At 37.3% G+C, this 72,089-nt stretch overlaps 6 protein-coding genes across 6 annotated transcripts; 5 read left to right on the top strand and 1 right to left on the bottom strand.

Annotated features, from left to right (window-relative positions):
• Positions 1–5,859: 5,859 nt before the first annotated feature.
• Positions 5,860–7,558, top strand: LOC126692258 (uncharacterized). The gene is made up of 2 exons (XM_050387789.1): positions 5,860–7,242; positions 7,521–7,558. Exons 1-2 carry the CDS (start codon positions 6,198–6,200, stop codon positions 7,556–7,558), a joined length of 1,083 nt encoding a protein of 360 aa, XP_050243746.1. The 5' UTR covers positions 5,860–6,197.
• A 14,368-nt stretch (positions 7,559–21,926) lies between these two features.
• LOC126692257 (NDR1/HIN1-like protein 3) lies at positions 21,927–22,868 on the top strand. Its single transcript, XM_050387788.1, has one exon. The coding sequence runs from the start codon at positions 22,075–22,077 to the stop codon at positions 22,705–22,707; it is 633 nt and encodes a 210-aa protein (XP_050243745.1). The 5' UTR covers positions 21,927–22,074; the 3' UTR covers positions 22,708–22,868.
• A 7,962-nt stretch (positions 22,869–30,830) lies between these two features.
• On the top strand, positions 30,831–57,767 carry LOC126692253 (NDR1/HIN1-like protein 3). Its single transcript, XM_050387785.1, has 3 exons — positions 30,831–31,651; positions 39,240–39,281; positions 57,749–57,767. Exons 1-2 carry the CDS (start codon positions 30,978–30,980, stop codon positions 39,256–39,258), a joined length of 693 nt encoding a protein of 230 aa, XP_050243742.1. The 5' UTR covers positions 30,831–30,977; the 3' UTR covers positions 39,259–39,281; positions 57,749–57,767.
• On the top strand, positions 36,253–45,753 carry LOC126692256 (NDR1/HIN1-like protein 10). Its single transcript, XM_050387787.1, has 2 exons — positions 36,253–37,050; positions 45,507–45,753. The coding sequence occupies exon 1, from the start codon at positions 36,373–36,375 to the stop codon at positions 37,039–37,041; it is 669 nt and encodes a 222-aa protein (XP_050243744.1). The 5' UTR covers positions 36,253–36,372; the 3' UTR covers positions 37,042–37,050; positions 45,507–45,753.
• Positions 44,739–45,666, top strand: LOC126692254 (NDR1/HIN1-like protein 10). The gene has a single exon (XM_050387786.1). It carries the CDS (start codon positions 44,829–44,831, stop codon positions 45,495–45,497), a length of 669 nt encoding a protein of 222 aa, XP_050243743.1. The 5' UTR covers positions 44,739–44,828; the 3' UTR covers positions 45,498–45,666.
• Positions 54,607–55,071, bottom strand: LOC126691012 (uncharacterized). Its single transcript, XM_050386097.1, has one exon. The coding sequence runs from the start codon at positions 55,069–55,071 to the stop codon at positions 54,607–54,609; it is 465 nt and encodes a 154-aa protein (XP_050242054.1).
• Positions 57,768–72,089: the final 14,322 nt, after the last annotated feature.

Here is a 72,089-nt window from a genome sequence, read left to right as displayed (position 1 = left end):
AAGGGTATATTGCTGGTTCCGTGCTGAAGAGCCTGGCTTCTTACTATCTCGGTCTTTCCTTTCTTCCGTCCGTCCCTTCTTTGGACGAGGGCCTTGCTCGGAATGGCGACTAGGATTTGCGTCTAATCTTTCAGACCTCTTCCTCTTCTTAGCAATGATCGTGTCTTCTGCATTCATAAAATTTTGAGCCGAATGGATGAGTTCGGCCATGGACTGGGGTTCTTTTTCATAGAGTTTATGTATAAACAAATCTGAATTCACCCCATTATGGAAGGCCGCCAATAGGAGCTTATCATCTGCTTCGTCCACACTCAGGGCTTCTCTGTTGAAACGGGTGATGAATGACCGAAGGCTCTTGTTCTTCCCTTGCTCTATGGTCAACAAGTTGGACGAGGAATGCTTGTGACTTTGTCCCCCAATGAAATTGTTAACGAACAACTTGCTCAACTCTTCAAAAGAACTTATTGAATTTGAGAGTATTTTGCTGAACCAAACTCGCGTCAGACCCTTGGGGTGGTAGGGAAGACTCTACACATTATTTCGTCAAGCACCCCTTGAAGATGCATGGTGGTCTTGAAAGTGGCTATGTGATCAAACGGGTCGCATGTTCCATCATACGAATCCAGAGAAGGCAACTTGAACTTTTATGGTAGAGGGTGACCGTTGATGGAAGTCGTGAAGGGGGAATCAGTTTTGTGAACCAAATCTTCTATCAGATTCGCCCTGCTGATATTCTCTTTCATTTCCTCCATGACTTTCTTCATTTGGTCCATTTCTTCTTTCAAGTGTGGTACCGTTCGTGAAGTGGTGCCTCTGAACTGACTTCCAATTTCAGTATGCTCTCTATCGCCATGACTCTGTGTTTGTCCTCCTTCTTCACGTTCTTCACGTGTCTGCCTCCTCATATTAATCTCCATTCTTAACTCTTGGTTTTGGCGAGTCAACTCCGCCATAGCGTCCGCCATAGATTGCGCATGTTGGATAGATGATGTCTGCATGACCGGTGCAGACTGGCGATCGCGATGAAGGTTGCTGCTTCCCTGATGGCCTCAGCTAGTAGCCCTTGATCTAGTCCGAACCATCAACCTTTTGTCACGGAGAAGTAAACTGTAAAACAATCTCTTCCCACAGACGACGCCAACTGATAATTTCTTGGATACCAGTAGGTTGACAAGTCTCGAATGATGATGATCTTTGGGCTATATCCTGTGAAACAACAACACTGAATCAGAGGAGACCGGTGGGGACCTGCCAAAAGTCCTCCGATGATAAAGTTAGTGAACTTGAAATTCTCTGTAAGGAAGGAGTATTCTCTTAATAAAAATGTTTCAATGACTTACCCTTCATCGAAGAATCCTTATATAGTATGTGTGGAACGGTTATCTGTTTAATAACCGTTCCTAATATCGAGGAGTCCGGAGAATTGGGGGTAACTTTCATAACCGCTATGGAAGTTACCTAGGTTGGACGGCCCGTTCCATGGTGAACTCGTTCATCTTTCATTAAAGACGGACGAGACCATCTAGGACGGCTTGTCCTTTGTCCAAATGATGATGGGTAAGATTCCCATGGGATCTCGTCTGTCTTTGGATGGACGAGGTTAGGTAGGACGCTTGGGACGATCACTTCGCCTGTTTGGTTTGTCCTAACTTGTCTTTCGTTGGACGAGACATATGAACGAGTTCAGGAGTTGAATGTTTTTTGTGACACCATCACAGCTTACAATGAGAATTACACTCTTTTCATGGCTTTTTCTAATACCCTTATGTTCACTTTTTATGAGCTTTTGTATCTTTGTGGTGTCGGGGCAATGTCTTGGCGATCAGCGATCCCGTTTGATAGAATTGAAAGACAACCTGAAATTCAACAGTATTTCTTCCACAGAGCTGGTGCGCTGGAATGAAAGCTTCGATTGCTGTTTGCAGAAAGGTTTAGGCAGCAGCGATGAACATGTTATTGGTCACAAACTGACCAAAGAATCAATATTTGGTGGACTTGACCATTCAAGTGGCCTTTTTGGTTTCCAAAACCTGAGTCTGGCTAATAACAAGTTTTGCTCTTCTCATTTTGACATGCTGACAAATTTGAGTTACTTGTACTTGTCAAATTCCGGCTTTGCGGGGCATATTTCCATTGAGATTTCACGCCTCAAAAGGTTGGTTATTCTCGATTTGTCTACCGATTCATTAATGAGTTGGTCTTCGCGGAAAATTGAGAACCCAAATTTAGCTGCACTAGTTCAAAACGTTTCAAAATTTAAGCAACTTTATCTTGATGGTGTAGAAGTATCACCGCAAAGCAATAAGTGGTCTCAGGCCTTATCCACTTCACAGCCAAATATAAGAGTGTTAAGCATGTTGCTCTTTCTTCTTTCAGGCCATCTCAATTATTCCTCCATGTTGATTCCTTCATTCAGCATATCCAAGAATCTGACCCAAAGTAATCTTTCTCATAATCAATTAACAAGTAATCAGATAATTCAACTCAGTTGGAAGGGAAAGCTTTTTTGCTACCATACACTGCTTATTCAAGTAGCAACATCCCTGTGCGGTATAAAAAATGTAGTAGCATCCCGAACTGGGTGTCTTTTTCTGATCTACATTCCTCTATAGAACTCCTTCGATTCCTTGGATTCTAACATTAGGAGAAACTCCTCCGACTTCTGGGTTTGTGATTGACTGGAATTTAATAATTCCAGAACTGGGTTTTATTTTTGGGTTGGGGATTATCTACTGGCCTCTTATTCTTTTGAAGAGGTGGAGGATCTGGTATTTCAAACATGTTGATGACCTTCTTTTTCGGATGTTCCCAAAGCTGTATCTTGGAAAAAAAATATCGACGTCAAAGACGAGCACACAAGAAGATGGGGCGGAGGCACTAGTGATCATGAGGACTAATGCTGCTCGTCTTATCATGGTAATGCATTTTTTTTTTTTTCAAGCAAGAAAAAAATAAAAATAAAAATAAAAATACCAAAATAAATCAGTTTTTAAAGTTTATCAACTGAGTGTTATAAGTCTTTCAAGTTTCAAATAAATGCTCTTTTTAGTTTGTTTACTTATATGTTTAACCGAATAATAACATGACATTTATTTAATTAGGTGATAATCTTTTTATTATTGAAAAAAAATTACACATCAGCATTTTTCCTGCTTTAAGTTTCCATTGAGAGGAGTTTTTCTCTTCTGAATGATTAATTCGGGTTTACCATTCAAAAGAGCTCTCCAGTAATGCTCACATAGTGATTGTATAACCTCTTTTTGTCACTCACATTTCAATAAAAAAAAGAAAAGAAAATGAAAAAAGAACAGAGTAATGATGCACCACTTATGCACTAAGGTGTTCAACCAATAGCACCAAGATAAGAATTCTCTCCCTTTCCAAGTGAAATGGGAGAGTGATCATTTAAGAGTTATGATTTAAAGTGGAGTAAATCTAGAGTCTAAATTATGCCAACTTATTTAAAAACTTATAACTCTAATTTTTTAACATTTTAGACTTTAATTATTTTATAAAGAAAGTAAAATAAATACATGGTAAGTTATGATTGATGGAACATAAAACATAATGCAAAAATTGGTACAAAAAATTTGTATTCGTTTAACCTTAGTTAAAGTTAATCATAATTAAATTTTAAATTAGTTGACATAATGTATTCCTTAGATTTACTCCATTTTAAATCATGACCCTTAAATGGATACTTTCTATTTCACTTGAAAATGGGGAAGATTCTTTATCTGTATTTATGAGAGGTGAATTGGCTCCCAAGTCCCAACCCTCCTCTTTTGGTTCCCTTCAAAAACTAAAGAGTTCAATTTTGTTACTTAATATTTCGAACGAGTAATGTTTGTAATACATAAAAAGGCATAACTTATGCCATAACTCCTCACATAAACCCACCATTACACCTCTACTACTCATAACTTGCTATGTGAGTGAGTTGTGGCACAAGTTATGCCATTTTATTTGATCCTAACATTACTTATTTCAAACTCATGAAAACATTTTTATCACTTGATGTGCTAATACTACTTGATCTTATCATGCACTAATCTTCTGTTCTGTTCACTCTATAACAGGACAACTGGGCCAACAATCCATTCTCAAAGTCAAAGGTGACACTTCCACAAAAATGGTCACCAGCGTAAGTAATAGTTAAGTGGCAATTAGAATTTGCGCCTATATGCAAAATGAAATACCCAAATTTGACTCAAATTTAATCACTTCAAATCGACTTCTCCATGCGAATATTTACTGTAGCCAAACTGAGTATAAACTGTTTCTTGTTGCCAGAGTTGGTTTCTGGCTGCATAAATCCGGAAAAGTGTATAGAATGTACTCAAATAAAACACGTATTAATCATATCTATAAATAAGGTCATACTATGTCTATGGTTATATACAAAACAGATTTAAAAAAAGGTTTTAAAATTAATCTAGAATGGCAGTACGTAGTGCAAAATCCAGCAAATATATTTTTCAAGTGCCCCATGCATTTTTGGCATACTATTTTGTTTGAAGCATCTGCTAAACACGACGATATTATATATCAAGACAACATGCATTGGATTTGGACCATTGAGCTGATTAAATTCTCTCCTCTCGTTATGCATTGTGGGGCTAAAGCACCACTGCAAAAAGCTTGTTTGAAATGGATTCTCTTAGAACATGACATTCAACATATACTTTTTTTTGTTGCTGAATTTTGTTTGAAGCTGCATAAATCTGGAAAAGTGTATAGATAGAATATACTCACGTAAAGCACAAAATCCAGCAGGATATATATATTTTTCAAGTGCCCCATGCATGGTTTGGAGTAATATTTTGTTTGAAGCATCTACCAAATACGACTATAATACCATGATAACATGCGTTGGACCATTGAGTTGATTACTTCTCTCCTCTCGTCATGCATTGTGGGGCTAAAAGCCTCGCTACAAAAAGCATGTTTGAAATGGAATTTCGTAGAATGTGACATTTAACATGTTGCAATCACTATATAGCATGATCACATGAAACTTATTAACATACTCCTCTCGTTATGCCCAGTGGGGCTAAAGCTAGCCTTACTGCAAAAAAGTATATTTGCAGAGATATATATGACATTTATGCAGCCACGCAACCAGGCCAATATTCTATTACACTTCTCTTTCTGCATTATGGTTTGTGAACAACAGAATTTCAATGTCTAATAGTGGTCCTTGCGTCCCTATCCCTCTTCATATCCACTGTTGAATAATTGGCAACTACTCACTGATATAGTGATATGCTTCAATTTTGTTATGCACACACAACTTCTTTTTTTTTTTTTTTTTTTTTTCATAACCCATTTGGGTGGTGTTAGTGTATAGCTTAGACTAGTTTAGCTCATTGGGCTTAGCCCAGTATACTGTACTTGTAGTTTACTCCTTTTACTTGTACTGCACACATACCTAGCCTATATAAGGCTCTCTATTGTATATTATTTCACACACATTAATATACAGACTATTCAGTCTTTCTCACACTTTATATTCTTAACATGGTATCAGAGCCAATCCTCTGACTTTCTGGTTCCTGTGGACATCTCCGGCGTTCTTCCGCTGCCCTCGCCTTCATCCAGTAGCCACTGTCAGAAGCGAGTCACCGCCGTCACGCCCACAGTCCCAGCAAATCTCGGATTTCAATGTTCTGCTCATCCAACTGCTAAAACAAAGGCATTGAGTGACAGAACACACAATCCCGAGAAAAACCCAACCAAGAATGGCCAGAAAACACTTCACACGCGCCCCCACGCGCCGCTTGAAGTTTCTGCCTCACGAGCACGCGCTCCACGCGCCGTCACGCGCCTCCACGCGCCGCCACGCGCCGTCAGTCTCATTCACGCGCCCCACGCGCCAGACCGGACTTCTTCCACGCGCCATCACGCGCTTACACGCGCCCCACGCGCCAGCTCTGTTTCGCGATCTGCCACGTCAGCCCTAGTGTGACGTCACCCTGCCACGTCAGCACACGTCAGCCGTTGACTGGACCAGACTTGACCGTTGACTTTGACCGTGACCGTTGACTTTGACCGTTGACCGTTGACTTTGACCGTTGACCAAGTCAAAATTTTTCAACAGGACCTGTCTTGCTCAGTTTTTCGCGTAGATTCTGATTTTGGGCTCCTTTTCTGCATTTGAGGTATCTAAATATCACTTTTTGGTCATTTTCTTCATTATGGCTCAACAAAGTGAACGAGATATCATACGTCCTATCACCATCATGTTGGATGGTCCTACTAGCTATCATGCATGGTCTCAGAATATGACTGTCTTTCTCAAGGGTCGTAAACTGTGGAGATATGTGACTGGTTCAATTCCTAAGCCAGTACCAAACCCTAAGTCCAAAGCCACAGCTGCTGAAGAGTCTTCCAAGACTGCTGTTACAACAGATGATTATGAAGAACGTCTAGAAGAATGGGAGAGTATTCAGAGTAAGATCTTATCTTGGTTTATCAATACCTCTATTCCCTCTATTCATAATCTTCTTCCTCGTCTTGAAACTGCTGAGGCTGCTTGGAAATTTTTGGCCGATCGTTATAACTGCACTAATGATTCAAGCTTGGAGTTTCACATTGAATCCAAGCTTTATCAAATGCGCCAAGAGACAGGTCAGTCTATTTCTGATTTTTATTCTCAGACTTCTACTATGTGGGAACAACTCTCTGCTGCAGATCCTCCACTGGTGTGTTCTAAGGACATTGAGCTCTTTGTCAAATATCGGGATCGCCGTAGATTTATGCACTTCATGATGGGTTTACGTGAGGATTTTGAGCCTACTAGGGCTTCTCTACTTAGCCGATCTCCTACTCCTTCTCTTGATGCTGCAGTAAAGGAGCTCATTTCTGAGGAGAATCGTCGGCCCACTTATCACATGACATCATCTGATCATGTCTTGGCTACACCCTCACCACAGCCTCCCATTGTTGCATTCACTGCTCCTCCGCGAATAAACTCCGGACGTCCCACCTCTCAGTCTTCCAAAGGTGCTCACTGCAAGTTTTGCCGTGCCAAAGGCCATGACATCTCTGTTTGTCGTAAGCTACAGAAATTTGTGCAAGAGCAGAATAAAACTTCTCTTCCTCAGGCAGCTGCTGTATGTCCTTCAGATCCATCGGTTCCTACAGGTCCATCTTTGGCTTCCTCACTTACTACGGCTGATATTGAGGCAGTTGTTCAACAGGTTTTATCCCGCACTTCCACTGCCCTTTCTGTCACCTCAGGTAAACAACCTTGGTTTTTTGATACTGCATGTTGTAACCATATGACTCCTGATGAATCCCAATTTTCTGATAAGGCACCCTTAGAACATCCAATCACCATTTACACTGCTGATGGAACTCCTATGCCTGTTAGTCATAAAGGAACAATCTCTTCTTCTTGTTTATCCCTTAGTGACACTTTTCATATTCCAAAGTTATCCCTCAATTTGCTTTCTGTTGGTCAACTTTGCGAATTAGGCGTAGATCTTCTATTTACTAATCATGGTGTGGATGTGCAGGATCCCCGGACGGGTCAAGTGCTTGGGACAGGCCGTAAGGTCGGTCGCATGTTTGAGGTTCATGACTTGAAGATTCCTTCACAAGTTGTTTCTGCAGCTGTTACAACTGCCACCTCCTCACCTGATCTATGGCATGCTCGTCTTGGTCATCCATCCTTATCTCGTCTTCAATTGTTAGCTTCTCAAGGTCATTTAGGTTCAGTTCAGTTTTCAAAATTTGATTGTACTTCCTGTCATTTTGGAAAACAAACAAAATTGCCATTTAATAAAAGTGACTCATTTTCTTCTGCTCCTTTTGATCTTATACATTCTGATATTTGGGGTCCTGCACCTGTTCCCACTGAGGGGGGATCTAAATATTTTGTCATATTTGTGGATGATTTTTCTCGGTATACTTGGATTTATCTGCTTCACCATAGGTCTGAACTTGTGTCTATTTACCAAACATTTCATAAAATGATTGAAACACAGTTCAATTGCACCGTTAAAGTCTTTCGATCAGATAATGCTCAAGAATATAATGATAAATCTTTCCTATCCTTTTTAGACAGACATGGTACTCTTCCTCAGCGGTCTTGTCCTTACACCTCTCAACAAAATGGTCGTGCAGAACGAAAACATCGTCACATTCTTGATGTTGTCCGCACCCTTCTCATTTCTGCCTCTCTTCCTGAGCGATTTTGGGGTGAGGCCGCACTCACTGCTGTGCACACTATTAATCGTATTCCTTCACCAACTACACACAACAAATCACCATTTGAGCTTCTCTATGGTCAAACTCCTGACTACTCCTCTCTTCGGGTTTTTGGTTGTGCTTGCTTTGTCTCTCTTCCTCCTCATGAACGAACAAAGCTCCAACCTCGTACTCGTCTCTGTTGTTTCCTTGGTTATGGTGTGTCTCAAAAAGGGTTTCGCTGCTATGATCCCATTTCTCATCGCCTTCGTGTCTCCCGTCATGTTGAGTTTTGGGAACATCGTCCTTTCACGAGTCTTCAGCAGTTTCCTACATCTTCTTCCTCAGAGTCTCCCATTTTTACTGATCTTTTTCTCCCTCTCTATCCTGAACTTGTGGAGGATTCTTCAGCATCGACTGCCTCTCCAGACGACTCATCTCCGGTTCTGTCTCCGGCATATGACCCGCCTGTCTTGGATCTTGTGGCACCACCCTCTCCTGAGTCTCCTACTGGTCCTGAACTTCGTCGTTCCACTCGGGTAAGCATTCCTCCCCCTTATCTCACTGATTATCATTGCTCTTTTGCTCTTGCCACTCTCTATGAACCTCACACCTATCGTGAGGCTCATACTGACCCTCTTTGGCAGCAAGCTATGAATGAAGAACTAGATGCCCTTCATAAGAATCACACGTAGGATATGGTTGATTTGCCTCCTGGTCAGTCTGTAGTAGGTTGTAGGTGGGTTTACAAGATCAAGACCAAGGCTGATGGATCTGTTGAACGATACAAGGCTCGCCTAGTTGCCAAGGGCTTTACTCAGGAGTATGGTATTGATTATGAGGAAACATTTGCTCCTGTTGCTCATCTTACATCTGTTAGATGTCTCATTGCTGTGGCTGCTGTTCGCCATTGGCCTCTTTATCAAATGGATGTGAAGAATGCTTTCCTCAATGGCGACCTCCATGAAGAAGTGTACATGCAACCACCCCCTGGCTATCCACACTCAGGCAATCAAGTTTGCCGCCTTCGCCGTGCTCTTTATGGCCTCAAGCAGGCTCCTCGAGCTTGGTTTGAAAAGTTTAGCTCAGTTGTTGCTCAGCAGGGTTTCACTTCGAGTCCTCATGACACTGCTCTCTTTGTTCGGAGATCCTCTGCTGGTATCACTCTTATTCTTCTTTATGTTGATGATATGATTATTACTGGAGATGATTCTGCAGGTATCCGCTCTCTTCAGAGCTTCCTTAGTCAGCATTTTGAGATGAAAGATTTGGGCACTCTCAGCTATTTTCTTGGGCTTGAGGTTACCTCATCCTCTGATGGATACTATCTTTCCCAGGCTAAATATGCTTCTGATCTTCTCTCCAAAGCCGGTGTCACTGATAACAAGACTGTTTCCACTCCTTTGGAATACAATGCAAAGCTCACACCCTTGGACGGTGAACCTATATCCGATGCTACTCGCTATCGTCAGTTGGTTGGCAGTTTGATCTATCTCACTGTTACTCGTCCGGATATTTCACATGCCGTGGGTATGGTTAGTAAGTTCATGGATGCACCTCGTTCTGTCCACTATGCTGCTGTTCTTCGGATTCTCCGATATGTCAAAGGCACACTTTATCATGGTCTGCATTACTCCTCTCGATCTTCTCTCGAGCTTCATGCTTATTCAGATGCTGACTGGGCAGGTGATCCGACTGATCGATGCTCTATCACAGGTTTCTGTTTCCTGTTAGGTACTTCTCTGGTCTCGTGGCGCAGCAAGAAGCAGGATGTGGTTTCCCGTTCTAGTACTGAGGCTGAGTATCGTGCCCTTGCCGACACCACTTGTGAGCTTGTTTGGCTTCGCTGGCTCTTGGCTGACATGGATGCTCCACAGCCCACTGCCACTCCTCTTTATTGTGACAATCGTAGTGCTATCTACATTGCTCATAATGATGTCTTCCATGAACGCACTAAGCATATTGAGATCGACTGCCACATCACTCGCCAGCATCTTAAGAAAGGAAATCTCCAGTTATTCTCCATCTCCTCTGCTGACCAGCCTGCTGATATCTTTACCAAGACTCACCCGCCTGGTCGTCTTCGAGATCTTATATCCAAACTCCAGTTGGCTTCCTCCTTGCCACCTCGAGTTTGAGGGGGGATGTTAGTGTATAGCTTAGACTAGTTTAGCTCATTGGGCTTAGCCCAGTATACTGTACTTGTAGTTTACTCCTTTTACTTGTACTGCACACATACCTAGCCTATATAAGGCTCTCTATTGTATATTATTTCACACACATTAATATACAGACTATTCAGTCTTTCTCACACTTTATATTCTTAACAGGTGGCAATTTGTAAGAAGAAGACAATCAATTGCACACGGATCCAACGACACTACTTTTTATTTCCACAACCCATAAATTGTGGAAAAAAAAAATGTTAGTCGGTATTAGACTTAATTATTTGAGTCCAAGTCAGAGACCAATAGAGCCCAAATCCGATTGCGACATTAATTGGTTGGAGAACAGAGCAATTGGCAAAAAGATGAAAACTTAGTCAAACTAATACTATGGTCGTACCATGCATGCATAGTTATTAACAACATGTATGTAAATTAAAGAAAATACTGGACTAATAAAATTATCATAAATTGCATTAGAAAAGGACATAAGATTGAGTTTTAATTAATAAGAGGATTAAAATAATTTAAAATTAACAATAAAATTTCATTTAAATATTTTGAAATTTATGGTAAATGAATTTTTATTGAAGTGGTATTTTAAAGTTATTGACACTTGGATAACAAATTTTCACACAAGGTATAAGATATGTAGCTTTTATATTTTATATTTTATATTTTTTGAGAATTTGGTAATAGAATTTTAATTGAAGTAATATTTCGAAGTTATCAAAATTTTAGTAATGGAGTTTCACTTTAATTAAGAGTATTAGTGTATTACTATTACCATTATTTATTGGCAAAAGCACGCTTTACCACTTCATCATGGTAATGGCTTGGCCATGGTGAGGGTGTTCAACTCACCCTCCATGGTGTGAACAAGTCAGATTTACAGCACTCCGAAATGGAGCTCCAACCCGACTTGTCCAATCCAACTGTGTACGGGAGATGAGCTAAAATTGTGGGCAGTGCTCATCAAGATCTAAGTTTTTTTGGTGCAATTTTTGGCCGAGTTTTGGGGGTTGATGTATTGTTGTGTCGATGATTTAGTTTTAAGTGGATAAGCTATCATGGTTATCCCAAAAAAAAAAAGTGGATAAGTTATTTGTATGCATTCAGATTCTAGCATGTACATTATCTCTCCATAAAATGTGGTCATCACAATATTGTGGGATTTATATGTTTTAAGAGAGATGATACGTATATCAATTCGGAGCTAAGAAGTTGTTGTTGGCCTAGCTGCAGGGTTATTGGCTTAATGGATGCGCTTCTGTTAAGGTGATTGTGTTGATTGATAGTGAATTGAGTAACATGTCTTGGTTAAGGGGTGGAACTGTGGAAGTAATTACTTGATAATTTTGGCTCTGATGTGATTAAATTGGTCTTATGAGGTTCAACTTTAAGAGTCAGATTTATTGTTTAAGAAGCTTAGTGGCTATGAGATATTAATAGTGACAAGAAAGGGCAAAGGAGAAGGAAAAAAAGTTTCCCCTCATATCGGTTTGGAGGAAAACCTTGTTCAAAAGTAAAAGGAATGGTTGCTAGAGGGGAAAAAAATACCAAGGGTAAAATGAAGGTAAAAAACAAAACTAATGTCACTTAATTTGGAATATAATAGTAATTCCGCGGACATAATGACCATTGAAGATGGGTATAGTATGCAAGTTTAGTTGACCATAATACATATTATATTTCTATTTCTATTTGACAAAAAAAAAAAAAAAAAAGGATTTTCCTAAAAATGATGTGCCTTTTTGCATGGGTAAAATAAGAAAATCAAAAGAAGAAAGAGATTGATAATTGTATTTATATGCATCCTTATCTCTCTCTCTCTCTCTCTCTCTTTAAGTCACCCTCTCTAAGTGGAGAAGATATTTGGTATCAAATGATATCATGTCAACCATATTAAAATTCAATAAGTGTACCTATCAAAAAAAAAAAATTCAATAATTATGAGATATGTTAGCAAAAAACGATTACCTCACTAACAAATGAAAGACACATGTTAGTGGGTAGTTATTTTTATATACATATCTTTTATTTTTTGAGTTTTGATATGCATAACGTAGTATAATTTAACACAAAATATTTTTTCTTCTAAGTAATGTGAAACACTTGATGAACTTTAAATAGATATTTCCCTTAAAAAAAAAAGTTAGATATATGCAAACAAATATAATTGTCGCATATATCTAACTTTTTTTTTAAGGGCAAGATTTACAAGGATTACAATAAATAAATTCTTAACCATCTTTTTATTTATTTATAGGGAATTCTTAACCATCTTTATATATACCCAAATGAAAGGAAAAATGAATCCAAGGACTTATACTTTCTATTCAAAAAAAAAAAAAAAAAAGGACTTATACTTTCATGCCAAGTCAAGTCAAGAATGGAAAAATAGAAATTGGAGTCAAATCAATGTTAAATTGATCGCATTTATTTATGGTATAACTTTATCTTCTCAAGAAAACTAGCAATATAAAGTTATACCATAAATAAATGCTATCAATTTAACATTGATTTGACTCCAATTTCTTTTTTTCTTTTTTTCCATTCTTGACATGACTTAAGGTTGGTTTGGATAGCACGTTCACGTCTATGTTTGTTCTCCTTGCGTGTTTTAAGCCCTTTTTTTTTTTTTTTTTTTTTTTTTTTTTTTTTTAAGACCAATGCCTGGTGCATTGTTCATGGGACATGAACAGTAAAAAAAGGGTGAATAGTAATTTTTCAAACATTTAAAAATTATTTTATTACAGTGTTTTTAAGTTTCAACAAAATAAGTTGTATCCAAACGCACACTTGGCATGAAAGTATAAGTCCTGGATTTATTGTTTCCTTTCATTTAGGTATATATAAAGATGGTTAAGAATTCCCTATAAATAAATAAATAAATAAATAAATAAAAAGATGGTTAAGAATTTCATCAAGCACAAGTGCAATTGGGCACGACTTCTACTATAGAAAATGCAAATAATTGGCAACCACCACCTGTTTCCAAGTTTAAACTTAACTTCGATGCGGCTATTTTCACAAAACTAGAGTGTTCGAGGATGGGTGTGATTATACGCAATGAAAAGGATGAGGTCATGGGAGCAAAGTCAGCAAAAGGACCATGGGTAATAGATAGCCTTGAAGCAGAAGCACTGGCATGCCGCACCGCACTTGAATTTGTTGTGGACATTGGTTTATTTGATATAGTTATTGAAGGTGACTGTGTACAGGTGATTATGCTATCAAATCTGACAGGGGTAATTTGTCTCGGCTAGGCCATGTTATTGAAGATATTCAAGTGTTGATTTCAGGCCTGAGGTGGGCAGAAGTTCGTTGAGTGAAGAGGAGCGCAAATTTGGTCACCCATAGTTTAGCGTGGTATGCAAAAAATATTTCAAATGATGTAATCTGGTTGGAAGATGATCCACCACCAGCTCTTGAACCTCTGTTTCATGACTGTTTAGCTATTATGGAATGAAATTTTGGTTCCAGTTAAAAAAAAAATAAAAAAAAGATGGTTAAGAATTTATTTATTGTAATCCTTGTAAACCTTTAGCCACTAAGGCGACAATAAAAGGAACACATTCTTGCATCCACTCTTTGCATGCAAGTTGTGTTTGTGAGAAAATTTATGATTCGTTTGGATGGAGGGAAAGGGAGGGGGAGTAAAGTAGATATAACACAAAATGAGTTTATTTTTAGCCAACTCTACTCTACTCCCCTTCACTTCCCTGGAAAATTATTAGGTACTCCCGGAGTATCATAAATGTGTAGTCTCCCTCTCTCACATGAATAGTGGGTCCCACCATGAATTTAATTAGTGGGACTCACAACTCATGTGAGATGAGAGAGTATGCATTTATGGTACTCCAGGAGTACACAATAATTTTTTTCACTCTCTCTCCATCCAAACAGGCCATTAGTCATGCATTCAATTTCAACTTTCTTTCGAATTTTACAGCCCGTAGATTAAGATTCTAAACTATGTAGATATTAATTTTCAAGAATAAGTTATTGTTTATAGTAAATTTTTTTTATTTATTGTCTCCATTAGTCTAATAAGCCTAGCAAAAAAAGTTTCATTATATTCTTTGGAAGATCATCTTCTTTTATGCCTAAGAATAAACAATGCATAAACAAGATTCTAAACTGTGTTGATATTAATTTTCAAGAATAAGATACTGTTTTTATAATAAATTTGTTTTATTTATTGTCTCCATTGGTCTAATAATCCTAACAAAAAAACTTCATTATATTTTTTGGAAGATCATCTTCTTTTATGCCTAAGAATAAACAATGAATAGACATAATAGATAATCTTCATTTTCCTATTAAAACTAATAAGAGAGGTTTTTTTTTTTTTTTTTTTTTTTTTTTTAAGAGATAATTACAATATGCTATTAACTTCGTAATTCAAACATTTTTCCTTTTGGACCCCAAGCACTTTGTGAATAGGGAGATGCCAATTAACTACAAGGCCTTCTAATGATTACAAATAATGATCGATAAAATGACATCTATAATATAGATACATAATCTATGATTCTATAATCTATATAAAACAAAATAGATTGATTCTTTTTTATTGATCTTGTAATATTACATAAGCTTTTGAGGTTTCACAATTTTATAAATTATTATTTTATATTTTTATAATTTTAATTTAAATTATTTATTATATTTAAATACTTCGTTAAAATCTTGACATATCATATATTTTTTAAATGGTAAAATATAAAGTTTCATTTGCAAATACAATCTTAATAAATATGTATTAATAATTGGCATAATTATCAAAATTCATATTTTAAAAATTAATAAATGTGAAAAAAATCGTATTATATTAATTTTTTTTTCATACATTACAAGTGTCACTTAGGAGTAGTTTTATAATGACCAATGGCTTGTTGTGTATTTTTTTTTCCTAATTTCATGGCTATTGTTTTTAATCATCATATTAAACTATTTTTTAATTATAGATGAGATTTGATCTTGTCTTGTCTTTTTTTTTTTTTTTTTTTTTTTTTTTTTTTTTTTTTTTTTTTTAATTCAAGAGGTACAATTGGCCTTTTGGGGAAGAGGGTATTTGAATTATAAACTTATCCTTTTCAATTCAGGTTTCTTCGGGTTTTGGGAGAAGATCTAAAATCAAACCGTTAATGTCGAATTCTGGAGAAATAGACCTGTCGCCGACTATCAGAATAGTCGGTGTAGGTGATGGTCGACTTGGGTTAGATCGGAATTACCTGGAGGGTTGGGCCACTAATTGGGTTGGATAGCCCTACAAGTGACATTATCATCTACTAGCTACCACATGATACATTCCATATAAAAGATGTTTTGTTGTTATGCTTAGGGATGGCAATTTTGCCCCGCTCCGCTTTGACCTGCCCCTCACCGCTTCGCCCCGTGCGGGTTTTCCCCGCCCCGCAAAGGTGGTGGGGTGGGGATGGGGCAAGATTTTAGACCCGCAGCCCTGGGCGGGGCGGGGATGGGTTTACACTTTTTAGACCCGCCCCATCCCCACCTCGCCCTGCATTAATAAGGATTAAATTGTAATTTTTTCATACCCTAAAACTCTACTATTTAAACAAAAATATCATCAGCTTATTTTATTCTACTTAACGTGGCTCTCTACCTCTTTTTTCTCTCTAGCAAAGTTGGAAATAAGGTACCAATTTTAACGTTTTCTTTTGTCTTTATTAGAAACAAATTTATATACTGATGGAACACAAATCCGTCAGTGAGTGAGCAGATGGAATCACTCGTGGAATGTGAAGGTTTGCTCGACGAGGGACACCGGTGTGGCGCCTGCCACAAAGTCTCCGATGCCAAAGTTAGGATCACAATTAAACACAATAAAGGAGTAAAAGATAGTTTTAGAGTATTTTTGCATATATCTGACCTTCCGTTGATTGTATGGGAGCTTTATACCTGGGACCTTAGGGGCTAGCCGTTGAGGCTGTTAATGCTTTCTTTAGTAACGCACCTGGTCAGTAATGAGACTTTTAAGAGGCTCTTCAACGGTCTGCTTGGTTGATTTGGTAACTGCTCGGATCATTGATTGACTGCATTGAATAACTCCCTGCCTTCGTCAGTGATGATGGCTTTCTTCGTTGTTTCCGATTACCTCGTCATGGATGATTCTCCCGTCAATACTGTTATCTTCGTCAGTGGGATGTAGAGTCGTCACTCCCGTCATATACTATTGAATTACTGATTTCATTTATGATTCATTTGTCCTTCTCAACTTACTTTTCATCATGAACATAATTTTTTTTTTTAATGTGGTACAGGTCTGGGCCTGAGTCTGTGTCATTGTGTGTGTGTGGGCATTTGGCTATTATAACTTATAAGGTACAGGTTTGAGACTTTGTCCCATTCTCTATGAAATAGTCACAAAATGGGAGGACCTGAGTGTGCTAGTTTTTAAACATGTGTAGGAAAAAAAGACAACCAATACTTCTTATAGATTTTCTTTGTTTGGACACAATTTGTTACTTTATTTTATTTTATTTTTTGGAGGGCTGATGTTTGCTACTATCCTCGCTTTTTGTAAGTTTTTGGGCTTCAGTCCCTTTTTTCAATATAATTCTATCTTCGAAGTAAAAAAAAATAATGCATACTACTTAGTAATTTATAACATTTATTGGGTTCAAGTATATTTTTATTATTAAAACATGTCATTTTATTTGAAAAAATGTAATAGTTGTAGGAAAAATTAACAAGAAATAAAGTTTTATGGGGTGGGGCGGGGCCTTAAGGGGCGGGGATGGGGAAAGAAATTTTCCCCATCATGCGAGGCGGGGCAGGGCGGGAATGGGGCAAGAAAAATTCATGCGGGGCAGGGGCGAAGACCCCATCCTTCGGCCCCGCCCCGCCCCATTGTCATCCCTATTTATGCTGCAATATTATTGATATATTTACCTGAAATAATAGATCGATAGTAGTTATATGGAAAATTATTAGATATTCATGGAGTATTAAGGGAATGATGCTCTCTTCTCGCAAATTAATAATAAATCTCACCATAAATTTAATTAAGTGGAATCCATTATTATTTTTAATTAAAAAAAGCTAACGGATATCATAAGGGTATTAATTTAAAATTTTATTTATTTTTAATTGAAATGAGGGTGGAATCCATTGTTTTGAGTCCTGGGGAAATACCCATACTCATGTAATATTAATAATGAGTAATTACTCACCAGTTATTCATAACAAATTTAAAAAAAAAAATAGTTTTTTTTTTTTCGTTACTATAATATTTTCTATGCAATTGAAACAGATTAGCCTTTGATTTTAATTTTATTTGTTGAAGCTTCAACGAGTCTTGGGCTTATTTGTTATTGTAATTATGTGTTTGGGACATTGTGTAAATATGGGTAAATTTGTCTATTTAAATCATTTACTCTTCTTTCCATCCTAATTTTTAAAACATCCAAACAAGAGGAAGGGTTAATTACTCCCTTCCCCTTTACTAATTTTAAAAACATCCAAACAAAGTAGAGGATAACCATTTCCCACTACTCTCCCCCCCCCCCCCCCCCCCAACTCTCCTTCCTCTCTAAATTTCCAAACAAGCCATTAATTTGGAATATAATGATAATTCCGTGGACATAATGACCATTGAAGATGGGTATAGTATGCAAGTTTAGTTGACCATAATACATATTATATTTATATTTCTATTTCTATTTCGACAAAAAAAAAAAAAAAAAAAAGAAAGGATTTTCCTAAAAATGATGTGCTTTTTTGCATGGATAAAATAAGAAAATCAAAAGAAGAAAGAGATTGATAATTGTATTTATACGCATCCTTATCTCTCTCTCTCTCTTTTTAAGTCACCCTCTCTAAGTGGAGAAGGTATTTGGTATCAAATGATACCATGTCAACCGTATTAAAATTCAATAAGTGTATTGTGGGAGGACTTTCGTCTCAGCCCCCAATCAGATATTGTTCGCTTTGGGATGGGTAATGATCGAACTATGTCCCACCCGCACGAATTTGCTCAATCCCACATCGAGGAGAGACGCCTCCCACCCTTGTCTTATAAGCATTTGGCCTAAGGAATGGTGTACCATAGTGTGTGGGCTACAATACACCCTTCCTTAGGCCAAAGGCTTATAAGGCAAGGCTGAGAGGCGTCTCTCCCCAATATGGACGGTACACCCTTCCTTAGGCCAAAGGCTTATAAGGCAAGGGTGGGAGGCGTCTCTCCCCGATGTGGGATTGAGAAAATTCGTGCAGGTGGGACGTAAATCGATCCTTGCCCATCCCAAAGCGAACAATACCTGATTAGGAGCCGAGACGAAAGTCCTCCTACAAGTACCTATCAAAAAAAAAAATCAATAATTATGAGATATGTTAGTAAAAAACAACTACCTCACTAAAAAATGAAAGACACATATTAGTGGGTAGTTATTTTTATTTACACATCTCTTATTTATTGAGTTTTGATATGCATAACGAAGTATAATTTAATACAAAATATTTTTTCTTCTGAGTAATGTGAAACACTTGATAAACTTTAAATAGATATTTCCCTTAAAAAAAAGTTAGATATACACGAACAAATATAATTGTCGCATATATCTAACATTTTTTTTAAGGGCAAGATTTACAACGATTACAATAAATAAATTCTTAACCATCTTTTTATTTATTTATATGGAATTCTTAACCATCTTTATATATACCCAAATGAAAGGAAACAATGAATCCATGGACTTATACTTGCTATTAAAAAAAAAAAAAAAAAAGGACTTATACTTTCATGCCAAGTCAAGTCAAGAATGGAAAAAAAGAAATTGGAGTCAAATCAATGTTAAATTGATCTCATTTATTTATGGTACAACTTTGTATTGCTAATTTTCTTGAGAAGATAATATTGCTAATTAATGTAAATTCAGTATGCATGACCCTGGTATATAAAGTTATACCATAAATAAATGCGATCAATTTAACGTTGATTTGACTCCAATTTCTTTTTTTTTCCATTCTTGACATGACTTGGCATGAAAGTATAAGTCCTAGATTTATTGTTTCCTTTCATTTAGGTATATATAAAGATGGTTAAGAATTCCCTATAAATAAATAAATAAATAAAAAGATGGTTAAGAATTTATTTATTGTAATCCTTGTAAATCTTTAGCCACTAAGGCGACAATAGAAGGAATACATTCTTGCATCCACTCTTTACATGCAAGTTGTGTTTGTGAGAAAATTTATGATTCGTTTGGATGGAGGGAGAGGGAGAGGAAGGGAGAGTAGAGTAGATTTAGTACAAAATTAGCTTATTTTTAGCTAAATCTACTCTACTCCCTTCCACTCCCCCGGAAAATTATTAGGTACTCTTAGAGTATCATAAATGCGTAGTCCTACCTCTCACATGAATGGTGGGTCTCAGCATAAATTTAATTAGCGGGACCCACCATTCATGTGAGAGGAGGGAGTACGCATTTATGGTACTCCGGGAGTACACATTAATTTTCTCTACTCCCCCTCCTTCCCCCCTCCATCCAAACAAGCCATTAGTCATGCATTTAATTTCACCTTTCTTTCGAATTTTACAGCCCGTAGATTAAGATTCTAAACTGTGTAGATATTAATTTTCAAGAATAAGTTACAGTTTATAATAATTTTTTTTTTATTTATTGTCTCCATTAGTCTAATAATCCTAGCAAAAAAATTTTCATTATATTCTTTGGAAGATCATCTTCTTTTATGCCTAAGAATGAACAATGCAAAGACAAGATTCTAAACTGTGTTGATATTAATTTTCAAGAATAAGATACTGTTTTTATAATAAATTTGTTTTATTTATTGTCTCCATTGGTCTAATAATCCTAACAAAAAAATTTCATTATATTTTTTGGAAGATCATCTTCTTTTATGCCTAAGAATAAACAATGAATAGACATAATCAATAATCTTCATTTTCCTATTAAAACTAATAAGAGAGGGTTTTTTTTTTTTTTTTTTTTTTTTTTTTTTAGAGATAATTACAATATGCTGTTAACTTCATAACTCAAAGCCTTCTAATGATTAAAAATAATGATTGATAAAATGACATCTATAATATAGATATATATATATATATATATATAATTTATGATTCTATAATCTATATAAAACAAAATAGATTGATTCTTTTTTATTGATTTTGTAATATTACATAAGCTTTTGAGGTTTCACAATTTTATACATTATTATTTTATATTTTTATAAATTTAATTTAAATTATTTATTATATTTAAACACTTTGTTAAAATCTTGACATATCATATATATATTTTTTAAATGATAAAATATAAGGTTTCATTTGCAAATACAATCTTAATAAATATGTATTAATAATTGGCATAATTATCAAAATTCATATTTTAAAAGTTAATAAATGTGAAAAAAATTGTATTATATTAATTTATTTCATACATTACAAGTGTCACTTAGGAGTAGTTTTATAATGACCAATGGCTTTTTGTGAATTTTGTTTCCCCAATTTCATGGCTATTAATGTTTTTAATCATCATATTAAACTATTTTTTTAAATATAGATGAGATTTGATCTTATGTCTTTTTTTTTTTCTTTTTTTCTTTCTTTTTTTTTTTTTTTAATTCAAGAGGTACAATTGGCCTTTTGGGGAAGAGGGTATTTGAACTATAAACTTATCCTTTTCAATTCGGGTTTCTTCGGGTTTTGGGAGAAGTTCTAAAATTGAACCGTTAATGTCGAATTCTGGAGAAATAGACCTGTTGCCAACTATCAGAATAGTCGGATTAGGCGACGATCAACTTGGGTCAGATTGGAATTACCTGGAGGGTCGGGCCACTAATTGGGTTGGATAGCCTTACAAGTGACATTATCATCTACTAGCTACCACATGATACATTCCATATAAAAGATGTTTTGTTGTTATGCTGCAATATTATTGATATATTTACTTGAAATAATAGATCGATAGTAGTTATATGGAAAAATTATTAAGTATTCATGGAGTATTAAGGGAATGATACTCTCTTCTCACAAATTAATGATAAATCTCACCATAAATTTAATAAAGTAGAGTTCATTATTATTTTTAATTAAAAAAAAGCTAACTGATATCATAAGTGTATTAATTTAAAATTTTATTTATTTTTAATTGAAATGAGGGTGGAATCCATTGTTTTGAGTCCTGGGGAAATACCCATACTCATGTAATATTAATAATGAGTAATTACTCACCAGTTATTCATAACAAATTTTAAAAAATAGTTTTTTTTTTGGGGACAAAAAATAAAAACAAAATCACAGCTGTAATGACAAATCAAGAATGGAAAACACGGAAAAAACGTAGATGAAAATTAAATCATCCCATAATAAATGTGTTTATAGCCAAATAGAAGTCCAACGGCTTATAAATAAGAAATCACCAAGAACTTTCTCAATTCACACCAATAATCACACGTTGCATGAATAGAACTCTTCTCACAAATATCACCAAAAAAAAAAAAAAAAAAAACCGTGTCAATTATTAATTAACCCCTCACGCGGTCCCTTTAATTGTAATCCTCTCCTTCCCAAACTGAAATTCCAACTCTCTGCGCCTTTCACGTCCTCCTATATATATACACCACCCACTTCTCACTCTTTCTACATCACAATTCACAAAAAAAAAAATATCTCTCTTCTTAGCTCTCAAACCAAAAGTACAAACTTTCTTTGTGATTAAAAGCCATGGGAAGAAAAGATAGTTCTGGGTGTTGTTGCTGTTGTGAGTGGCTTTGTGGCTGCCTTTTCAGTTGCATCTTGAGCTGTATTTTCCAAATCCTCTGCACAATTCTTGTCATCGCTGCTCTCGCCGCCTTCATATTCTGGCTGATCCTTCGTCCCAACGAGGTCAAGTTTCATGTCACCGATGCCTCATTGACCCAGTTCAATTTCACCACCAACAACACCCTCCACTACAACTTGGCTCTCAACGTTTCGATCAGGAACCCCAACAAGCGAATCGGTTTCTACTACGACACCATCGAGGCCAACGCCAATTACCAAGGCAAGCGTTTCGATACCGAAACCTTGACACCCTTTTACCAGGGACACAAAAACACCACCGTTGTTAACGCGGTTTTTCAAGGACAGCAACTGGTTTTATTGGGCACGGACGAGGTTTCCCAGTTCGATTCGGAGAAAACTGATGGGGTTTTTGGGATTAGCCTGAAGCTGAATCTTCGGATCAGACCGAAGTTGGGTTGGATCAAAGTTTGGACCCTTAAACCCAAAGTCAAGTGTGACTTAAACGTTCCTCTCAAATCTAATGGGACATCATTGACTGCGTTTGAGGCAACCAAGTGCAGCTACGATCTCTGATCGAATGTTGTTGCAGATCTTCTTTGATTTCATGTGGTTTATTCCTAATATTCTTTAATTTGTTTTTTGTTTCAAGCATTATTAGACTATGTCCTGGGTTTAGAGGACTTCTTTTGTGTTTTTATTTTTGGTAAATATATATGAAATAGTGGTTCTTTTTAGTTTTTTCTGGCTCTAAATGATGACTATTATGGATTACCATTATGTGGATTGTTTGTTTTTTTGTGATTATTTTGATTTTGAAGGAATCAGAGAAATGTTTGGCTTAGGCAATCAAATCGATACACGTGTACTAGTTGTTGTATTCGTGCGATTAAAGTGAAAGGATATGACCGTTGGGCAATGGCCCACTTGCGTCGTGCTCTGCACTGCACATCGGCACATGGCTACATTTGCGTGAGTGTGCCTCAAAGGCACTCAACGTTAATAAAAAACTTGAAGAAATTAATGGTGGAGTTGAGATGGGTCCTAGGTTTTATGCAATTAGATCGTAAGAATTATGGTTCAGTTCATTCAAGTGGTGTAGTATTTTATGATTGAATAAGAGCTTAAAGGTTTAATTTCTACTTACACCAAAAAATTAATTCATTTTTTCGTCTTATCGAGAGTTAATTTCATAAATTAAAACTCTCTTTTTAAAAAATTTTATGCAACCAACATTATGGCAGTTAAAAAATTCTACCCTTATTATTTGAGTAGTATAGGCTATGGGTGCCGTATAAAAATTGCTGTCATAGTGTTATACTCGTGTTTGTATCTATGCTCTTGTCATATTGCTGTCATCGTGTCATACTCTTGTTTGTATCTGTGCTCAAGTCATTTGCTAGGGTGTCGTACAAAAATTTCTGTCATCATGTTATACTCGTGTTTGTATCTGTTCTTGTGTCATTTGCTTCCTAGAGTATACAGATGATTTATTTTAATAACAAATGACAACTAAGATTTGTGTGATTCCTGAAAAAGATGAGGTTCCCACTTTATTTCACTTTCGAATTTGTCTTTTATCTTAGATTCGAAATCCTTTTGGAACACTAATGGCATGAAGTGCTTCTGGATGAAGTTACTTTTGTTGTGGAAAAACAGAAAGATATTCTAAGCTATTGGAAAAGCAAAATAAAATCTTGATTTCGTCGCAAAGAGAATGGATCAAATTAAAGTGACATTATTAATTAATTATACAAAGAAATAACTCGTCTTTATTCTAAAAATTGCCAATTTGTATATATTCATATTAAAATTCATTATTCTGTTAACTTGAACAGCCCGGGCAATGGGTCGAATTCATATTTAAATAAGTCATGTTTGGGTCAAAGTGGCCCAATTATAACGGGTCCATTTTTCCTGAACCCAGTTAACCTTTTTTATTTTTATTTTTTATTTTATTTATAATGGAAGAATCCAGTTAACCCTTCATGGTCTAGGTTCACCCACCAGGCCACCATGACGCACATAGTTTTTTTTTTTAGTTAATAATTTTTTTTATTAATATATTGTGAATCATATCTTATTAATATGATAACATTTTTTTATATGTTTTTAACACATGATAGATGCCATCAATTGATAATGAACTTTTAACAAAAATGAGAGAGAGAGAGTCGTTTGGTGGTAATTGAATAATTCGTTGATGCATCCTTATATTCTTTTCATCACTTTAATATTCACTTTTATATACAAATTTATGTTGATGATATTTTGCTCACAATGATAAAAATTCTCCAAGATAAATTTGCATTAAAAGATTTAGGCGCATTAGATGCACTACAATATTTTTTGGTATTCATATAAGGAAAAAGTTAACGGACATCTTAAAGGCATTGGTTTATGACTTATTTTTAGAAACATAATTAAAGTCAAAGTTGAGAGAAAATCTAATTTAATTCTAAATTGAAATCTAATTGTTGTTTAATTTTACGTCATATGTCCTATCTAAATTTTAAAAATTTTGTTCTAGGTGAATCAATTTTGTGCAAAAGACGAAGAGTGTAATATAAATAAATCATCAAAAACCCAATAAAAAAAAAAGAGTAAACTCGTATATATCCAAAAAAAACTAAAATAAAAAATGAATGAGAGAGAGAGAGAGATTCATCTATGACTATATATATATATATATATATATAGGGACACGATTATTTAACGGCCCAAGAATGACGTTGAGCTCGCACATGAAAGATCCCTCACAATATGAGTTGTAGAGAATGGGCTTAAAAGGCTTGCCTTTGATCACGGGGCGATGATCCGGACCTGATTTTAGGGGAACTCATGTAAAAAAGGGTTTAGCCTGAACATCCAAGCCCTACAGCTTCGTAGCCTGAGGAATTGGACTCCTCGGACTTAGTCCGAGGAGCATTGAGTTCTTCCCCTTCTCCTTCCTCTTTTCTTCTTTCTTGGCTTTCGTTTCCTTTTATACTCGTATACCTCCCTCTTTTTAGGGTCCACGTGTGAGCTTTTTCTTCGGGGCAGAAGACTTGTCCTATCCGTCTATACCTCAAGTGGTTGGGAGTAGACGTAAATGTTGAATAGCTTGGTCAAGAATAGGGGCTTGTCAGGCACTGAGTTCTCTACTACAGTATGAGCAGTCTTTTCACTTATCCTATCCGTGCATTAAACTCCTCCTTGACAATAGGTCTCCTCAGATCAGGCCCTGGGCCTTGATATAGGGTGGGCCTGGGTCATGAATTTTCTGGCCCACAATAGCCCCTCAAAATCCTGCTGCCCGACTTTTAGTTGGGGAGGAGGGTTTTGGTGAATTTGGGCCCACATCATGACTCGTTCAAATTCTGCATGGGAGACGTGCCAAGTCAAGAGTCATCCCTTCGTTCGCGAGTACCCTGAAGTTTCAGCAATCGAAGCGCGTCTTCCCGAGAATCTTGAGATCCTACGGTTGTGGATGGTGTGAGAAATTGAGCCAGAGCTGCCTTGTCTGCAGCGCGTCTTGGGAATCTGCTCAAATTAAACTAAATGGCCCCTCCTTACCCTTTATATAAGTAGGACAAGTGGTTGTTCTCCTGGCATATAAACCCTTCCGCTCTCTTCAGAATCATAACCTTTTGTCCATATTCAGTTCCCTCCTCCGGTGTCATCTTCCTTTTGCGTCGTATGTTTGAGGCTTGGGTGGAGATGGAGGAACTTCACTCGCCACAGAGACGCCGGACCCTTCTGAGACGCAAAGTGATGTGGCCTGGGCAGGGGAGGCACAGATTTAAGGTGTCTTCCCGCTTAGACATGGTGGGGACGGTATTGTCCCCTCTTTTAGTCAAAATCCGAAACAGGTTCTGGTCACGCCAGATTTTTGGTGTGTCAGAAGAAAGATTTTCCGCCATCAGCGCCGTCTGCCTTGTTGCAGGCAAATTTTGGTGTAGGCTCCTCAACTTCCGGTTCCCGGCACCTTCTCTTCAACGGTGTGGGCCTTAAGTTGGGCTCCCTGCACCTTTTCTTCAGCTGCGCTAGCCCAAAGCTGGGCGCTCTCTGCACCTTTTCTTCAACGGTGCAGGTCCCATGCTGGGTTCTTTTGCTGCCTGAGTTATGGGCATGTAAAAGTGTTGAGGAAGAACAAAGTCTTGAAACAGTAGCCAACCTCTCATCTGTACTACCTCCTCGGCTTTATCTTATTCTCTTGTACTGCCTTCTCGGCTTTATCTTACTCTCTTGTATCTTTCTTTTCGATTATGTACTTAGCTTTAATATAAGCTGACTCCAGCTTTTCATGGTAAGCTGTACTATTTCTTTGTTTTAATAAAAAGGGAAATTTATTTATTTGTTTTAAATATTTTTCTTTTTTGCAATATTACTTTGTGAATGGGTGTGCTCCATGTGTGTTTTTTCTTCAATAATACTTAGAGCAGGAAAACTTTAAAACAGAATCTAACTAATTTTAATTTACCGACATTACCAGGCATAATAACGATAATCCACAGTAAATTAAAATTAGGAAACTAACCGAGATAACAACTGAATATTCTGTAATAAGTGCGAGGAGACCATCCGAGAACGATAAACTCTAAATAATTCATCCGAGGGGGTAACCGAGCAGTAAGGGACTCCGATTGTGTTTTTGGTAACATATTACTCTATATTGCATCAGTCCCTTTGGTACTGAGGATCCGAGAGTAGACTTGAGAATCCATGCAGTTTAGGAGTTAACCCAATTGTTAATGGAGAGTTCTCCTCGGAGGGATTCTAAGCTCCATGCAATGTAGTTTTTTCTTTGAAGTAGTTGGTTTCCCCCTGGGCTTGAGTCCGAGGACCATGCAAGACCTTGATTCTGTCCAAAACTTGTGTTTTTCTTTCTTTGCGTACTTGGTTTCCCCATAGGCTTGAGTCCGAGGACCATGCAAGGCCTTGATTCTGTCCAAAACTTGTGTTTTTCTTTCGAGTACTTGGTTTCCCCATAGGCTTGAGTCCGAGGACCATGCAAGGCCTTGGTTCTGTCCAAAACTTGTGTTTTTCTTTCGAGTACTTGGTTTCCCCATAGGCTTGAGTCCGAGGACCATGCAAGGCCTTGGTTCTGTCCAAAACTTGTGTTTTTCTTTCGAGTACTTGGTTTCCCCATAAGCTTGAGTCCGAGGACCATCCAAGGCCTTGGTTCTGTCAAAAACTTGTGTTTTTCTTTTGAGTACTTGGTTTCCCCATAGGCTTGAGTCCGAGGACCATGCAAGGCCTTGGTTCTGTCCAAAACTTGTGTTTTTCTTTTGAGTACTTGGTTTCCCCATAGGCTTGAGTCTGAGGACCATGCAAGGCCTTGGTTTTGTCCAAAACTTGTGTTTTTCTTTTGAGTACTTGGTTTCCCTATAGGCTTGAGTCCGAGGACCATGCAAGGCCTTGGTTCTGTCCAAAACTTGTGTTTTTCTTTCGAGTACTTGGTTTCCCCATAAGCTTGAGTCCGAGGACCATCCAAGGCCTTGGTTCTGTCAAAAACTTGTGTTTTTCTTTTGAGTACTTGGTTTCCCCATAGGCTTGAGTCCGAGGACCATGCAAGGCCTTGGTTCTGTCCAAAACTTGTGTTTTTCTTTTGAGTACTTGGTTTCCCCATAGGCTTGAGTCTGAGGACCATGCAAGGCCTTGGTTTTGTCCAAAACTTGTGTTTTTCTTTTGAGTACTTGGTTTCCCTATAGGCTTGAGTCCGAGGACCATGCAAGGCCTTGGTTCTGTCCAAAACTTGTGTTTTTCTTTTGAGTACTTGGTTTCCCAATAGGCTTGAGTCCGAGGACCATGCAAGACCTTGATTCTGTCTAAAACTTGTCTTTTTCTTTCGAGTACTTGGTTTCCCCATAGGCTTGAGTTCGAGGACCATGCAAGGTCTTGGTTCTATCCAAAACTTGTGTTTTTCTTTTGAGTATATTTATTTTTTTTTCGAAGGTCAGCCCCTAGACCATGGCTGGGAAAATTGGTTTGAGGCCGGAAGCCCCTAGAGCTGCCCGCGCCGTTGGCAATGCAGGGCGTAGCCCCCGACAGAAGTTTATGTCGGAGCAACAACTACATGTCGTCGGAGAGGAAGGAAACCCCGCGAATCTCTACTTGCTAGAGAGTTGACTTCACCGCCACCTGGGCCAATGCGCAAGCCTTTCCCACAGACGGCGCCAATTGTAGGGACACGATTATTTAACGGCCCAAGAATGACGTTGGGCTCGCACATGAAAGATCCCTCACAATATGAGTTGTAGAGAATGGGCTTAAAAGTCTTGCCTTTGATCACGGGGCGATGATCCGGACCTGATTTTAGGGGAACTAATGTGAAACAGGGTTCAGCCTGAGCATCCAAGCCCTACAGCTTCGTAGCCTGAGGGATTGGACTCCTCGGACTTAGTCCGAGGAGCATTGAGTTCTTCCCCTTCTCCTTCCTCTTTTCTTCTTTCTTGGCTTTCGTTTCCTTTTATACTCGTATACCTCCCTCTCTTTAGGGTCCACGTGTGAGCTTTTTCTTCGGGGCAGAAGACTTGTCCTATTCGCCCATACCTTAAGTGGTTGGGAGTAGACGTAAAGGTTGAATAGCTTGGTCAAGAATAGGGGCTTGTCAGGCACAGAGTTCTCTACTACAGTATGAGCAGTCTTTTCACTTATTCTATCTGTGCATTAAACTCCTCCTTGACAATAGGTCTCCTCAGATCAGGCCCTGGGCCTTGTATAGGGCGGGCCTGGGCCATGAATTTTCTGGCCCACAATATATATATATATATAAATATAATTAAATTCAAAATTGAGAGAAAATCCAATTAAATTCCAATTGTTGTCTAATTTTATGCCACGTATCTTTTCTCTTTTTTTGAATTTTTTTTTTTTTTGTTCTAAGTGAGTTAATGTTGTGCAAAATACGAAAATTCTAATATAAATAAACTATCAAAAACCCAATAAACAGAATTACAAAAAGAGAGTAAACTCATGTGTATATAAAAAAACTAAAATAAAAAATTGAGAGAGAGAGAGAGAGAGAGAGAGGGAGAGAGTAAAACTCATATCTATAACTTAAAAAATGTGTAACTCTTATACTAGGTATATTTTGAACTCATATATATGTGTAATTGTAATTGTTTTTAATTATACCGTGCATATGCATGGGTTATATGCTAGTTATATATTTAAAGCCAAAACTGAGCGAAAATCCAATTACATTCTAAATTTGATTTCAATTGTTATCTAATTTTGCTTCATGTTTCCTATCTAAGTTTTTTTGTTTTTTTTTTTTTTTTTCATTTTTGTTTTAAGTGAGTTAATGCTGTGTAAAAAATAAAAAGTCTAATATAAAGAAAACATCAAAAACCCAATAAACTAAAAAAAAAAGAGTAAACTCATGTGTATCAAAAAAAAAAAAAAAAAAACTATAAAAAAGAGAGAAAATCTTATACCAGGTATAATTTGAACCCATATATATGTAATTATAATTATTTTTAATTGTACCATGTGGGCATGGTTATATACTATTTCTTTCTTAACAGAAGACTTAAACAATGCCATTAAACAATCAAGCCCTTGAGTCCTTGACAGCTTCCACTAAAATCACGACTTCTCGTGTGTTGAAGCATTAATTGAGGGCATAGCGTTTTCTACTTCTTCTTCTTCTTTTTTTTTTTTCTTTTTTTTCTTTTTCTCTTTTTTTTTTGACAAAGTTAATTTAGCGGGGGCCAATTCCTTGGAAATGCTCTAAAATCTAAATAATGACTAAGAAATTAGTTTCAACTAACGAAGTAGGGCGCACCAACCCTTGAACCTTTGCTAATTAAAAAAGTGAGCAAACGATCACCCAGTCCACCTAGCCAACAGAAGTGGAAAATATCTAAGGCTTCTTTTGTGTGGGTCTTTTAATGCTGCTGTTTAACTCAAATTTCTTCCCCTTGTATTACAAGCGAGAGAGGAGGTTCCACCCGGGTTCACATCAAAGAAAAGATGAGATAGTTGTTGAACTACATGAGTACTCTAAGTAATTAAATAACTTTAACCTTATTCTAATGGGTAGATAAGTTTAATCAAACAATTGTTAAAATACTCAATTTACGTTCGTAACATTATTGTATTCTAATGGATAGATAAGTTTAATACACCAAAAATATGTATCATATTCTTACTTTATTACATGATTATCTTCAAGAGAAGAAATAAACAAAACTCATCATCTAAGTTTTACTAGATCATTTCAGTTATCTAACTTTACTTTCTTTTATTTTAATCTTTTAAGTGTCAAATTTATTCAATTAAGGTGTCTCCATGACTCTATCACATTCGGCTAAATATTACGATTAATTATCCAAATTTTTAATCTATCTTTTTCTAAAAAATTTTAAATTAAAGTTAACTTGTAAAACTTAAAGAGTAGTTAAACTTAGAAATTAAATTTTGCATTGTATATAGCCGAAAAATATAATATAATCTTCTTGTGCAAAATCCTTTTATTTCTATATATAGGAAAACATTGCGCGTATAAAAGCTATTTTCTATTTTTGCGGTGAAGTCATCCTCTCGACTTTTGTTAATTGGAGTAGGGCATAGTACCTAAAGTCAATAATGGCTTTGGAAAGTTCCAAGTTCACACCGCATCTACACACAAACACGCACATAAGATAAAGCTTCCAACCAAGCAACCGCGTTAACATAACACCTACCTCAGCCCGCACGCACCGTGGCTTACCAATTCAACAAATTACCAATTTCCTTTCACATCTCTACAATCTTCTATATATAAATTCAAACCCCCCCTTATTTCTAGATCAATTACATTCGTATCTATCCACTTCTAGCTTTCCTTTATAAGTCACACTAATCTCAGCTTAATATCCATGGCAGAAAAACAGGGTTTGAACGGTGCCTACTATGGCCCTTCAGTCCCACCGCCACGCAAAGCCTACCACCGCCCTGGCCGTGGCAGTGGTGGCGGTTGTGGCTGCTGCGGCTGCCTATTTGGCTGCCTTTGCAATTGCATTTTCAGCCTCATTTTCAAACTAGTTTTCACTGTCATCATCCTTGTGGGCATTGCCGCCCTCATCTTCTGGTTCCTTGTTCGCCCCAATAACCTTAAATTCTATGCCACTGGTGCTTCATTGACACAATTCAATCTCACCACGGACAACACACTTCAATACAACCTTGATCTCAATCTCACCGTTAGAAACCCCAACAAGAGGATGGGTATATATTACGATACCTTCCAAGTCAATGGTTATTATGAAGGCCAGAGATTTGATACACAGAATTTGACACCGTTTTACCAAGGCCACAAGAATACGACTGAGTTGAGCACTGTGTTTGATGGACAACAATTGCTGGTGTTGGGGGCTAGTGAGGTTTCTAACTATAATTCTGAGAAGAGTAATGGGTACTACAGCATTGATGTGCAGCTCAATCTTAAGATTAGAGTCAAGGTGGGTTGGATCAAGGTTGGGCACTTCAAACCCAAGATCAATTGTGACTTATCAGTTCCTTCGAGTGCAGGAGGTACCTTTCAGACTACCAGGTGCAAATTGAAGCTCTGATGATCATCACAGCAGGGCTTGTTCATCTATGAACTTTGATTGGCTCTTTTGATTTTTAGTTTCTATTGTATAATCATATACTTTTTTTTTTTGGGGTGGGGAGAGCATGTATTTTTTATTATTCCCTGTGACATTATATTATGTTTTTGTAATTGAGTTCTATTTGTCACATTCGTTGGTATATAAATAAAATATTGCATTTGGTGCTTTTTTTCTACTCTATGATGCTTTTGTTGAATGAAACTAGCCTATTTTTCAAGTAGCAGGTGAACAAATCAATTAGAAGATTCTAAATTGATCAAATGAATACACCATTACACCTGCCAACGTGTCAGAAAACAATTGCTTGTAAATTTAGACAATGAAAAGTCTTATGAATTAAGAAATATGGCTGCCTCGTCAAAAATAGAAAAAAAGAAATATGGCTGCACTTTTAATTTTAATGAACGGAATCAAAATTATTTTTATTTTTATTTTTTGAAAGGTAAGTAAACGGAATCAACTATGTAGCTCAACTTTAATTATTATTATTATTGTTGTTGTTGTTGTTGTTGTTGGGTCAAGAAGCCCAGTTCATGTTTGTAAGACCTTTAACATGATGGCCCCTGAACTGTACGAAACCTGCCCAAAACTGTTCTCAACATGCATATCTTTGAGGTCTGAAGAGGTATTATAACTTCATAGCCAGTTCTGGCTTTAGGCCTGATATATTGAATTATGGAGTGCTGAATTTGAATTCGTTGTTGATGACCAAAATAAAATGAGTATACATCTATAAAACCTTATACAGGGTTATTCCACATTATAAACTATGCCGTCATAATCTAAAGAAATGTTGTTCAAGGAGGTGCTTACTACTAGGGTAAGACACAAAATCCAAGAGCATGGGAGAAAGGTAGAGAAGGAATTTATTTTCCACTATTTATACAAAATGGGATGTTATGTCCCTTTTATGACCGCACTCCCATATAATGTATGTCACATGGGAGTTAATCTCATTTAACAAGGCCATTTGATTGGTCCGAATATGCCCATTAATGGGCGACCTAGTTGGCGAAATTCTAATAACAACTTTTGGAGCACACTGACATACAATTTTAGAGCATTTTTGTTATGAAATGTAAAAAATTTAGCATTTAGCATCTTAAAAAGTTACTTTATTCATTTTAATATCTCACTTTATAATATACCCAATATCAAAGGTTCTATTATTTTACCACTTCATTTAAATATTTCATTTTTTATTATTCTTTCTTTATGTTTTCTTTATTCTTTCTTTATATTTTCAAATAACTACCATTCATACCATGTTTTCTGTACTCAACAACTACCATTAAACAAATCTTTTTATTTTTATTTTTTTAACAATCTTGCTAGATTGCAAAATTAATAGGATTTACAATTCTTGATGAAATATGTTTTTTACAAACTTGATGTTAAAATTTAGCATATTTATAGCATTTACAATTTTTAATGAGAATGCTCTTATTATGAAAGCATAAAACCTCATAAATATAGCCTTGGGTTTAAGTTATTCAGCTAAAGAATATCTAGGCAATGGTATTGTAACTGAGTTGACATCTTCCATAAATAAAGTGCTTGGAAGTTTAAGGGAAAAAGGATTCGAGTTGCGGGGTTAACTATTTAAAATTAATTTATAATTATCACATCATTTTAATTGTTTCAACTATAAATGTCGATTGTATTCTACCAATAATTTCAAATTATGGGTTGTAAAGAATTATAAATCTTATGAGTAGGTGATTTCTAGTTAACCTACTCATAAGATTTATAATCAAATTGTTTGAATCTTACTTACATTAAAACTAATCAGACTATACGTTCAAATTTATCATACCTATAAAAAAATAAATGGAACAGGCTTGACTAGAGGAATTTATAGTCAACATGTTGCAAAAATAAAATTCACAAAATTTTCCTTCTAAAAAAAAAAAAAAAAAATCACAAAATTCCAATTTACAAAACCCATAAAACTACCCAACATAATAAATCTAAAAACTAAAGAGAGCAGAGTCATTAGTTGAAAAATAGCATGCAAGGGAGATAGAGAAAAAGGAAAAAAGAAAAAGAAAAAAAGAAGATGAGAGTGTGAAAGGGAGAAAGATAGTTTGGGAGTGTAATAAAATACAATTTTTTGCTACAGTGCATAGCTATAGATGGTTGTGCATTGTAGAAAAAAGCTAAAAAATTTTAGCTATGGCACCACCATTGTAGCATTTTTAGTATTGGTGGTGCTAAAAATAACAATATGGCTTTTTAGCACCACCAATGCTAATGCTCTTATGAAAGCATACAACCTCTTAAATAGCCTCATTATATATAATTAGTGTATAATCCGTACATATGCACAGTACAATTAAAAACAACACAATTACACATATATGAATTTAAATTATACCTTGTTTAAGTTATAAATATATACATGCATGAGTTTTACTCTTTCTTTCTTCTTTATTATTTTATTTTTTGGATACACACATGAGTTTACTCATTTTTATAGGGTTTTTTTTTTTTATAATTTTTTTTATGATTTATTTATATTAAACTCTTTGTCTTTTGCTTAGCATTAACTCATCTAGAAATTTTAAATATATATAAGACACGTGACGCAAAATTAGACAACAATTAGAATCTAATTGAAAAAAACTTAAAAAACACTCTCTGAATCCAATACAATTGTTGTCTGACTTTTATTCATCAATATCACACTTTTAGATTTTTGTTTTTATTTTCTATTGATATCACACCCTAACGTTACATTGTTTTTTTTTTTTTTTAAATAAATAAATATATACACACGTTTATATATAAAGACCTTTTATCCAATACTTATATGTAACTTTTGCGCATGGATCATAATTTTGAGACTAAATGTTGTTGTTGATGTATAATTTGTATGTGTAGCCTTAAAAATAATTGATGTTAATTTATTACAAATTTTTTTTTTGAGGGAAAAATTATTGTATAACTTTTTTTTTTTGTTGAAAAAATTGCATAACTTAAATAAGCAATGTATCAAATTCGGATTGTTATTTTCTTTTTTTCAACTATTCTATGATGTATAAAACTTGTTTTAAGTGTGTGTATATATATATATATTTATATATATATGTTTTAAAAAATTTCAACTATTAAAACTTTAAATAATTCTAAAGCATTTTTTATTTTTTTAAAAAAAATTTACAGTTCTTTTTTCTTGCTCCTAAGAAATCAAATGACCTATTTAAATTTCTTATATTTAAAGTAATTTTTTAAGTTCATCAGTTAGTGATTATATACTCGAGAACGAAGTTAAACCTGAGTACACTAATTATCCTATATATATATATATATATATTTATATAAAGAAGGTAATATTTACAGCATATCTTGTATAAGTCAATTAATTTTCTGTTAATTATTTTTAAATATATTAATTATAATTTATCAATTTAATTTACTTTAAACCATTGATTATATAATTTAGGCCCCTTTAAACTAAAATTTTGGCTTACCACTGTTTTTCATCATTTGAAAGCAATAGTAAATTAGTATACTAGTATTTTTGAGAAAAAGTATATTAGAAGATTGAATGGCAAAATATCCTAGACTACAAAAACGACTTTCTTAAAGAAATAAAAAAGACTCCAAAAACGAAAGAGTACTAGTGGAAGATGAAAAGCTCCTTACACAAAAACGAAAGAGTACTAAGGGACACGCCTCCGGTAGAAATTTCCACTGAACATGTTGGATGATAGACACATGTCCAGTGGAAACTTCCACTGGACACAAGCCACATATTCATTGAATTTTTATTGATTAGAACCAGTTGCAGGCGCGTTTTTCCAGAAAACGAAATCTCAGTAGACAAATATGTCCGGTAACACACGCAAGTCAAGGATTGAAATTATTTAATAACCCTTTTTTTTTAATATAAGAAATTATCTAATAATAACCCATGAGTCATTATTAGTATTTATTATTTCGACATAATACCAAATCTCCAGTCCCCACCAATAATAAAATAACATATTATAATTGTTTTTTTTTATGATCATTTATCTCTATTGGTTTATAATAGAATAAACCTAGCATCACACTAATTTTCACAATTTTGCCACATAATGATTCATATGTGAGTTTATGATTTTATGACTCATGAGTCATCATATGAAAAAATTGTGGTAAAATTGTAAAAATTGATGTAGTACTAGACTTACTCTTTATATATAATAACATTAATTCAATTTTTTTTTATATATAAAAAAAATAAAAAAAGAAGGAAACTTCGAGTGGGGTACAATAGCATGAGTTCTCAATAAATAAATATTTGGTTGCAAAGTTCTCAACATAGGTACTAAGTTCACACAGATCGAACCCAAATATCCAACGAGGACTTTTACAAAGCAAACGCGTTATAAACCGACGTGAGTTCTCATGCAATTGCAGGCGTGCCGTATGTAAACACGTAGAAAACCTAATCCGCGGCTTTACCAAATACCACGAATAATCCTATTCCTTTCCTTTGTCAAATTCCATTCTCCACCGCAATCTTAATTCTCTCTATATATATATCACACGCATTGTACCCTTACCTTCAATATCTCTATTCCTCTTCTAACTCTTCCATCATCTTCTATATCAAATACTAGCTAAACCCTAGTTTTCTCTTACTTTCTTGCTCTTATTTTTGTTCTCAACCATGGCAGAGAAACAAAACCAACCCTTGAATGGTGCCTACTATGGCCCCTCAGTCCCGCCACCACGCCAAGCCTATCACCGCCCTGGCCGTGGCAGAGGCTGCGGCTGCCTTGGCTGCCTTTTGAGACTCATAGTCTCATTGGTTGTCATCGTTGGCCTTGCTGTTCTCATCTTTTGGCTTATCTTCCGCCCCACCAAATTGAAATTCTACGCCACAGAAGCCTCGCTTACCCAATTCAATCTCACGTCCAGCAACACTCTCCAATACAACCTTGCCGTCACCATCACTGCCAGAAACTCCAACAAGAAGATCGGTGTCTACTACGATTCTATAGAGGTTAGGGCTTACTATGATGACCAGAGGTTTGGTACCAAGAGTTTGACACCGTTTTATCAAGGGCATAAGAGTACGGATGTTTTGAACACTGAGTTTTCAGGGCAGCAAGTGGTGGTGCTTGCGGCTGAGGAGCTTTCTGAGTTTAATTCCGAGAAGACTGCTGGGGTTTATAACATTGATGTGAAGCTTTATCTTCAGCTTAGGTTGAAGGTAGGAAAGTTGAAGACATGGAAGTTGAAGCCCAAGGTTGACTGCGAGTTGAGAGTTCCATTGAGTTCTAATGGAAATTCAGCCACTGGTTTTGAGAGTACCAAGTGCGACATTGATTTTTGATAGGCACACCTTCGACATGTTTGATTTTATATATTAGTTTTTTTGGTTCTTTGTTTATTAGGATTTCTTCATTCTTTTGTTTTCTCTATACATTATAGTATTAGGTTTGCGAGAGATGGACTTGGTTATTATCTTTCTATTTATTTATTTAGATGATTGGACTTTATTATGATGTCTTCCTTGTTACTTTCGTTGTGTTTATAAATAAATAAGGCCACGACTATATATATAGCCGCTATTCTTGATTTTTTTAACTTCTCAATTTGTTCAGTTCAGCAACCCAGGCCAAAAGAAGTTTAGAGAATTTTTTTTTTATTGATTTTATTATCTGGTAAACTAATTATATTAGAAATAGTTATCCCATCTTGAAAAGAAAAGAAGAAATAAAATGTGTCACTCCTTATAAATAGAGAGCAAAGGCTAAGCTTTATCTAGTGATAGACTAGGTTGATAGTGAATTTCAATTAGCATTGCCCGAGTACGTAGGCTTCAATAAGTCAACTTAATTGCGTTAATTTTTGTATATTGTAGTTCTTGTAATTTTATTGTCTAGGCAGGGAAGAGCAAAGATGTGTAAATCAAGTCAAAAGTATCAACATAATAGAGATATAATTAGGAATTAATATTTTCCATAGATTTTAGAGATTTTAGTGCAACTCCACCATAGAGCTCCTAAACTTTTACTCCCTCCGTCCCACTTTGTTTGTCCTGTTTGAAAAGTCAAACATTTTAAGGGAACATCATTTATTATCTTGTCTACCTTATAAAAATATATAAGTTTACAAAACTACCCTTAAATAAATTTATCAACTTTTTTTAAAAAAGTTATTCTTAATGAGGCTTAGGGGTATAATAGGAATATTAGTAAAGTAATAACTTTTATTTTTAGAAACAGGACAATATTTTGGGACATCTCAAAATGGAATAGAGGACAAACAAAGTGGGACGGAGGGAGTATACATTTACTTTGAATCAAGTGAATTAAATTTTGTCATATCATCAACTAGTGGTGGAGCCAGAGGGGGGCGAGGGGGGCACCTGCCCCCTTGACTCCACTTAAAATTTCCTTGTATATGTAATTGTAATCTTAAGGGACTCTGACACAGGAAAAGGAAAGAAAAAAAAGACATCCAAATGGTTGAGACTTGAAAGTTATTCTGACACAATAAAAGGAAAGTAAAAAAAAAGTTTTCTCAAACATCAAATCCTTTTCACCTAATTTACTGTTCTTGTAAGCTATTGTCTTGACCCCGTTCGACACTTATTTCACAACTTTTTTCTTTTTTAATTTCTATCATTATTTTCACCATTAATGATAGTTTTTGCAGTATTTTGTTGTTAAGTGATGCTTGAGATATTGCAAATTTGACTATTTATATCTTACAAATTGGCATGTCACAAATTACAAAAAATAATCACAAAATCTATTCATTATATTGTTTAAATAACACTAATCACATTTTTATCACATCAATTTGTAAAATTTTTGCTGTAGATTTTGTTGTTCTATGAATTGGTTATTTTTGTTTATTTATTTTAATGATATGAAATATATATATTTTCTTATAATTGTTTATTTATTTTGTTATTATTATCGATTAATATTTTTTAGATTATTTTCACTTTAAATGTTGTCTTTTAATTTTGCCATCTCTGAACTAAAATTCTGGCTCCGCCATTGCCATCAACATTCAGATAAATAGTGTGTTATTTATTTATTTTTTATATATATATTTAGATTATTGATAAGTGGTAAATAAAATTGATAAATAAGTTTTAAAAAAATTCATGATGGAGTTACTCAAAGAACTATAAATGATCTCAATATGAAGAGTAATTATTATGATTCATGGCTATTTTTGGAACATGCTTCTTGGTATATATTACAATACCTTCCAAGTCAATGGTTATTATGGAGGCCAGAGATTTGATACACAGAGTTTGACACCGTTTTACCAAGGGCACAAGAGTACGAGTGAGTTGAGCATTGTGTTTGATGGACAACAATTGCTGGTGGGGTCTAGTGAGGTTTCTAACTATAATTCTGAGAAGAGTAATGGGTACTATAGCATTGATGTGCAGCTCAATCTTAAGCTTAAAGTTAAGGTGGGTTGGATCAAGGTTGGGCACTTCAAACCCAAGATCAATTGTGACTTATCAGTTCCTTCGAGTGCAGAAGGTGCCTTTCAGACTACCAGGTGCAAATTGAAGCTCTGATCGATGATCATCACAGCAGGGCTAGCTTGTTCATCTATGAACTTTAATTGGGTCTTTTGATTTTTAGTTTCTATGGTATTATCATTTTTTTTTTTGGGGGGGAGGGGAGCATGTATTTTTTTTCATTCCCTATGACATTATATTATGTTTTTGTCATTGAGTTTTATTTGTCACATTCGTTGGTATATAAATAAAATATTGCATTTGGTGCTTTTTTTCTACTCTATGATGCTTTTGTTGAATGAAACTAGCGTATTTTTCAAGTAGCAGGTGAACAAATCAATTCTTTAGAAGAATCTAAATTGATCAAATGAATACACCATTACATTTACACCTGCTCAACGTGTCAGAAAACAGTTGCTTGTAAATTTAGCCAATGAAAAGTCTTATGAATTAAGAAATTCGGCTGCCCCTTTAATTTTAGAGAATGGAGTCAAAATTATTTTATTTTTTTGTTAAAAGGTAAGTAAATGGAATCAATTGTGTAGTTTAATCACCGCTCATCTTTGATGCGATGATTACTCTACAAGTATAAGCACTTGTGAGATGTGGAGGGATAAGGCCAGGGTTTAAGTCTTCAAGAAAGAGTTTTACATATATATACATTTAAATTAGGTTAGAGTTGAATTTCTCTTTTGTAAAAAAAAAAAAAAAAAAAACTATGTAGCTCAACTTTCAATTCCCTCAAAAAAAACTATGTAGCTTAACTTTAATTATTATTGTTATTATTATTATCGTTGTTGTTGTTGTTGTTGTTGTTGGGTCAAGAAGCCCAGTTCATGTTTGTAAGACCTTTAACCTGATGGCCCTGAACTGTAAGAAGCTTGCCCAAAACTGTTCTCAACACGCATATCATTGAGGTCTGAGAAGGTATTATAACTTTATAGCCAGTTCTGGGTTTTGGCCTGATATATTGAATTATGGAGTGTTGAATTTGAATGCATTATTGATGAGTGTTGAATTTGAATGCATTATTGATGACCAAAATAAAGTAAGTATATATCTATGAGACCTTATATAGGGTTATTCCATGTTATAAACTATGTCGTCGTAATCTAAAGAAATATTGTTCAAGGAGGTGCTTACTAGTAGGGTAAGACACACAAAATCCACAACCAAAGAACCTTTAGAGTAAATCCAAGAGCATGGGAGAAAGGTAGAGAGAAGGAATTTATTTTCCATTATTTACACAAATGGGATGTTATCCCCCTTTTGTAACCCACTCCCATATAATGTATGTCACATGGGAGCTAATCTCATTTAATAAGGCCAATTTGATTGGCCTGAATATGCCCATTAATGGGCAACTCGGTTGGCCAAATTCTAATAATAACTTTTGGAGCACACTGCCATACAATTTTATTATGAAAGCATAAAACCTCGAAAATAGCCTCAGGTTTAAGTTATTCAACCGATGAATATCTAGTCAATGGTATTTTAACTTTGTAAGTGAGTTGATATCTCCCCTACACAAAATACTTGAAAGTTTAAATAAAAAAAGGGATCCAGTTGCGGGGTTAACTATTTAAAATTAGTTTATATTACCACGTCATTTTAATTGTTTCAACTATAAATGTAGATTATTGTATTCTACCAATAATTTCAAATTATGGGTTGTAAAGAATTATAAATCTTATGAGTAGGTGAGTTGTAATTATCCTACTCATAAGATTTATAATCAGATTGTTTGAATCTTACTTACAATAAAACTTTTTTTTTTTTTTTTTGAGAAGCTACAATAAAACTAATAAGACTATACGTTCAAATTTATCATACCTATAAAAAAAATAAATGGAACATTCTTGACTAGAGGAATTTATAGTCATTTTTCCTTACGGCTAAGGAAGAAGGGTTGGTGTCCAATGGACCTCTTCCATCTCCCTCCCCTTGTCATCATGAGTTATCAAGGTTAATGTCGTCTTTTCCTTTTTAAGTGGGATAGATTTGTAAGAACATCTCTAATAGCTTATCTAAATTTTTGTACTGTTTAGACAGTAAACAGTGACATTTAGTTTTTACCTACCTACTTTTTCAAATACACTTTTCAACAGATTCTCTATCATTTTCTCTATCTCATTTAAATATTATTTCTCCATTCATTGTTTATTCTTTTTTTAATCATCATTTATTCTTCCTATTGAGTTGTGTGATTTTTTTAAAGAGAATAATTCATTTGGAGTTACTACAATGTTTTCTATATCTAGAGAAGCACTGTAGCAACTTCAAAAAAAATTTGGAAAAGTTTTGCATTTGGAGAATCTGTTGGAGCTGATTTTTGGGGTTTGTTCTTCAAAAAATAGATTTAGCTAATCTATTGGTGATGCTCTAAGACCTTTAAAGTTTAAAGTGATGGCCCTTGAACTGTATGAAACATGCCCAAAATTGTTCTCTACATGCATATCTCTCAAGGGTTATTATAACTTTATAGGTAGTTCCGGCTTTTAGCCTATATATTGAATTATGGAGTGTTAAATTTGAATGAGTTATACTGATACCAAAATAAAATGAGTAATATATCTATAAGACCTTACATAGGGTTATTCCACATTATAAACTATGCTGTCATAATCTGAAGAATTGTTGTAATGGAGGTGCTTACTACTAGAGTAAGATCCATAAAACTCACAACCTAAGAACCTTTGGAGTAAATCCAAGAGCATAGGAAAAATAAATTCCTTCTTTCTACCTTTCTCCCATGCTCTTGGATTTACACGAAGGAATTTATTTTTCATTATTTACACAAATGGGATGTTACACCCCTTTCGCAACTCACTCTCATATAATGTATGTCACATTAGAGTTAATTTCATTTAATAACTCCAATTTGATTGGCCTAGATTTGCCTACTAATGGGTAACCTAGTTGGCCAAATTCTAATAATGACTTTTGGAGCACAGCTACATTCAGTTTTATTATGAAAGCATACAAGATACAACCTCTTAAATATCTAAAAAAACACTCTCTCTCTCTCTCTCTCATTGAAGTAATAAATTTTAATTAATTTAATAGCTCTTTTATGTGAATCCAATACTGATGTACTTCTTATCAAAAAAAAAAAAAAAAAAAATACTGATGTACTTTTCTTATCCACTTATTACAATTTAATATATATAATAATGTGTGCATACGTAGACTAACTATTTATAATCAGTTTATGATTACCACATTATTTTTAATTGTTTCAAATTTAAACGTAGAATTTATTCTATCAATAATTACAAATTATGGGCCATAAGCAACTATAAATCTTACCCTTAGGTCTTTCTCCAAAAAAAAAAAAAAAATAAAATAAAATAAAAATCTTACTCTTAGGTGAGTTCTAGTTAGTATAATACACGGGTCAAATTTTGTCTTCAAAAAAGGCAATTAGGTTCAAAACTCCCTACACTAAATTTAATTATTGTCTCTATAAGTTAAAATTATTATAGTCATGAGAAATTTATTGTTAGTTGCGCGAATAATTAGCAACACATAGTTGCTGAAAGCTTGAAACCATCATGCACCCCATATATATATATATATATATATGATTTTTTTAATATATATATGTGAGATAGAAATCCACTTTAGTATAATTTAAGTGTATATGTATGTAAAACTTTATCCTAGAGACTTGAATCCTGGCTTTTGCCTCCCTCACCCCCACAAGAACTTATACTTGTAGAGTGATGTCATGTCAAGAGTGTGCGATGATATATATAATACTTTCTTAATTCTTTAACAATATCACTTTTTTAGATTTATTTTTTCTATTGATATCACACCCTAACGTTACATTTTTTTTAATATATATAAAGACCTTTTATCCAATACTTACTTGTAACTTTTGCGCATGGATCATAATTTTGAGACTAAATGTTGTTGTTGTTGTTGTATAATTTGTATGTGTAGCCTTAAAAATAATTGAGGTTAATTTATTGCAAAAAAAATTTTGAGGGAAAATATATTGCAAAACTTAAATAGGCAATGTATCGAATTCGGTTTGTTATTTTCTTTTTTTCAACTATTCCACGATGTATAAAACTTGTTTTAAATGTGTGCGTATATATATATATATGTTTTAAAAAATTTCAACTATTAAAACTTTAAATAATTCTAAAGCATTTTTTATTCTAAAAAAAAACTTTTACAGTTTTTTTTTTTCTTGCTCCTAAGAAATCAAATGACATATTTTAATTTGTTATATTTAAAGTAATTTTTTAAGTTCATCAATAAGTGACTATATACTCGAGAACGAAGTTAAACTTGAGTACAGTAATTATCATTTTTATATATAAAAAAAGAAGGTAATATATACAGCATATCTTGTAAGTCAATTAATTTTCTGTTAATTACTTTTAAATATATTAAATTTAATTTATTTTCAACCATTGATTATATAATTTTAGCCCCTTTAAACTAAAATTTTGGCTCACCGTACTGTTTTTCATCATTTGAAATCAATTGTAACTTAGTATACTACTAGTATTTTAGAATATTATTTTTGAGAAAAAGTATTTTAGAAGATTGAAAGGCAAAATATCTAGACTACAAAAACGACTTTCTCAAAGAAATAAAAAAGACTCCAAAAACGAAAGAGTACCAGTGGAAGATGAAAAGCTCCATACACAAAAACTTTGTATTTAAGATAATATAATAGGCCAGAAATTAGTAAACAAATATATTCATTGAATTTTTATTGATTAGAATCAGTTGAATGCGCGTATATTTTCCCAGAAAACGAAATCTCAGTAGACTAAATATCTCCAGTAACACACGCAAGTCAAGGATTGAAATTATCCAATAACCCTTTTTTTTAATATAGGAAATTATCTAATAATAACCTATGAGTCATTATTAGTATTTATTATATTTCGACATAATACCAAATCTCCAGTCCCCACACCAATAATAAAAAAACATATTATAATTGTAATCTATGATCATTTATCTCTATTGGTTTATAATAGATTAAGTCTAGCACCACACTAATTTTCACAATTTTACCACATGATGATTCGTGTGTAAGTCCATGATTTCACGACTCAGAAATCGTCATGTGACAAAATTGTGGTAAAGTTGTAAAAATTGATGTGATACTAGACTTATTCTTTATATATAATAACATCAATTCAATTTTTTCCATAATAAAAAAATAAAAAAGAAGGAAACTTCAAGTGCGGTGCAGTAGCATGAGTTCTCAATAAGTAAATATTTGGTTGCAAAGTTCTCAACATAGGTACTAAGTTCACACAGATCGAACACAAATATCCAACGAGGACTTTTACAAAGCAAACGCGCTATAAACCAACGTGAGTTCTCATGCAATAATTGCAGCCGTGCCGTATGTAACCACATAGAAAAACCTAATCCGCGGCTTTACCAAATACCACGAACAATCCTATTCCTTTCCTTTGTCAAATTCAATTCTCCACCGCAATCTTAATTCTCTTTATATATATATCACACGCGTTGTACCCTTTTCTTCAATATCTCTATTCCTCTTCTAACTCTTCCATCATCTTCTATATCAAATACTAGCAAAACCCTTTTTTTCTCTTATTTTCTTGCCCTTATTTTTGTTCTCAACCATGGCAGAGAAACAAAACCAACCCTTGAATGGTGCCTACCATGGCCCCTCAGTCCCGCCGACACGCCAAGCCTATCACCGCCCTGGCCGTGGCAGAGGCTGCGGCTGCCTTGGTTGCCTTTTGAGACTCATAGTCTCATTGGTTGTCATCGTTGGCCTTGCTGTTCTCATCTTTTGGCTTATCTTCCGCCCCACCAAATTGAAATTCTACGCCACAGAAGCCTCGCTTACCCAATTCAATCTCACGTCCAGCAACACTCTCCAATACAACCTTGCCGTCACCATCACTGCTAGAAACCCCAACAAGAAGATCGGTGTCTACTACGATTCTATAGAGGTTAGGGCTTACTATGATGACCAGAGGTTTGGTACCAAGAGTTTGACACCGTTTTATCAAGGGCATAAGAGTACGGAAGTTTTGAACACTGAGTTTTCAGGGCAGCAATTGGTGGTTCTTGAGGCTGAGGAGCTTTCTGAGTTTAATTCCGAGAAGACTGCTGGGGTTTATAACATTGATGTGAAGCTTTATCTTCAGCTTAGGTTGAAGGTAGGAAAGTTGAAGACATGGAAGTTGAAGCCCAAGGTTGACTGCGAGTTGAGAGTTCCATGGAGTTCTAATGGAAATTCAGCCACTGGTTTTGAGAGTACCAAGTGCGACATTGATTTTTGATAGGCACACCTTCGACATGTTTGATTTTATATATTAGTTTTTTTGGTTCTTTTTTTATTAGGATTTCTTCATTCTTTTGTTTTCTCTATGCATTATAGTATTAGGTTTGCGAGAGATGGACTTGGTTATTATCTTTCTATTTATTTATTTAGATATTATTGGACTCTATTATGATATCTTCCTTTTTTACTTTCGTTGTGTTTATAAATAAATAAAGCCACGACTATATATATAGCCACTATTCTTTATTTTTTAACTTCTCAATTTGTTCAGTTCAGCAACATAGGCCAAAAGAAGTTTAGAGAATTTTTTTTTTATTGATTTTATTATCTCTGATGATACCGTGAAATCACTAGTGAGTTACACGATCCACACTAGTGAGTTACACGATCCACACTCGCTTAAACTAACAACCTGCAAGAAGAAAGAAGTGATCTCGCAGAGGGTACCGGTGTAGTGTCGGCCAAATACCATCCGAAGGTCAAGTTAGAATTATTCTCAACTCTAGAGTGCTAGAGAGGGTAAATTATGCGTACCTTAATTTGTGAGGGTATTGGGACTTTTATAGTAGTAGGAGATTAGCCTCTCTTCCTTGACCTAGAAGTCTATTCCTTATAGGACTCTACTTGAGCAATCCTAAACGTGATGGGCAAATGTTTCCTTGTAGAGTGGGTTTTCCATTAAGCGCGTATCTTCTAAAATTATCCTTGCACTAGTATTCTGATTTCCTTTAGGATTCTCTCGGATTTGAAACGTGTGCCCCAAGTATTTAAAGTCATGTCAGGCCCTGGGCTCTCCCTTATTACTGGCCTATGGGTTCAGATCTGTCAGGCCCAATGTCATGCTATTTTTTATCCCTTCAGTTGCCCCCTTCACCCTATGGTCCGTCATGATTTAGATGATCGGACTAGTAGGGTGAGGATTAAATTTTAATTGGGGTTGACTGTCCAAGATTGTTTATGTTGACGGTTGAAGATTGTTTATGTTGACGGTTGAAGACTCTTGAAGTTGACGGTTCTTCACGGGGACATGAACTACGAACATATGTTAACAAGTTGTCAAGTATTTATGAGGCATGCCACGTGTCACTTTTTGATTGGATTTTGTACCGGATCAAAGCGTCGCTTCGTCTTCTGTGCATCTCTCATATATATAACACCCCTCTCTCCCCTCATTTCTACAATTTTCAGCCAAAACATATTGTTAGAGCACCGTCGTCAACCTTGTTAGAGCACTCCGTTGAACATTTGTACTCGTCAACTATACAACTGTCAACTTTCCGTTACTCAGAGCAGTGAGTATTTATTATTATTATTTCAAGTCTTGCATTTTGTACTTACATTTTGCTAGACCTACACACCCGTCAGTCACTATTAGATCCGTCAGTCTTAGGTTTTGTCGTCAATTGTAGGCCATGTCTAGTGCGTCAAGTAATCAATCGGTAGTTCATGACGGGGCGGAATACGAGGAAGTATACCCGTCCGGTCATAAAGACCTAGAAACTCCCGGCGAAGAGAGGACTCCGTCCGCCTCTTCCTCGTCCTCAACAAATGAGGATATGGAGATGGTTGAAGTAGAAAAAATGTCTGATGACGAAGAGGATCAACCATTGGGACCCGTCATCGGTGCTGATGGACTTAAGGATTTCATCATGCTACCAGAGTAGATGGTGCATAAATTCACTTCCATCATTAAGGAGAAACACTTTAGCACATTTAGGGTTAACTTCCAAATTCCGGACTACATTCCAATCCGTCTACCCTATGTATCGGAGAAATGTTATTACAATGGGGTAGAAGGTGTCGGAGTGTACTAGCAGATGCTTAAGACAGGACTTTGGTTTCTAATAAGTACCCTACATAGAGAACTTTTAAAATATCTGGGTCTGTCCGTTAACCAGATATCCCCAAATACCTGGAGGGTCTTCATAGCCATGGAGATTCTTTATGGTGCAATGACAGACGGTGCTAGGAGGTTGACGATGCATAAATTCCTTCATTGCTACCATCCAGACGAGATTGACAGGTCAAGGGGAATGTATAGTTTTGCCAGTAGGAGCCCGTTGTTGAAGGTCATTTTTGAAACACTCGACTCAAATAGAGACTGGAAGAGTCGTTACTTCTTCCTAGAGGGTGACGGATGGATGAGTCATCCAGGAGAGACGGAGTATATGCCCGTCGACACAACTTGGGGAGTATTACATTCATCTCATATGCATCAGTCCAAATTTGCAAATATTTCTTACATTAGTCAGCTATGATTCTTTCCTTTAACCGTTTATTTTCTTTGCAGGTAGACGGCGACCACAAGTTAGTATTGAGGAGTTTAGTTTCCTCGAGAAGATTTTTCAGAAGACCAAGCCGGACGAAAGGACTTGGGTGAAGTTGGTAAATCCGAACACCATCCATTGGTATTGTGACGGTCCTGAACCCACCCGTGAAGCCGTCAGATACGAAGAAAGAATTCACAAACGTAAGTCCGTCAACCTTTACTTCACATAAATGGTTTCAACTATATGTAAATAACTTCATCCGTCCTGTTTTACAGAGATGGACAACGCTAAGAGGAGGGCCCTGATAAAATCACAGGCCGTCAAGCAAAAGGAGTCCGACGAGGTGGTGGTTCCTAAGGGGACGGCTCCGGCGATAAAGAGGAAACCGTCATCCAAATCTGACCGTCCACATAAGCAGCCAAAGGTCTCTTTGGAACCCGTCATAGGGTTGATGGCTAAGGGTGTGAAGACCGTCACCCCAATAAAGCATGGGTCTAGCAAGGGCTTAATGAAGGCCCCATCCACAAGCCAAGAGAAGCCTCCTCCTCTCCTCCGTGACGACTCCAAATTTGCCTTGGAGAAGCTTTCATCAATTATTTCGTCCGAGGACTACGAGGATTTGGGCAATCACTCGACAGAGGCAATGGGGGAGACGGGTCTCTTTGCTGTTGCACAGGTAACTTTTATCTGTTGTTTTAAGCCCGTCTATTCTACTTTGTTTTTGTCTAACACTGTTTAACTTGTTTGTTCCAGTCCTTGGTCATGATGAAGGGCCTAATGGACCGGTGCCTTAACCGTGAGGCGGCTTTGGAACGTGTGCGAGCAAAGGTAGAGCAGACGGAGGATGAGCTTGGTCAACTTCACAAGTGGAAGTCCACTATGGAGAAGAAGTTTGACCTTTCAGAGCAGGCAAGGAAAGAGCTTGAGCAGAAGACGGAGGAAGCTAGGAAGGCCTTGGAGGTTAAAGAAAAGGAAATCCAAGACTTAAAGGAAAAGCTTCGTCAAGCTAAGGAGGTTGCGGTCCGAAAATACCGTGATTCCGACGCCTTATTGGGCGAGCTGGGGGGATCGTTCCTTCAAGGCTTTGATGATGCACTCCGTCAAGTTAAGAAAGCCTACCCTGAACTGGACGTGTCAATGATAAATGTCAACGACCAAGACCAGACATCTGCTTTGCCCATTGCCTCCGAAAACACAGACGACCTCTTTGGTGAGGACGCAGTTCAGGGTGACGGAGAATCAGTTCCAGCGAAAAATGTCCAAGATGCCAACCCAAAAATGTAGATTATATTTTATTTTATATGTTTTTTTTTTTTTATTTAAGAACGATTCGTCCTTCGTTTTGTGTATTTAACAATTACCCTTTGAGGGTTTTATCCGTCATTATTGCATTATCTTATAATCTTATGCTTGCTATATCTTATTGTTTGGATTTTGCATAAATATCCGTCCTCTTTAGAAAGGAGAAATTTGAGTAAATATCCATCTTTGTAATTTTTGTATAATGGTGTTGACGGTCTGGTACCCGTCTATTTTGCGGAATACGAATATTTCCAGCCAATGCGTGATCCGTCCAGTCTGTGGACTTCGTAATTATTCTCATTTTGGTGATCCGTCTACATTGATTATGTAAACTAATTTTACCTTTTGGGTGATCCGTCCACTTTGTGGACATCGTAAATTATTTTCGCCATTTAGGTGATCCGTCCACTTCGTGGACTTTGTAAATTATTTTCACCCTTTGGGTGATCCGTCCATGAAGTGGACTTTGTAAATTATTTTCACCCTTTAGGTGATCCGTCCACTTTGTGGACAATGTAAATTATTTTCACCCTTTGGGTGATCCGTCCACTTCGTGGACTTTGTAAATTATTTTCACCCTTTGGGTGATCCGTTCACTTCGTGGACTTTGTAAATTATTTTCACCCTTTGTTTGATCCGTCTACTTTGTGGACTTTGTAAATTATTTTCACCCTTTGGGTGATCCGTCCACTTCGTGGACTTTGTAAATTATTTTCACCTTTTGGGTGATTCGTCCACTTCGTGGACTATGTAAATTATTCTCACCCTTTGGGTGATCCGTCCACTTTGTGGACTTTGTAAATTATTTTCACCCTTTGGGTGATCCGTCCACTTCGTGGACTATGTAAATTATTTTCACCCTTTGGGTGATCTGTCCACTTTGTGGACATATGTAAATTATTCACCCTTTGGGTGATCCGTCCACTTTATGGATTTTGTCTTATATCCGTCCATGTTGGACTTAAAATCTTCATTCTCTTAGGACGATCCGTCCACTTTGTGGACTTGTTATGTAGCCTATCCATTCATAATAAAAATCCATGTGGAAAATCAAAGTTGTATATGAATATTCTTCTTTAAAGAAAATAAGTTTGTAGAAAAAGTACATGCCCCCTTGGGCTTAAAAAGGCACAAAAAGATTGTAGCATGAATAGTTAAAGAAAAACTAGTAAATTGTAGCTAAGATTAAATAAACTGGGAAATTGGGGATTTGTTCTTATTCTCTCTACTGGTAGTATTTCCGTAGATGCTCCGTGTTCCAAGGGTGCTTCAGCTTTTGTTCGTCCATTGTCTCGAGGTGGTAGGTCCCCTTCCTTTGCCATGATGCGATCCTGTAGGGTCCTTTCCAGTTGGGGCCGAGTTTTCCTTGTGAAGGATTTCTAGCGGCACCCATTACTTTTCATAGTACAAGATCACCGACCTAGAAGTCCTTATGCCTCACTTTGGTATTGTAGTATTTTTCCATGAGATTCTGATAATGCGCCAACCTTTGCTCTGTTGTTGCTCTGACTTCGTCCACTAGGTCGAGCTGGAGGCGTATGGCCTCTTTGTTCTTATCTTCGTCGTAGCTCTCCACCCGGTAGCTTGTGAGCCCCACTTCTGTGGGAATGACAACTTCAGTTCCATATGCAAGTCGAAATGGTGTTTCTCCAATGGATGTTCTTACCATGGTCCGGTATGCCTATAGGACGCTTGGTAGTTCATCTAGCCAAATACCCTTTGTCCCCTAGAGCCGGGTCTTGATTATCTTGAGCAAGGATCGGTTCGTGACTTCGACTTGCTCGTTTTCCTGTGGGTGTGCGGGTGATGAGTAGTGATTCTTGATCCCTAGCTTCGAGCAGAAGTCTCTGAACGCACTGTTGTCGAATTGCTTACCGTTGTCAGAGACTAGTACTCTGGGTATCCCATACCTACATATGATATTTCTCCAGACAAAATTTAGGATGTTCTTTTCCGTGATGGTGGCTAAGGCTTCCGCCTCAACCCACTTAGTGAAGTAGTCTATGCCTACTACCAGGAATTTCTGCTGTCGGATCGCCGTCGGGAATGGGCCCATGATATCAAGTCCCCATTGTGCGAACAGCCAGGGTGCCGTCATAGATGTCAGTTCTTCGGAAGGCTGCCTGATGAAATTGCTGAACCTATGGCATTTGTCGCAGGACTGGACATAGGCTTGTGCATCCTTCATCATTGTAGGCCAGTAGTATCCTGCTCAGATCAACTTGTGTACAAATGATCGTGCGCCCGAGTGGTTTCCGCAGATACCCTCGGGTACTTCTCTTATCACGTAATCTGCTTCCTCTTGGCCTAAACACCTCAGGTACGGTCAAGAGAAACCTCTTTTATTTAAGACGTCCTTTATCAGCATGAACTGTGATGCTTGGACCTTTAGCTTTCTTGCAGTGCCCTTCTCGTCCGGTAACACCACAGTTTTTAGGTAGGATATCAATGGTGCAGCCCAGTTGCATTTAGAGTTTACCACCTACATATTTGTTCCGTCATCGATAAGTGAGGAGATTTGAACGAATGATAATACCTGTTCGGGAACCAGCATAAATTCGGCTGACGCAGCTTTTGCTAGATGGTTGGCCCATTCGTTTTCCTCCCTTGGGATCTGAATGAATTCGACTTCGAGGTCGCTGATTCGGTATTTTACTTCTTCTAAATACCTCTTCATTCTATCGTTCTTGCACTCATAGTCTCCATTGATCTAACTTGTTACCACCTGTGAATCGTAGTGGACAATTATGTTTTCTGCTCTCGCGGCCTTTGCAAGGTCTAGCCCTGCAACCAAGGCTTCATACTCTACCTTGTTGTTGGTTGTGGGGAAATCTAGTCGGATCATACATTGTATCTTGTCCCCCTGTGGAGTTTGGATCACTACCCCGGCTCCACCAGCTCGTCTATTTGAGGATCCGTCTGTATAGATATTCCATTGTTCTTTCTCTTCCTCCACCTGGCCTTCCCCGAGAGTGAACTCGGCGATGAAGTCAGCTACTACCTGCCCTTTTATGGCCGTTCGCAGGCTGTATTGGATGTCAAACTTGCTTAGCTCTATTGCCTACAAAGCCATTCTTCCTGCTGCTTCTGGGCTACTCATGACTTTTCTTAATGGCTTGTCCGTTAAGACAACGATTGTATGCGCTTGGAAGTATGGCTTAAGTCTTTGCGCGGCGATTACCAACGTGAGAGCCAACTTCTCCATCTGAGGGTACCTCTCTTCTGCTCCTCGCAATGCTCAGTTGGTAAAGTAGACTGGTTTCTGGGATCCATCCCCCTCTCTCACCAAAGTTGCGCTTACTGCGGCTTGTGAAACGACTAAATATAGGTAGAGTTCTTCGCCTAGCATGGACGGACTGAGCAACGATGGAGATGAGAGATACGCCTTCAAGTCGTTGAATGCCATCTAGCATTCATCCGTCCACTCAAATGATTTCCTTAGAGTGTGGAAGAATGGTAAACACCTGTCCATCGCTCTTGAGATGTACCTGTTTAGAGCTGCGATCTTTCCGTTTAGACTTTGGACTTCCTTAACCGTCCTTGGTGGTTCCAACTCCATTATGGCCCACACCTTCTCTGGATTGACCTCTATTCCTCTTTGGGACACCATGAAACCCAAGAATTTCCTAGCTGTCACTCCGAATGCGCATTTGTTTGGATTCAGCTTCATGTTGAACAATCGAAGCGTATCGAATGTCCCCCTGAGATCGTCTAGGTGATCAACTTCATGCAAGCTTTTTACCAACATGTTGTCAACATAAACCTATACGTTCCTGCCGATCTGATGTGCAAACATCTTGTTCATTAGCCTTTGGTATGTTGCCCCAGCATTTTTGAGTCTGAAAGGCATCACCTTATAGTAGAATAATCCCTGGCTTGTGACGAAGGAGGTCTTCTCTTGATCAGATTCGTCCATCCTGATCTGGTTGTAGCCGGAAAAGGCGTCCATAAAGCTTAGGAGCTGGTGTCTTACAGTTGAATCCACCAGGGTATCTATCTGTGGGAGCGGGTAGCTATCTTTAGGGCAAGCCTTGTTGAGGTCTGTGAAATCTACGCACATCCTCCAATTTCTGTTGGCCTTTTTAACCATAACAACGTTTGCCAACCAATCGGGGTAGTATACTTCCCGGATGAAACCTGCCTCCAGTAATTTTCGAACCTCCTCGGCTATGGCCTTGTCCCGCTCTTGGGCGAAGACTCATTTCTTTTGTCGGATTAGAGGGAATGAGGGTGACATATTTAACTTGTGGACCATGACTAAGGGGTCGATTCCTGGCATGTTGTCATGACTCCAGGCGAACACGTTGGTTATTTCTGAGGAAAGTCGTGATCGTTTGGCGCACTGGCCAACTAGCTAGTGTGCCAATTTTAGTCCTCCGTTCAGGCCGCTTGTCATCAAGTCTTACCTCTTTTAACTCTTTAATTAGCTCTGCTAATGCTCGTTGCTTTCCAATACACATTGTTTGCTGTTGATCCTCCATTTCTAACATGGCAATATAGCATTCCTGCGTTGCTATTTATTTCCTTGCAGTTCTCCCACCCCATACTCCGTCAGGAATTTAATCATCAGGTGGTACGTTGAAGTTACCACCTTCCAGGCATTGAGAGTGGGTCGCCTAAGGATCGCATTGTAGGCGGATGAGTAGTCGACCACGAGAAAAGTTACCTCCTTCGTGATCTGCTGAGGATAGTCACCTACCGTCACAGCTAGTGTTATTGCGCCCAAGGGGAACACCTTCGTTCCCCCAAATCCCACGAGTGGGGCATTCGTTGGGGTCAACCATTCCCTGTCAATTCTCATTTGCTGGAATGCTTGATAGTACAAGATGTTTGTTAAGCTGCCGTTGTCGATGAGGACCCGATGCATTTTATAATCCCCTATTTGCAAGCTGACCACAAGCGTGTCGTCATGAGGATGGTGAAGTCTCCGAGCGTCATCCTTTGAAAATCCGATAACGGGGTTATCTATTCGCGGCATCTTGGGTATGGATCCTGTAAGTTGGACACTATGGACCATCCTGAGGTAGGTTTTGCGGGCTTTTTTGGAAGATCCGACTGCGGTTGTGCCCCCTACGATCATTCTTATGTCCCCTATAGGTAGTCTAGGGCGTTTATTCTCTCGTCGTGGGGCCTATTCCTACGGCGGATCGGTTCTTTTCCTGCTGACGAACCTCTGTAGCTTCCCTTGTCTGATAAGGGCCTCAATCTGCTGTTTCAGGTCGTAGTAGTTGGCCGTGTCGTACCTATGGTCTCGATGAAAGCGACAATACTTATCCCTTGGCCTTTTGTTGGGATCTCCCTTTAATTTACTAGGGAACGTCAGTGCTCCTTCATCTTTGATTTGCATCAAGACTTGATCGATCTAGGTGGTTAATGGTGTGAAATTGGTGAACCTTCCAGTGGGGGGTCTAGGGCGCTTTTCATCTCGTTGATCTCCAGTCCTAGCAACCTTTCGCCCCCTATCTTGTTGCGTGTCCTCCTATCTCTCCCTTTTCTTAGGCTTTTCCTCGTGGGCTAGCAATGCATCTTTTGCATTCATGTATTTTTGGTAGCTTTGTAGAGCACGTCCGTCATAGTCTTCGGGTCATTCTTGTATAAAGAAAACAGGAACTTACCCTTCCGTAGCCCGCTAGTAAATGTAGCTACGAGTATCTTATCGTCAGCTTCGTCAATTGAAAGGGCTTCCTTGTTGAAACGAGTTATGTAAACTCGCAGCGTCTCGTCTTCTCGCTGCTTGATGCTCATTAAGCACGCAGTGGACCTTTTGTACCGATGTCCGCCTATGAAGTGCGAGGTGAACTGGGCGCTCAACTCCTTGAAAGTATTGATGGAGCTTGGCGTTAATCTACTGAACCAAACCCTTGCAGGGCCCTTCAACGTCGTCAGGAATGCCCTGCACATGATCTCGTCTGGTACCCCTTGAAGGTGCATTAGGGTCTTGAAAGTCTCTAGATGATCGAGGGGGTCCTTGACCCCGTCGTAGCTTTCAATCTGGGGCATGCGGAATTTCGGTGGCAGGGGGAATGAGTTGACGGAGGTAGTGAATGGTGAGTCGGTTCTGTTCTCTAGGTCATCAAAATCAGTGGATACTCGTCTCTAAAGGGCATTCATTATTATCTCCATCTGCTCCTTCATCGCCTGCATCTCTGCGATAATAGGTGGAGGGGCAAAATCCATGAGAGATGGAAGACTTATGTTTTGCCGCTCTGGTCGGCTTGGGACATTGCTGCCCCCTGGCTTCTCCTGGTCCCTTCGTTTGGCACTGTTACCTTCTTGGTTTTCCTCCTGAACGTTAGGTCTTGCATCCATTTGGTGTAGCTGCTCCTCTAGATCATGGTTCTACTTCGTGAGTCGTTCTACTGCTGCCATGAGAGTCTGGTCCTATCTCTCTAATGCAGTAGATCTTGGCGGCTCATCTTTTTGAACGTTGTTGGTGGTAGCCATCGAGCGAGTGAGTACCATGCGACTCTTATGTCCAGGAGGCGATAGTCTGGCTAAACTCTTCGTGTTTTTCCCACAGACGGCGCCAACTGATGATGCCGTGAAATCACTAGTGAGCTACACGATCCACGCTCGCTTAAACTAACAACCTGTAAGAAGAAAGAAGTGATCTCGCAAAGGGTATCGGTGTGGTGTCAGCTAAATACCCTCCGAAGGTCAAGTTAGAATTATTCTCAACTCTAGAGTGCTAGAGAGGGTAAATTATGCGTACCTTGATTTGTGAGGGTATTGGGGCTTTTATAGTAGTAGGAGGTTGGCCTCTCTTCCTTGACCTAGAAGTCTTTTCCTTATAGGACTCTACTTGAGCAATCCCAAACATGATGGGCAAACGTTTCCTTGTAGAGTTGGTTTTCCATTAAGCGCGTATCTTCTAGAATTATCCTTGCACTAGTATTCTGATTTCCTTTAGGATTCTCTCGGATTTCAAACATGTTCCCCAAGTATTTAAAGTCATGCCAGGCCCTGGGCTCTCCCTTATTGTCGGCCCATGGGCTCGGATTCGTCAGGCCCAATGTCATGCTATTTTTTACCCCTTCAATCTGGTAAACTAATTATATTAGAAATAGTTATCCCATCTTGAAAAGAAAAGAAGAAGAAAAAAAAAATGTCACTCCTTATAAATAGAGAGCAAAGACTAAGCTTTATCTAGTGATAGACTAGGTTGATAGTGAATTTCAATTAGCATTGCCCGAGTACGTAGGCTTCAATAAGTCAACTTAATTGCATTAATTTTTGCATATTGTAATCCTTGTAATTTTATTGTTTAGGCAGGGAAGAGTAAAGATGTGTAAATCAAGTCAAAAGTATCAACATAATAGAGATATAATTAGGAATTAATATTTTCCATAGATTTTAGAGATTTTAATGCAACTCCAGAGCTCCTAAACTTCTATACATCTATTTTGAACCAAGTGAATTAAATTTTGTTATACCATCAACCAGTGGCGGAGCCAGAGGGAGGCGAGGGGGGCACCTGCCCCCCTGACTTCACCTAAAATTTCTTTGTGTATGTAATTGTAATCTTAAGGGACTCTGACACAAGAAAAAGAAAGAAAAAAAAAAGACTTCCAAATGGTTGAAACTTGAAAGTGATTCTGACACAATAAAAGGAAAGTAAAAAAAAGTTTTCTCAAACATCAGATCCTTTTCACCTAATTTACTGTTCTTGTAAGCTTTTGTCTTGACCCATGTTTGACACTTACTTCACAACTTTTTTCTTTTTTAATTTCTATCATTATTTACACCATTAATGATAGTTTTTGCAGTATTTTATTGTTAAGTGATGCTTGAGATAATGCAAATTTTACTATTTATATCTTACAAATTGGCATGTCACCAATCACAAAAAATAATCATAAACATCTATTCAATATATTGTTTAAATAACACTAATCACATTTTTGTCACATCAGTTTATAAACTTTTTGCTATAGATTTTGTTGTTCTATGAATTTGTTATTTTTGTTTATTTATTTTAATGATATGAAATATATTTATTTTCTTATAATTTTTTATTTATTTTGTTATTATTATCGATTAATATTTTTTAGATTAATTTCACTTTAAATGTTGTCTTTTAATTTTGCTCTCTCTGAACCAAAATTCTGGTTCCACCACTGTCATCAACATTCAAATAAATAGTGTATTATTTTTATTTTTATTTATATATTTAGATTATTGATAAGTGGTAAATAAAATTGATAAATTTTTTAAGAAATTCATGATGGAGTTACTCAAAGAACTATAAATGATCTCAATATGAAGAGTAATTATTCTGATTCATGGCTATTTTTGGAACATGCTTCTTGGTATATATTACGATACCTTCCAAGTCAATGGTTATTATGGAGGCCAGAGATTTGATACACAGAATTTGACACCGTTTTACCAAGGGCACAAGAGTACGAGTGAGTTGAGCACTGTGTTTGATGGACAACAATTGCTGGTGGGGTCTAGTGAGGTTTCTAACTATAATTCTGAGAAGAGTAATGGGTACTATAGCATTGATGTGCAGCTCAATCTTAAGCTTAGAGTTGAGGTGGGTGGGATCAATTAAGGTTGGGCACTTCAAACCCAAGATCAATTGTGACTTATCAGTTCCTTCGAGTGCAGGAGGTACCTTTCAGACTACCAGGTGCAAATTGAAGCTCTGATGATCATCACAGCAGGGCTAGCTTGTTCATCTATGAACTTTGATTGGGTCTTTTGATTTTTAGTTTCTATTGTATTATCATATATTTTTTTTGGGGGGGAGGGGAGCATGTATTTTTTTTTCATTCCCTATGACATTATATTATGTTTTTGTCATTGAGTTTTATTTGTCACATTCGTTGGTATATAAGTAAAATATTGCATTTGGTGCTTTTTTTCTACTCTATGATGCTTTTGTTGAATGAAACTAGCGTATTTTTCAAGTAGCAGGTGAACAAATCAATTCTTTAGAAGAATCTAAATTGATCAAATGAATACACCATTACATTTACACCTGCTCAACGTGTCAGAAAACAATTGCTTGTAAATTTAGCCAATGAAAAGTCTTATGAATTAAGAAATTCGGCTGCACCTTAAATTTTAAAGAATGGAGTCAAAATTATTTAATTTTTTTGTTGAAAGGTAAGTAAATGGAATCAATTATGTAGTTTAACCAGCACACACCCTTGGTGCGATGATTATTTCGCAAGTATAAGTGCTTGTGAAATGTGGAGGGATAAGGGCTAGGGTTCAAGTCTTCAGGAGGGAGTTTTACATATATATATACATTTAAATTATGTTAGAGTTGAATTTCTATTTGGTAAAAAAAAAACTATATAGCTCAACTTTCAATTCCCTCAAAAAAAAAAAAAAAAAAAAAAAAAAAAAAACTAAACTATGTAGCTTAACTTTAATTATTATTGTTATTATTATTGTTGCTGTTGTTGGGTCAAGAAGCCCAGTTCATGTTTGTAAGACCTTGAACCTGATGGCCCTGAACTATAAGAAGCCTGCCCAAAACTGTTCTCAACATGCATATCTTTGAGGTCTGAGAAGGTATTATAACTTTATAGCCAGTTCTGGCTTTTGGCCTGATATATTGAATTATGGAGTGTTGAATTTGAATGCATTATTGATGACCAAAATAAAGTAAGTATATATCTATAAGACCTTATATAAGGTTATTCCATGTTATAAACTATGCCGTCGTAATCTAAAGAAATGTTGTCCAAGGAGTTGCTTACTACTGGGGTAAGACACAAAATCCACAACCAAAGAACCTTTAGAGTAAATCCAAGAGCATGGGAGAAAGGAAGAGAGAAGGAGTTTATTTTCCATTATTTACACAAATGGGATGTTATCCCCTTTTGTAACTCACTCCCATATAATGTATGTCACATGGGAGTTAATCTCATTTAATAAGGCCAATTTGATTGGCCTGAATATGCCCATTAATGGGCAACCCAGTTGGCCAAATTCTAATAATAATTTTTGGAGCACACTGATATACAATTTTATTATGAAAGCATAAAACCTCAAAAATAGCCAGAGGTTTAAGTTATTCAGCTGATGAATATCTAGCCAATGGTATTGTAACTTTGTAAGTGAGTTGACATCTCCCATACACAAAATATTTGAAAGTTTAAATAAAAAAAAATGTTCGAGTTGCGGGGTTAACTATTTAAAATTAGTTTATAATTACCACATTATTTTAATTGTTTTGACTATAAATGTAGATTATTGTATTCTACCAATAATTTCAAATTATGGGTTGTAAAGAATTATAAATCTTATGAGTAGGTGAGTTGTAGTTATCCTACTCATAAGATTTATAATCAGACTGTTTGGATCTTACTTACATTAAAACTAATCAGACTATACGTTCAAATTTATCATACCTATAAAAAAAAAATGGAATAGGCTTGACTAGAGGAATTTATAGTCATTTTTCCTCATGGCTAGGGAAGAAGGATTGGTGTCCAATGGACCTCTTCCATATCTCCCTCCCCTTGTCATCATGAGTTATCGAGGTTAATGTCGCCTTTTCCTTTTTAAGTGGGATAGACTTATAAGAACATCTCCAACAGCTTATCTAAATTTTTGTACTGTTTGGACAGTGAATAGTGACATTTAGTTTTTACCTACCTACTTTTTCAAATACACTTTCCAACAGATTTTCTATCATTTTCTCCATCTCATTTAAATATTATTTCTCCATTCATTGTTTATTCTTTTGTTAATCATCATTTATTCTTCCTATTGAGTTGTGTGATTTTTTTAAGGAGAAAAATTCATTTGGAATTGCTATAGTGTTTTCTATATCTAGAGAAGCACTATAGCAACTTCAAAAAAAATTTGGAAAAGTTTTGCATTTGGAGAATCTGTTGGAACTGATTTTTGGGGTTTGTTCTTTAAAAAATAGATTTAGCTAATCTATTGGTGATGCTTTGACACCTTTAAAGTTTAAAGTGATGGACCCTGAACTGTATGAAACATGCCCAAAATTGTTCTCTACATGCATATCTCTCAAGGGTTATTATAACTTTATAGGCAGTTTCGGCTTTTAGCCTATATATTGAATTATGGAGTGTTGAATTTGAATGAGTTATACTGATACCAATATAAAATGAGTAATATATCTATAAGACCTTACATATGGTTATTCCACCTTATAAACTATGCTGTCATAATCTAAAGAATTGTTGTAATGGAGGTGCTTACTACTAGAGTAACATCCATAAAACTCACAACCTAAGAACCTTTGGAGTAAATCTAAGAGCATAGGAAAAATAAATTCCTTCTTTCTACCTTTCTCCCATGCTCTTGGATTTACTCAAAGGAATTTATTTTTCATTATTTACACAAATGGGATGTTACACCCCTTTTGCAACCCACTCTCATATAATGTATGTCACATTAGAGTTAATTTCATTTAATATCTCCAATTTGATTGGCCTAGATTTGCCTACTAATGGGCAACCTAGTTGGCCAAATTCTAATAATGACTTTTGGAGCGCAGCTACATTCGGTTTTGTTATGAAAGCATACAAGATACAACCTCTTAAATCTCTAAAAAAACACACTCTCTCTCTCTCTCTCTCATCTTGAATTAATAAATTTTAATTAATTTAATATCTCTTTTATGTGAATCCAATACTGATGTACTTTTTTTGTCCACTTATTACAATTTAATTTATATATATATATATATATATAATGTGTGCATACGTAGACTAACTATTTATAATCAGTTTATGATTACCACATAATTTTTAATTGTTTCAAATTTAAACGTAGAATTTATTCTATCAATAATTTCAAATTATGGGCCATAAACAACTATAAATCTTACCCTTAGGTGTTCCCAAAAAAAAAAAAAAATCTTACCCTTAGATGAGTTCTAGTTAGTATAATACATTGGTCAAATTTTGTCTTCAAAAAAGGCAATTAGGTTCAAAACTCCCCTACACTAAAATTAATTATTGTCTCTATAAGTTCAAATTTATTATAGTCATGAGAAATTTGTTGTTAGTTGCGCGAATAATTAGCAACACATAGTTGCTGAAAGCTTGAAACCATCATGCACCATATATATATATATATATATATATATATGATTTTTTTTAATATATATATCTGAGACAGAAACCTACTTTAACATAATTTAAATGTATATGTGTGTGAAACTTTATCCTAGAGACTTGAATCCTGATCTTTGCCTCTCTTACCACCACAAGAACTTATACTTGAAAAGAAATAGGTTTGCAAATATAAATTTGTATTGATGTATAATGAGTACAATCTCTATTTTGATTCTTTTACAAAAGAATACCCTCTGATTCTATCTTCATTGAATTTGACTCGAACAAGAATCTTCTTGACTTTAATTGGAAGATGGATTGATTGGTCTTCACAATAAATCTCTAGCTTCGAGCTTATTAGAGATTTATTTTCCTTCAAGTTCTTCAAGCCCTTCGAATGTTCTTCAAGTTCTTTGGATGTTCTTCAAGTTCTTCAAAGATTCTTCAAGTTCTTCGAATGTTCTTCAATTTCTTCAAAGTTTCTTGAGACGGAATTTCTCCAGAGCTTAGGCCTTTTGAAAACTTGGTGCTCAAAATGAGAGGTGATTATTTTAGAGAATAAGCTTCACTTCGAATTGATATACTTGAAAGTATGTAGTAGACTTTTGATTGGCCCAAATTCTTCTTAGAGATAATTATCTTTATTTATCTATTTTGATAAAGATAATAATCAATAAAGATAAATAATTATCTTTATTTAATTTATTTTAATAAAGATAATTATCTATCAATTTTGAATAGAAAATTTATCTTTATTTTGTAGGCCAAATGACACGTGGCAAATTTCAATATGTCAATGTAATATCAATTTGGATGACAGATGTCATCATTTGATTTAATTAATTTATTGACATTAAGTAAGAATTTGCCACTAAATTTTGATGTGGCATTTTATAATTGACTTAAAATTTTGCCTTCTACAAATACTTTCTTAATTCTTCAACAATATCACATTTTTAGATTTTTTTTTTATTTTTTATTTTTTATATTGATATCACACCCTAACGTTACATTTTTTAAAAATATATATATAATGACCTTTTATCCAATACTTACTTGTAAATTTTGTGCATGGATCATAATTTTGAGACTAAATGTTGTTTGTTTGTTGTTGTTGTTTTTGTTGTTGTGTTTTTTTTTTTTTTTTTTTTTTTTTTTTTAAGAATCAAATGTTGTTGTTTCTCAAAAAAAAAAAAAAAATGTTGTTGTTGATGTTGTATAATTTGTATGTATAGCCTAAAAAGTAATTGAGGTTAACTTATTGCAAAAAAAAAAAAAAAAAAATTGAGGGAAAATTTATTGCAAAACTTAAATAAGCAACGTATCAAATTCGGTTTGTTATTTTCTTTTTTTCAACTATTCCACGATGTATAAAACTTGTTTTAAGTGTGTGTATATATATATATATATATTTGTTTTAAAAAATTCCAACTATTAAAACTTTAAATAATTCTTGTAGGGATAAAGACTCAAAATCATGTAGTGGGCTTTGGGCCTTACCCGAGACAATTGGCGAATCTGAGGAGAGGCAAATGGTCACAAAAGGGACTCAAGGTTAAAGTCCCATAAACAGGAAATGCATAAGAGATGATCCGAGGAGGAATACCTCCTCGGATGCGATTGATGTAGCTCAAATGTGTAACTCTAGAAATTAGAGGGCCCCTCTGAAAGTTCCTAGTGATGGGAGTGCGCCATATAAACATATGGGAAAGAAGGAAATGCAAAATATCTAAAGAAAAGCTACTACCACCACATTAAATGCAATGCAGCTGCTTTTCTGGCCACATTTATGTGGAGAGGACCTCTGAACAGTGTTGTCTTGGCTACCACAACTCACAGAAGGCTGAAGGGAGGTGTCTGATGGGACGGGCACTCAAGTGAGAATTTGGATGATCAATAAGTGTAGGATCATGATGGCTCCAAGAAGGCTATATAATGTGAGAAATCCCCATGAGATGGGAGAGAGAAAAATTAAGAGAGAATACTGTAGCAATCTAAATTGTCTTAGTATCCAACAGCGATCAATATACTATAATTTAGCCTCCTCTGACTGAAAGTCCATTGACATCAACATCTTTTATTTGTGCTCGATCATCGTTTAGCTTAATACTAGCCATTGTCCAATTCACTAGGACCTAGTTCTTTGACCCATCTTCTACAAATTCATTGTTTTGGGCTCATTAGACCAAGACTCCATACCTTATGGGCTTGGGCCCCAAATCGTGACCCTACAATTGGCGCCGTTTGTGGGGAAAACTTGTGCCTCAGCAAGTGCAACGCTTAAACATGGTGGGATCAGGTCCACACTGAACAGAGCCTGCAAATTCTCAACGGCAGGACAACTTTCTTAACCTTGAACGGGAAAGAGATCAAGACAAACGTCGAAAGGGTTGTGTGCGTACTACCCATACAAGTAAAAGCCATTCTAAGGGGAGAAGTCATGTATCCCAAAAGTGGGATGATAACAGAGTCCTGTAGCAAGACATTGACGATTTAAAGAGGAAACTGCGTCGTGCGCAGCAGAAGGGTCCCCCTTCCAGCCCAGACACTAGTGATGAAGAGGACGACAATTACAGGCGAAGGTCAAGAATTCCACCAAGTGAGACCTTCTCCTATGAGGAGGAACACCATGATAAACGCAGTCACAGAAGTTCGTCCTATAAGGGCCTAATGAACAACGCCATAAGCAAGGCCTTGGATCGAATCTCCAAGTCACCCTTCACATGCAAGATAGAAGGGGCTGAACTTCCTCGGTGATTCCATCAACCTACTTTCACTATGTACAACAGTCAAACGGACCCCGTAGAGCATGTGAACCAGTTCAACCAGAGGATGGCCGTCCATTCCAAAGATGAGGTTTTGATGTGCAAAGTATTTCCGTCCAATTTAGGACCGATGGCGATGAGATGGTTTGATGGCTTCAGGCCAGACTCCATAGATTCCTTTAAGCAGCTGACCCAGGCCTTTGGCTCTTGCTTCATCACGAGCAGTAGGGTTCCTCGACCCTTGGATCCCCTTCTGTCTTTGTCCATGCGAGAAGGGGAGACCTTAAAAGCCTATTCGGATAGGTATTGGGAAATGTACAACGAGATAGAGGGCAACTATGATGGCGTCGACATCAGTACTTTCAAGAGCGGCCTGCCAACTGAGCACGGTTTAAGAAAATCCCTAACGGGGAAACTTGTCACCAGCCTAAGCCAACTCATGGACCGAATTGATAAGTATAAGAGGGTTGAAGAGGACTAGTAGTTGGGTAAGGGTAAAGCAAAGGTTGTCCCTTAGGAGAGGAGAGACTTCAGGTCAGACCGATTTAACAATAACCGACGAAGGAGAGACTACACAGAGCAATCCGAAAATGTTCCGAGATCCGATCAGGAGACCCCACGAAGCGCATCCAGAACCTATATTACCAATACCACCAAGAACCAAGGCATACCACCGAAGACTGCAGAAACTTGAAGAGCCACTTGGACCAGCTGGTCCGAGAGGGAAAATTAAGTCATCTCCTACATCACTCCAGTGGCTAACAAGGACAGGCGAATGTTGAGACACGAAGGGACACCTTGAGACCGCTTATAGGCATGATAAATGTCATTCTTGTTACCCCTGGAAGGACCAACTCTTGTCCTTCCAGAGTAATGTCTGTAGCTCGGCTTCCTACTGAACATGACGATCTGGAGTCTAAAAAGGCCAAGAGGATAGCATCACTCGTGCTGGGCTTCTCGGATGAAGCTAAGGTCAGAACCATCCAACCCTACGATGATGCTCTGGTCGTCATGCTCAGAATTGGGGGATATGATGTGAGGAGAGTGCTAGTAGATCAGGGTAGTGCTGTGGAAGTAATATACCCCGACCTATACAAGGGGCTGAATTTAAAACCCGAGGATTTAATGGCATACAATTCCCCTCTGGTAAGCTTCGAAGGGAAGACAGTTACTCTAAAGAGCCAGATCAAATTGCCCATACAAACAGATTCAGATGTGGTGAAGGTGGACTTCATTATGGTTGACACTTATTCACCTTACACGGCCATTGTAGTTAGGCCTTGGCTTCATGCCCTAGGGGCTGTCTCTTTACCCTGTACTAAAAGGTGAAGTACCCATCGGAGGGCCAGGTCAAAGAGATTATAGGGGACCAGACCATGTCTAGACAGTGCATGGTGTCCGCCATCTCACGCCAACACGATGCTGAGCCCTCGGCCTCTACTGAAAGTGGCTTATAGCAATCAACCGCCCTGGCATTGCTCGGTGGTGGACCAGCCAAGAAGGCAAAATGTGAAGATTTGGAAAAGGTTTTTGTGGGCATTGATCTGGAAAAGTTCTTTCAGGTCGGCTCGAAACTACCTTCCCAAGAGAAAGAAGAACTAATTGATTTTCTCAAAGAAAATGTGGACGCGTTTGCATGGGATGCCTATGAGGCCTCGGGGGTTGATCCGGACTTCATTTGCCGCCACCTAAACATTAATCCATCCGTTACACCCAAGAAACAACCCTCCCGGCGTCCGTCAAAGGAGCATGCTAATGCTGTTAGAGACGAGGTGATGAAGCTTAAGAAAACAGGGGTCATCAAAGAAGTTTTTTACCCTGAGTGGTTGGCCAATACTGTAGTGGTGAAGAAGAAGAGCGGAAAATGGTGAGTTTATGTGGACTTCACAGATCTGAATAAAGTCTGCCCAAAAGATCCATTCCTTATCCCCGGATAGATCGGTTGGTAAACACGACTGCTGGGCATCCTCGAATAAGCTTCTTAGATGCCTTTCAAGGATACTATCAAATATCCCTAGCCATAGACGACTAAGAAAAGACAGCTTTTGTCACTCTCATTGGAAACTACCATTACAAAGTGATGCCTTTTGGTTTGAAGAACGCAGGGTCCACCTACCAGAGAATGATGACCAGAATGTTTGAGTCACAGATGGGTAAGAACATCGAAGTCTATATAGATGACATGGTGGTAAAGAGCAAAGTGATGTCCGAACACGTGAGAGACCTCGATGAGATCTTTGAAATTCTGAGGAGACACAAGCTGCATCTCAACGCGTCCAAGTATTCATTCGGAGTAGGATCAGGAAAATTCTTAGGCTATATGACATTGAGGTCAGCCTCGATCAAATCAGGGCAGTCCACAATATGCAGCCACCTCGTAATCCCAAGGATGTCCAAAATCTTACCGGCATGATTGCCGCTTTAAACCATTTTATTTCTCAATCGGCGGATAGGTGTAGACATTTTTTCCTCTTATTGAATAAATGGAAAGGATTTGAATGGACCGAAGAATGTGCTTTGGCCTTCCAACAACTTAAAGAGTATCTATCTCAGCCACCAATCTCATGTTTAGTCTTAAGGCCGATGAAGTCTTGTTCGCCTATATTGCTGTGGCCCCTCATGTAGTAAGCCTAGTGTTGATACGAACGGACAACGGCGTACAACGACCAATCTATTACGTAAGCAAATCATTGTACGAGGTTGATATTCGCTACCTTCCACTAGAAAAGGCCATCCTGGCGGTGGTTTAAGCTACAAGAAAGCTCCTCCATTACTTCTAAGCACACATGGTTATTGTTCTAACCCAATTCCCGCTCAAATCCATACTCTGGAGTGTTGATTATACAAAGAGAATTGCTAATGGGGCACTATTCTAGGGACTTTTGACATTCAGTACCTGCCTCATATCGCCGTAAAGGGCCAAGTCCTTGCAGGTCTAGTGGCTGAATTTGCTGAACCCTCGCTAGAAGAAGAAGAAGGGACGCAACGTATGGATGAAAAATCGGTTGGCGCAATCTCTCTACAAGGGCCCACCTGCTGGAAGGTATATGTTGATGGAGCGGCAAACCAAAGGGGCTCTGGTGTGGGGCTAGTCATCATTTCCCCCAAAAGGATTACCATCGAAAAATCGCTAAGATTGGGCTTCTTGACCACAAATAATGAAGCCGAATATGAAGCCCTACTAGAAGGAATGTCCATGGTCCAGAAACTAGGCGAGAAAGCTGTAAACATGTTCTCGGACTCAAGACTTGTTGTAGGCCAAGTGAATGGGGAGTTAGAAGCAAAAGATGAAAGAATGCAAGAGTGCTTAGACCAAGCTAAACGCCTACGATCACATTTCGATACTTTTAGCTTATTGCACATCCCCAGAAGTGGAAACACACATGCCGACTCTCTGGCCACACTGGCCACCTCCTCGGCTCAATGTTTACCTCGGGTCATCCTTGTAGAAGATTTATACAAACCCTCGGTGACAAAAAGAGAAATGATGCATGTCCACAACGTCAGAGTGGGACCTAGCTGAATGGACCCTTTGGTACTATTTTTGAAGGAGGACATCTTACTCAAAGAAAAGATCGAAACTGACAAGATACGAAGAAAAGCTTCTCGGTTCTGGCTATTTGGGGACCTGAAACTGTATAAACGTTCATTTTCAGGACCATACTTGCTCTGCGTACATCCTGAGACCTCAGAACTCATCCTGGAGGAATTGCACAAAGGAATTTGTAGAAGCCATACAGGAGGCAGATCCTTATCCCATAAGGCCACTACCAAGGCTACTAGTGGCTAAACATGCAGAAAGAAGCGCATGAATACGTGAAAAAGTGCGACCAGTGTCAGAGGTTTGCGCCAAACATACATCAACCAGGAGGGATCCTCAATTCACTATCCAGCCCTTGGTCGTTCGCTTAATGGGGCTTGGACATCATAAGGCCATTTCCCAAGGCAGCAGGGAACAAAAGATATCTGCTCGTCGGCATTGATTCCTTCATTAAATGGGTTGAAGCTGAACCTTTAGCAAATATCAGAGACATGGATGCCAAAAAGTTCGTCTGGAGAAACATTGTTACCTTATTCGGAGTCCCTCATACCCTAATATCAAACAATGGTCTTTAGTTCGATAGTAAGGCTTTCAGAAGGTACTACGGCGAATTGGGAATTGTAAATAGATATTCTATACCAGCCTACCCCCAGGAGAATGGGCAGGCCGAGGCTGTTAACAAGGTCATAGTGAACGGGCTGAAAAAGAGGTTAGACAACGTGAAGGGGAGATGGGTAGAAGAACTGCTGCATGTCCTGTGGACGTACTGAACCACACCCCTCAGATCAACAGGAGAAATGCCCTTTTCGATGACTTATGGGGCCGAGGCTATTATTCCACTAGAAACGAACTTCCCAATGCTAAAAACTAGCTCATTCTGTCCAAGCAACAACAATGAGCTACTAGAGAAAAGTTTAGACCTTATCGAGGAAAGAAGGGAAAGGGCAATGGTCCAACTCGCTTACTACCAACACAAGCTTAAGCAAGGTTATGATGCCAAAGTAAAGCTAAGGCCACTAGCGCCTAGGGACTTAGTATTGAGGAAAGTTCTGGGCACTGCGAAAAATCCCGCATGGGGAAAGCTTGGGCCAAATTGGGAAGGACCGTATCGTATCATTTCAGTGGCTGGCATTGGGGCATATTTTCTAGAAGATTTAGATGAACATGTAGTACTACACCCTTGGAATGTAAACAACCTGAAAAGGTACTATTATTAATGAAAGTTTCCATTGTCGATAAATCTTTCTATTGCACAAAGCACTCGCGCTTCTTATTTCTCATTTATCAATTCAAGTATTAAATAGAACCTAAGTCCTACATGGCTCCTCAGACCATAGGTTAGGGGGAAATTAATCACTTATTACAATTGTCCAAGTATTAAACAGAACATAAGTCCTGCATGGCTCCTCGGACCACAGGCTCGGGGGAAATTAATCACTCCTTACAATTGTCCAAGTATTAAAGAGAACCTAAGTCCTGCATGGCTCCTCAGACCACAAGCTCGGGGGAAATTAATCACTCCTTACAATTGTCCAAGTATTAAACAGAACCTAAGTCCTGTATGGCTCCTCTGACCACAAGCTCGAGGGAAATTAATCACTTCTTACAATTGTCCAAGTATTAAACAGAACCTAAGTCCTACATGGCTCCTCGGACCACAGACTTAGGGGAACTTAACTACTTCCAACACCGGAGGAACGCCTTTATAAGCGTTAGACAGAGCGCAGGATGCGAGGTATATCTTTTACACCCATCAAGTCCAATCCCATCAAGTCCAATATTCAATGTATAAGAGTTAATTCACACCACAAATGTAAAATATCCCTATTTAGTTAGATCTCTTGGAAAATGAATAATGAGCGACAATAAAGTTGAAAGCAATGAAAATAAAAACTTAAAAAATAAAAAAAGAAGTTCATTCATTAACTTAAAGATAATTCATATCACAAACGGTGGCAAAGGCCACAGAAATGAAAAACAATAGTAAAATAATAAAGGAAAATCCTACATCTAGAAATCTAGGCTTTATCCTTAGCAGCGTTTTTCTCAGGGTCAGTAGCCTCAGATGAGCACCTTCAATTTTGGACTTCGATTCAGACTCCTTAGCCTACGAGATGACATCTCTAATCGTGAGGGAGTCCTCAGAAGGCTTGTCCCTCGCTGGTGGCTGAGCCTCCTTGTTCACTCCTTCCCCCTCAGGAACAGTAATGTTAGGAAGGGTATCCTAGGCGGGAAGAAGCTTTTCGATAGGAGTGTCCGAGTCAGGAATCTCTTGAATATCCTCTAGGAAGAAGACATTCTCGACCCTCCTAAGCTTGGAGTCTGCAGGGACTCCCGCCCAGTCCATTGCCACTCCCCAAGACTCAGTGCAATAGTCCCTGCAGACCACAGCCACCTCTTCAGTAAGCCTAGCCTTAGGGTCGCGCACCCCACGCTCATATGAGGCCTTCACGGCAGCCTCAACTGCTTCCCTAGCCACCCGAGCCACGTCCTCAGCTTATTGCAGCTGCGCCTTGAGGTCTAGGACCGCTTGCTTCTCGGTAGCCAGGTTTATCTCCGTAATATGTAGCTTTTGGCGCATGTCCTCGGCTTGCTTTTCCGTGGTCTTCAGGACCGCCACGACGCTATCTCTAGCCTGAATAGCCTCTTTGACCCTATTGGCCAGGCTATCCTTCTCCTACCTAAGGGCTCCAGCAACCTTTTCAGCCGCGAGTCGGGACTGTATCTCAGCGTTTACCTCCATGAGGGAGTTCTTGACCCATTCCTTGGCCACATAGATTTGCTGAGTCACCTGCACAAAAGTAATGGAAGGGTCATCAAAACACGGATAGCAAGTAAATAAACATGGAATCTAGAATTTGGACGATGAAGGGTTTTCGTTTTACCATTACGAGATCCCTCTTCAACGACATGAAGAGGTTTGGTTACCTTGTATTCCTGAGCTCATCCATGTCACGGGGCAGGAGAAAGGGCTACTGCAGGGCCTCTGCGAGATATGTCGCCTGTCCCCGCTGGGACTCCCAAAGTGTCGTGTCCCAGGAAATGGGAATGCCGTCCAACTCAAGCCGAGGAGACCAAGTGCGCTGCCCCCTTCGGACTACAGCCTTGTCTCGGCTGTCTATAGACTTAGTCCTTTTATCTTTAGGCTCTTTGGCCTTCTTCTGCTGCTTAGCCTTCTGAGGTCCAACCTCACCCTCCTCCAACTCATCGACTGGCCTTTTCCTCCTCAGGTTCGGATTGGCCTGTAGCCTGGGGTTAGTAGGAAGAGGAGGGGGAGAAGGGAGGCTGGCAGGAACTTGTACTTTAGGGGCATCCTTGGAGGATTGCCTTTTGCTCCTATTAGCTATTAAGTCCTTTAAACCAGATCTCGGCTTCAGATCCATGCCTTCCTCTTCAATCTCTTGACTAGTATCGATCTGAGCAACTATCAGTCTTAGGGAATGCACCGTAGAGAAGCGATCAAGATCCGAGTCAGAGTCTGAGAGCTTTACTGGCCTTGTTGGCATTTCACCCTCTTTGTTAAAGCGGAAGTGATCGATTTTAGCTTCAAGGGATGAGTGTGTAGAATCAATCTCCTCCCTTGGAGCGGCTACCTCCTGGGAAACTCATTGAGCGAGCGGTTGGACTGGTGGCAAGTCTCTCTGAGTTAGGAATCCTGGCTTAGAAACGTCAATTCGAGCTAATCTAGAACTCTCAGCCCTTATTTCCTGGCCCACGTCTTGGAAGATATGGGATAGAGGCTTGTAGTCCAAAATAAGGTGAGCGGCCCGCAACTGCCCGTCTTCACTCACAAAGATCTCTGACCTTAAGAGGTAGTTAAGAGCTTGAACATTGACTAGACTGATCCTCGGGGTGACGTGTGCTCTGTCTGCAAAACATCCAAAAATGAGGTTATGGTCAATCCAAGAGAACAAACAACTAAAACAGGACTAAAACAAGTAAAGGGAAAGCTCAGAAGACTAAGATCCCAACCGAGGGACCTAATCCTAAAGTACCCCACCTAGTGTTCCTGCCCTAACTGGGCAATGAAGATCATCATGCCATTCCCCGGAAACGACCAGATAATTGTCCTTCAAGCCTTTGTTGGACTTAGGAAGGCAAGATATCAGCCTCACCTTGTCGGACCTGGATTTCAGGTAATACGCCCCAGAAAGGCAGTGGCACTCGTACAAGTAAACAACATCGTGCCATGAGAGGCCGAGGTTCATCTGGTCATTCAGAGCATCTACGCACCCTAAAACTTGGAACATGTTAGCGACGCACTGGTGAGGGGTCAGCCTATGGTTAAGTAAGTAATCTCTAGTTATCCTACACATAGGAATCGTCATTCCTCCCTCTATGAAAGTGATCATAGGAATGACAACCTGCCCCGTTTCTCTGTTAGTTAGAATTTAGTCTGAAGGGCAATACTCTAAACTCACTTCTTGTGGGATATGGTACTTGGCCCTAAAACCCTCCATACCGGCTGGAGAATCCACTAGGTTCTTGAACTTACCCATCCAGGTGACCGGAAGTGACACAAAGAAAGGTTTATAAAAGAAAGAAGGCCAAGGAAGAAGGCCGAGAAAAAAAAAAAAAAAAAAAAAAAAAAAAAAAAAAAAAAAAAAAAAAAGAGAATATAAGGAAATGAAAACTTACAGGAATACGTATACTAGATCT

This window comes from Quercus robur, chromosome 7 (genome assembly GCF_932294415.1).
Source record: "Quercus robur chromosome 7, dhQueRobu3.1, whole genome shotgun sequence".
Classification (NCBI taxonomy): domain Eukaryota; kingdom Viridiplantae; phylum Streptophyta; class Magnoliopsida; order Fagales; family Fagaceae; genus Quercus; species Quercus robur.
The sequence above is the reverse complement of the archived record's forward strand: the minus strand, read 5'-3'. Positions and strand labels throughout refer to the sequence as shown.

Bases quoted from the DNA above. Each gene is read 5' to 3' on its own strand.
- LOC126692258 (XM_050387789.1), top strand. From the start codon at position 6,198: ATGGCTCAACAAAGTGAACGAGATATCATACGTCCTATCACCATCATG. The intron at 7,243-7,520 runs GTAAACAACCTT...GTGGATGTGCAG, and splicing joins TGCCCTTTCTGTCACCTCAG to GATCCCCGGACGGGTCAAGT.
- LOC126692257 (XM_050387788.1), top strand. From the start codon at position 22,075: ATGGGAAGAAAAGATAGTTCTGGGTGTTGTTGCTGTTGTGAGTGGCTT.
- LOC126692253 (XM_050387785.1), top strand. From the start codon at position 30,978: ATGGCAGAAAAACAGGGTTTGAACGGTGCCTACTATGGCCCTTCAGTC.
- LOC126692256 (XM_050387787.1), top strand. From the start codon at position 36,373: ATGGCAGAGAAACAAAACCAACCCTTGAATGGTGCCTACTATGGCCCC.
- LOC126692254 (XM_050387786.1), top strand. From the start codon at position 44,829: ATGGCAGAGAAACAAAACCAACCCTTGAATGGTGCCTACCATGGCCCC.
- LOC126691012 (XM_050386097.1), bottom strand. From the start codon at position 55,071: ATGCCCCAGATTGAAAGCTACGACGGGGTCAAGGACCCCCTCGATCAT.